Source organism: Thermobia domestica, chromosome 4 (assembly GCF_964235325.1).
Source record: "Thermobia domestica chromosome 4, izTheDome1.hap1.1, whole genome shotgun sequence".
Lineage (NCBI taxonomy): Eukaryota > Metazoa > Arthropoda > Insecta > Zygentoma > Lepismatidae > Thermobia > Thermobia domestica.
In genome coordinates this window covers 248,699,625-248,771,713 of record NC_137457.1, presented here as the reverse complement: position 1 = coordinate 248,771,713, position 72,089 = coordinate 248,699,625, and the positions used below count along the sequence as shown (strand labels likewise).

The window sequence follows — 72,089 nt, the reverse complement described above, 5'->3', positions numbered from 1 at the left end:
GTGTCCCTCTTCAGCACCGAGACTTAGGAAACTTGTATTTACAAGTGTGAAACTCGTCACCCAGGAGAAGACAAATTTCTCGTGTGTCGTGAGCAGCACTAGAGGTCTGCACGGGCCGGAATTTTTAGCCGGGCCCGGCCCGTGAATTTATAACGTGAGGCCCGATCCGAGTCCGAAATATGTTTTAGCAATTAAGCCCGAGTCCGGTCCGAGCTCTTGTGATAATCAAATGAGCCCGGAATAAGCCCGAATTACATAAACTTAATAATTAACCCAAAATTGTATTTTTATTTACAGCAATTATAGTATTAGAGATTTAATTTTACAGTTGTGCGTTCCAGAAAGAACTGTCCAATAAATATCATTGTACAGTATATTTACAAATTTAGACCCGAAAAGGCCAAAGAAATATGGTTGTATATTTAAAAATTTACTGCCCGGCCCGGGCCCGAAGTGATATATGCTTTGTAGGTCTGAGTCCGGCCCGCGGGCTCGGCCTGAACCCGTGCAGACCTCGAACCAGCACTAGTTCACTGTTTTAGTTGCCATGATTCACAGTACAAAAGCTATAAATTGACAAAATGATTATGCGAACATAATGAAGAGCATTTATCAATGTTTTGAAGAGATTCAAGTCATTGCACAACATATTCCAGTGTGAAATATAGTTTGAATGTTGTGATATTACACTTTTTGTGTACCTCTTGTGACGTGGAAGAATTTTGATAACCTCTTGATGAAATTAAGGGAAAAAATTTGGGTCATAAATTTTGTACGTGAATTCAGAAAACGAGACGAGAAGAGCTTTCGAGAATCGCGATGAGGGGCTCAGTGATGGAACACTTACCTCCGGTATGAAGTGTTTCCGTTTCGATCCCGTATCATGTGAGTTTGTGGTAGGCAACACTGTATTCATAGATTTTCTCGGGGTTTTCCAGTTTCCTCCCGCATTATCAATTCATCAATTCTTTCATAATTACTCACTTTTGACAATCATTCGTGTCATTTAACCTATAGACATTAATCATGCGATGTAAAACTGGAAAATGTCATATTATTTGTTGACCTTCCATTATACTTTCCTTCATATCGAAATAAAGTTCCTTCATAGCCAAACTTCACTTCAAGTAACATCGAAAGTGTAAGGTTTCAAAAATTACATTTTGAATTGCAAACAGTATAGCTACTAGGTAAAGAAATCATAGGCTGATTTATGATTCACGTTTATTTTCACTAGTTCTTCCTCGAAGCCTTTGGACCCTCTGCGAAATTGTCTGCACGCTAGCGACATCTCTTGACGTCAGGCAAGAGGGAGCGCTGCGAGCGACAACTATTAGCATGACTGTCAACTATTTGGAATTAGCGTGACTACGTCGGGTGACATTCATAAGTCCTAAACGGCACAAGTCCTAAACGGCATAAGTCCTAAAAATATAGGCACTGGACCTAAATTTTAGGACTTGTGCTGTTTGGGACTTCTGCCTTTTAGGGCTTGTGCCGCGAAATGATTTTTAGGATTTGTGCCGCGAAATGATTTTTAGGACTTGTGTCGTTTAGGACTTGTGACGCGAAATGATTTTTAGGACATGTGCCGTTTAGGTCTAATGCCATTTAGGTCTTGTGCCTTTTAGGACTTGTGCCGCGTCCCCACTACGTCTTGCTTTTAAAATAAGGATTATGAACAGAGATCGGATGTGTCGGCAAAATGCCTATTCTTTAATATTAAATATATGATTTAAAATAACGCTTTAAAGTTTATATAAGTAGTTATAGTTTGTATTTAAGACAATTTTATTTTGACTATTTTGCCGATTTCGCCTCTTCCTGCCTAAATGATTGTTTTAGTGCCTAATGTTGCCTATTGTATGCATTTTCTTCAAAATAAGACTTTATTGGGAAAAATATATAATTTAGCATTTCAAGAAAGAATTCCGGCTCTTCCGAGAAATATAAGTGTTGTTTGTAGTGATAAGATGCCGTAAACTTTTGGACTGCTATGTGTACTGATAAAGTTCTGTAAAACTTCGGACTGTTGTGTGTACTGATAAAGTGTATACAATTTGGTCTGTTATGTGTAGTAATAAAATGCTGTACACAGTGTATTTATCAAATATACATGGAATGCATGTCACACTTCGCGTTTTTTAATACAATAAAAGAAGATAGAACAAAGATGTATGTTTTTATATTCTTTGAATATTATCTTTGACTTGAATTTATTTTTTAATTGTATTGAGTATTATTTTTTTTATTTGGAATAATTTTACTGCCTACTTTTAAAATTTTAAGAGCCTATTTACCTACCTATTTTCCAGATTTTTAATGTCTAAATATCCGGTCTCTAATTATGAATATCTAAATATTTTTGCTAATGTTTGTGCAACCCGTAAATCTTAGTTTCTTGTTCCGGAAATTTAGATTTTAAAAAATTCTTTCATTATAATTGAACTCAGTTTTAATTTAGTGGCCCTTCAGCAGCGAGGTTATATGAGACTCGGATCTATTGTTTAACGTGGCATTCGAACCACACGAGCTCCCGCCAGGAATCGAACCTGACTTTCCAGCGTCAAAGGTAAGGATGGAATCGAGATGAGACGAGACTGTATACAGTCTCGGTCTCATCTCGATCGACAAATAGTAGCTTGAAGAATTATAAGTCATTTCTTCCAACACATTTTGAAATGGATTAAAATAAAACACAACTTTTGAAATATGTTTTCCAAAGTTTAATGAAAAATAATCTTTTTCACGTCGATGCAGTAGCAATGCTAATTAATTATAATGCCGAACGAAAATCATAATTGACGTGTAAATGTTCAATCGTAGTAGCCATTGTTCCTTGGCTTTAAATTTGATTTCTCTATGTTTTCCCCATCGTTATATCTAAAAGTAGCAAAATTTTGTTTCATGGCAAACACGAAAGCATATGACAGTTTGGAACTACACATGTGTACTCATATTGTCAGGCAAAAGAGAATCAGGATATGTATATACGACAACCTTATAAACTAGTATGAGAAAGGAAATTACCGTTTTAAAGCGAGATCCGAATTAGGTGAGATATCGCAGTTTGAATCTAACCCGTCTAGTGTTTCATGCACAGCAAAACATGAAGTGAAAATATAAAGAGAAAACTTAGAGGCTATAAGAGGATACTATTTGGAGGGAACAGTGCCTAAATGTACAGCGTTCAATTTCTTGCGCGAAAAATCTCGGATTCGATTCCAGATCATATGAGTTTGTGGTAGGAAGCATTGTGTCCATAAATCTTCTCGTGGTTGTCTTCTTTCCTCCCACATTTTTATTCCGCCGATTCTTTCCTGTGGCGGATCCAGGACGGGCTTCTGGGGGGGGGGCGATGGGTGGTTATACTGCTACTTAGAGCTACTTTTAAGACCTCCAAACTCTGGGATGGGTTTTAATTATATATAAAATAAGAAAGTTTCCTCGTCTGGGGGGCGATCAGCCCAATCGCCCCTCTGGATCCGCCCCTGTTTCTTTCATAATCGTCCACTTTCATTAATTAGCCGTCTCCCTTACTCTAAAGAGCGTGTGGGACGTTAAATTAAAAAAATATTTCATTTCATGATACTGTTTACACAATTTAAATTTTACATAATTTATTCGAGACTATCAAGACGAGATAGACCACTTGAGTCTCAAGACAGAGACCGAGATTGCGATAAATATTGTTGATCAAGACGAGACCAAGAATCATAACCATTAATTGTCGATAGAGACAAGATATGCAGTCTCGTCTTGTCTAGATTCCATCCCTACCTTAAACGCAGGAGACCCAGGTTCGATTCCTGGTTAGAGCTCGTGTGTTCGGATCCCACGTTAAGCTGTAAGTCCACGTCTCATATAGCCTCGCTGCTGAAAGGAACACTAAATTCAAATCCAATCCAGTAATGAAATATATATATATTAAAAAATGTAAATATCCGGAAGAACAAGAAACTTTCAAAGTTACAGATTACATAAACCCTAGGCGAAAGTATTTGGATACTTATAATCCTGATTTTAAAAGTAAAATGCCTGACTCGGATAGTCACGCTAATTCCTAATAGTTCACAGTCATGCTAATAGTTGTCACTAGCAGCACTGCCTCCTACGTGACGTTAAAAGATGTCACTAGCGTGCAGAGAATATCGCAGAGGAGTCAAGAAGGCTTGGGGGGGAAACAAGTAGTGAAAATAAACGTAAATCATAAATCGTCCTATGCTTTCTTTACCTAGCAGCTACACCGTTTAGCAGTGTAAATGTAACTTTTGAAACCTTAAACTTTCGTTGTCACCTGAAGTAACATTTGCCTGAGAAGGAACTGTGTTCCGAGGGGCATGAAAGGAAGCACGATGAAAGGGAAAAAAGAGACTTTTTTTTTAAGTTTTAGGTTCCACGATTATGTTATATAGGTTAAAGGATACGAATGGTGATGAAAACAAACATTTATGAAAGCATTGGTGAATTGATAATGTGGGAGGAAACTAGGGAAACCCGAGAAAATCTGTGGACACAACATTGCCTACTACGAAGTCACATGGCAAGGGATCGAAACAGAAACTCCTCAGACCGTAGGTAAATGTTCTATCACTGACCCACTGAGCCCCCACGGAAGGAAAAAAGAAAGGGACAGGAAAAGCTTCCGCTATCTATAATAATTGCGTGATGAAAGATGAAAATCGCGTTCTTTCTGAACTACAATGCATCACAGGGGCGGATCTAGGGGGAGGGCTATCGGGGCGATCGCCCCCAACAGAAGAGGAAACTTTTTTATTTTATATATAAATAAAATATATAGTTTATTTTTTGACCCTCTTAAAAACAGCTCTAAGTAGCAGTATTACAACCCACCGTCCCCCCAGAAGTCCGTCCTGGATCCGCCCCTGATGCATCATATGAACATAAACTGAAACACACTGTTTATATAGTATTGCATCGATTCTTGCGTAGTTTTTTCTTCTTTTTTCCTCGTTTGTATGCAGAATAATTGTGTATGGAAGAGGTCGTATGATATAGTATTCAGAGGGACATCTGATGCGCTTTCAGTAAAAGAAAAGAAAGAAAAATGAATAAACCCTGAACATTAATCATAACCCTTTCCTACTTTCAACAATTCCATTTATTCTCGTCAAGCCTTTTGTGTACTCGAAACCGTCTGTGAATACCTTTGTGTAGAATTATGGAATGCAATGTGTAATACCCCGTGATTAAAGGAAGATATTTTTAGCAGACCATTACCAAGTTCAATTGCAAACAGATGCGCATTATTCAGTGCTGTCTATTTCATTTTCTCAGCCGTTTTATGTAGAGCATGACATAATTACAAAAGTTACAACATAATCTTCCACACTGACGTGATGGCGCTTCTTAAAATCAGTAGCTGTCAGCTTACTAAAACCGACATATTTCTTAGAATGTTTTTTTTTTTTTTTTTTTTAAACCTTTGAATTCCTTATACTCTCTTGCTCTACTATAATGGCTAATTATATACCAGTTCCTATATGGCTCTGTTGAGCATTGGAAATTAACATGACGCTCTACGGTTATTTTAAGACTTTATTAGAGATAGATCAAAATAATAATAATAATAATGATAATAATAATAAAGGTTTCGTTATTAGAATAAGAGCAACTAATACCTTTGAGATGAAACACGAAGTTTAGATTAAGTTTAGTAACTACTCAAGATGGCCAAATCTAGGGTTCCTTCCATACAGACTTACACTCAAAAATTTTTGTTAGGAGGGGTCCAAAGTTTTGGGGGGTCCAATATTATAATACGCTACGTCTATATAGTATTGAACCGATGTTACTCTATACCCTAAAAGACGATTACCACCTATATTATATAGAGAGAAAAATGATATAAAATAAAAACTTCAGGCTACACCAATCACTTCTCTGATCAACAAATATAATTTTATTAAGAAAGTGTACAAGCGTATATCGAATTACAAGGTTTGGGGGCCCATGACCCGCCTGTCCCCCTGTACGTTAGCATTTATGTGGACATGTCCGCATTTTGAGAGTAAATATTTTCAACAGTATCAAGTCTACAACTAGGATTTATTTCACTCGAGTCAAACACAAAATTCGACGCCCCTCCGAATGTGTACATTGCCCTCTTAGGTGTCCCACCAACAGACCTGCAACCAGAAAGAGATCCCTCTAAATTTTCCTTGGCCTCTCCAGGGACGGATCCAGGGGGGCCGATCGCCCCCCCCAAAAGAGGAAACTTTCTTATTTTATATATAAATAAACCCATCCATAAAAAGTTTGGAGCTCTTAAAAGTAGCTCTAAGTAGCAGTATTACTACCGCCCCCCCAGAAGTCCGTCCTGGATCCGCCCCTGGGCCTCTCCCAGATCACAATGCATAATATGCGGCAGGTCAACACCAATGCTTTATTTTAAATTTATTTTAATCCTTTTAATTATGCATGAGATTAAGAAATATGTTTACGAACAAGTGTTAAATAGGGAGAATGTGTTTTTTTTTTTCAAAATTTTTACACGAATTTCTCGGCAATTCTTCACTACCATCGAAGATAAAAATTTAACGAGTGGAATGACGGTAGTTATAATAAACAGAATGGTGTAAAACGTTCGCCATTAGAATCGCCACATCATTTTCTGCCTATTTAGGAAGGGGAGCAGTCAGGAATGATACAAAAAGTATCAAAACTCGCTAGTTCCAACCAAAGTGGAGATGTTCTTTCTGTGTTCGGGAAGACGTCTAGGATTTAACAAATGAAAATGAGATCGATATCTCAGTGAGAAGTAATTAATAGGGAAAACATTTTATTTTTTAAACAGTGTTAATTTAAGTATTTTTGTACTATCAATTTTTTGATGTTAGGCAAATAAGTATTATTGAGTTTTAGATTTAATCGGTGCTATCGTCAAAGATGAACAGCAAATTTACAAAATTTTTGAATAAAAATAGTTACTTTGCTAAGAAATAATGTTACTACACTGTAGTTGTGCGAGTTGATATAAGTAAGACCGTATAATTTCGGGAAGGTTATACAATTTTCCTTTCCTTAAATTTGAGTAGAGTTTCCACATACCTTTTGTAGGCCTATGTCCAATATTCCTGTCGGACATATGAGCGTGGTACAATGTGTTTTTAAAGGTGGTGCATACCGTACCGTTACGGTAGTTTGAGAGAGGTTTCGTCTGTGCAAACAAATAGGTCTATATAGATCGGACTGTTAAAAAAAAAAAAAAAAACGGAGGGTTAGAAAACTCTCATTTTTATGAGGAGATTAATTATAACCCTCCATGTCATGATATGGACTGGTATGGACAGCAAACAAATTTACAGTTCATGTTTTTTGATGCATCCGTTAAACAACATCAATATCTTGATATACTAAGAAACTAGTTTATTACCCTTTTGGAAACCCGATGGGTCAAGGGGATATATAAGTTTCTAGTTAGATGGAGCACCTCCTCATTTTACTACTTCGGTTCAAGAATATCTCAATGAACTATTTCCAGGACGCTGGATTTACCACGGATTGCTTTCATTACCCACTCCATTTGACTGGCCATCTCGATGCCCGATTAACGAGCTGTGACAATTCGCTCTGGGGATTCATCAAAAATATTGTTGCAACACAACGTTATTCTACAATTGGTGAACTGAAAGTTGTGAGACTTGCTTTCAGAAGGGTTATTCCGGCAATGTTGAGAAGAAGAACCTGGCTATGTATTATTTTGTATTCGGAGCGCGATAGAGCCCATACTGATGCGTTAGACATTTAGACATTAAAGCAACAGTGTCCATTCATCCATTCCAAAACTCAATCAATAATGTGTACATCTATAGTTATAATTAAAGTTAACATTGTTTAAATATTTAGATTTCAAGATGGAGTGACGGGACTTTGTGCCCACCCTGTACATAAACACACACTATACAACGTAACAATATAGTAAATATCTATTCGAACAATATGTAATCAGTCTAATAACATATTACGTATTTATAAATGATTCTGAGTAAAATGTATAACATGGACCACAATTTATTTTATTTTCTTCCAGAGTAACTGATGGTAATTACATATTTACAAGATGTCACTATTGATCAGCCATATGTGCTGTTAGGCAGTGTTGCTAATTTGAGAGGAAAATCGCGAAATGTAGGTAATCCAACTATAAAGATATCGACAAAAGACATTTTGGGATTGGCGACTTTTTTGGTAATATTTAAATGACGATTTGGCAACTAGCGGCTATTGTTCTGAAAACATATTGTTCTTCTGTAATCAAGCAATATTAGTTCGAAGTAATTTCGATGATTTTCTTTCCTTCTCTTTATTTTAACCATCGGAAGCAAGGACAAGTTGATTCCCTTATAGTGTGAATTACTCTTCCATAGTCCCGCTTTGTTTTCTGTTATTCTTTGTTCTCTAACGGAGAACAATTCCTACCTTCAACGTTTCTATTTTGCACACATTTCGTTGCGAGACACGTAATACAACTTTAATAGCAAAGAGATTAGCTGCAAACGTGTAAAGTGAAGTGGGTGTTACTTTGTTTTTATTTCTTTGTGAATTTGTTTAGTTTTATGCATTTTTAAAATACTTTCACAAAAACAAAATCTGACCAAGGCAACACTTATTATTACTCTCTCTTATAGTTTCGGCAATATATTAATTCCCTTTATCTCATAAAGGCAATGATATTTGGCCTAAAGTGTAACACACTAAACATAACGTTATTACTAAACAAAGTTCATTTTTATTTACAAAGATTAGTAATAACATTATGTTTAGTAATAACATTAGTGTTTGGTAATAACAATAAACTTAAATAAAAATATACTTGGTTTAATAATATCATTATGTTTAGTAAGAAGATTATAAATTAAATAAAAATGAAAATTATACAACAATATTAATTTAATGTTATGAAGATATCTCTGCCAGTTAACGTCTGATGAAGATAGCATTAAGTTATTGAAACTGTTACGACTTACTTTAATTTTAATAAATAAGTATGTACTCTGGTCAAAATGAACTTGGTTTAGTAATAATGTTACGTTTAGTAATAACATTGGTGTTTAGTAATAAGATTATGTTTAGTAATAATATTATGATTAATAATAGCCTTATGTTTAATAATAACATTATAATTTAAATAAAAGCAACTTGGTTTAGTAATAACGTTATGTTTAGTAATAACATTAATGTTTAGTAATAATATCATAACTTAAATAAAAAAATAAACTTGGTTTACTAATAACATTATGTTTATTAATAACATTATAACTTTAAAAAAATCTGATCATAGCAAATACTTATTATTATTAACTTGTGTTTTAGTTTCTTGAACACATCTTCTCCAGAGACTTGGTCAGATTTTATTTTTTTTATTTAAGTTACACTTAGTTCCAGAGCTAGAATTAACAGTATTAGTACAAGTCGTGTAGTTTATAGTGTTAATCATCTTGGAAGTATTATGGCTCCAATTTTTTTCCCCGCAAATTGGAGAGTTATTTCATCTTCCGTTTGTCGACTTTTTGTGTCAACGTTTTGACAACACTGCAGTTAGAGTAATGCCAAAGTAAATTCACTTTTATTAAATTTTCATTATTTTTTTTTATTATTTAGTTTTTTTATTGAATATCTCAAAATTAACCTTAGAAATACCAGGCCTGTATCTGTTATATATAGGACCAACGGGAAGTCAAATTTGCTCGCACTTTTCTCAAGTGATTTTAGCACTATATCTGTTGAATTTAAATTAATATTTTAAACTCATAAGAGGAACCTTTGAAGTAGTTCTATTTTACATTTATCGTAAATTATTATATATATGTAACATTGACATTGTCTACATTATTAAAGCAGTACAATTACAAGTGAACTTTCGTTTTGTCTTGGCATTATATTTGCGTTCACTTTTAGAATGAAAAAATTATTACAAGCTTCAGTGTTTAATCAAGAGAAAGAGGTAACACGTTTCTTTCTTTCTTTAATGTAGGCTTTGGTCTAAAAAGAAATTTTGGTGACAACAAACATGGGTTTCATCTAGTACTAAAGGGGGTCAAATCTCCCCGCGGCAAATGAATTTCTTCTTTATATAAAAATAAAATAAATGATATCCTATCCTAAGTAAGTTGAAATTTGAAATTTGGCATGATTGTTGCTTTTCGGGACTAATCTTTTAGGGGGTCTAAAGAGAGGATGAAGAAATTCCTCATGTTATGTAAATGTCTTTTTTTTTTTTTTTTTTTACTTATAATCTCATGTGTAGTGTAAGGTACTTGAAATTGGAACAAAACACTTGAAATTCTATATGCTTGTAGGTTTTCTAAATTATTATTTAACAAAATTAATAATAATACAAATTTCCAACTTTACAGTGGTTTTATGGGGAACTGAAAAATACTTCCCATATTATTTATATGGGACATCTTCTACACCCCAAATGTTTAAACACTTCCTTCAGGGCTATAATGACTAAATTTGGCCTGATTATAGTTTTCCAGGACTAACTCACAGGAAAATTGCCAAAATTAAATATTGTTAGTTTTTAGTGGGTCTATTGGGAACAAGAAAAATAATCCCATGTTATTTAAATGGGCATTGCTTTAGATCTATAATCTCATGTTTTAGGTACTTGCAATTAGGATAAAAATGTAAAATTCTGTATGTTTATACGTTTTCTATAGGATTATTCAACAGTACTAAAAAAGTGAAAAATTCAACTTTAGATTGGTTTTGTAGGGAATTGAAAAATCTTTTCCGTGTTATTTATATGGGACATCATTTACACTCCAAAATGTTTAGGCACTTCGGCCAGGATTAGAACGATGAAATTTAGCATGACTGTAGCCATCCGGGACTAACTCACAGGAAAGGTATCAAAACTTAATAATATTATTTTTTAGATAGTCTAAAGGAAAATAAAAAAATCTCCATGTTATTTAAATAGGCGTTTTCTTGGGATACAAAATCTTACCTTATCTTTTGGGTACCTGAAATAGGAAAATAAACTTCAAATTCGGTAGAATTGTGGGTTTAAGAAGTGCGAGGTCGTAGGTCGAGTAAACGCGGGAGTCTGGGAGCAAAGCCCTCAGCTGGCCAAATTCAGGAAATATTAAGAGCAAATGCACGAAATTTACTATTGATTGAAAGGCTTATACATAAGAGCTGTGACTAAAAATCATGTACTAAATCGTCCCTAGACTCCCGCGTATACTTGGCCTTACGACCTTGCATCTCTTAAACCCACAACTGTACCAAATTTCGTTTTTTTCCTATTTTAACTACCTAAAAGATAAAATTTTGTACTCCAAAGAAATCACCTATTTAAATAACATGGGAGACTTCTACATCCCACTTTTACATCCCCTACAAATTAAAAATATCCACATTTGGAAATTTTCCTGTAGGTTAGTCCCGGAAGGCTACAATCATGCCAAATTTCATCATTCCAATCCTGGCCAAATTACCTAAACATTTTGGAGTGTAGAAGATGTTCCATACAAACAACATGGGAAAGATTTTTCAGTTCCCCATAAAACCACTCTAAAGTTGGAAATTTTTATTTTTAGTGATTCTGTTATGCTATAGAAAATACAAGCATACCAAATTTCAAATTTTTATTCCAATTTCAAGCACCTAAAACAAGATTATAAATCCAAAAAAAGAACCTTTTAAAAAACATGGGGAATTTCTTCATTCCCCCTCTTTAGACCCCTTAAAAATTAAAAATATTCAATTTTGGCAATGTTCCTGTGGGTTAGTTCCGAAAATTTACAATCATGCCAAATTTCAACTTCCCACGTCAACCGGAAGTACCCGTTATTTTATGTCAGTGAGTTCATGTAGTTTTAAATATAGTTAGGATTATTAGGATATATATAAATTTTTAGTATCAGTAGTTACTATAAAACAGAAGTTCCTCATTACTGTGTATAATCACCATTCTTTTCATAGAAATGTCTTTCTCTTTTGGTAGATTCTTAGCGTCAAAGCTAAAAGAAATGGGCTCTTTTGTACATCACAAGCACTCCCTCTCCCTTCTTCTTCTTTTTTTAAGTTCTAACTTGTCTTTTATCTTCCCCGTTTCTTCTTCTTCTCGCCTACGTCAATGCTTCATAGAAAAAAAAAAAAAAGAAGTGACTAATTCTGCGTCATTCATCAAAAAGAGTTGGTAGTTATTCCTTGATCCAGGAGACAGCCAGTTTTTCAAGTACTTATTCCGTAGATGGCGCTACTTTCCGCTGCTATATCCCTTCTAATTTCAACAGAAAGAGAAGAGTCAAAAAGAAAGATCTGCCATGATGGATGCGAGGCACAACGAGCAAATTTTAAATCTTTTGTTGGCTGGAAGAAGAGATCCACTTCTGGGGTGGAATTCAGAGGTCGTCAACTCCTCAAGTGGGTTCTCTATCCGAAACGTGATAGCTGAAACTAAATTCAAGAAAATAGCAAACAGAAAGAGTGTCTTTAAAACATAGAAACATCTTAACAAACATTTGTATTTATGATTCTGTCATAATTCGTTAAATCTAATTATGTTTTCTATTACATAGTTACTCAAAAGTATACTTCCACTAATTCATTTTATTTTCTTAACAATTTTCAAATATAACACCTTTTCGCAACGTGTTCTGTTGGTTCAACAAAACTAGGCATTCTTGTGATAAACTACAAGTATCCAGAGTCAGGTCTTCTAACTGTATAGTTTAGAAACTGAAATGTTCATTACCGCTGAAACGAAAGTTTGTCATAAGATCCTGTTATGCAGTTGCGCACGCAAATTGGGGATCTCCAGGCTTTTTGAACTTAGAGGCTTTTTGAAAAAAGAAACTCAAATATTCTTCTTATGATTTTCTTATTTAAAAACATCTTTGTTTTCCTGCAATGGAATCTACAATTTAGAAATTACCTTTACAACATTCATTACTCATGAATCCTATGTTCATTGCGGAGCTTGGCTATCTTTATTGGTTTTCGAACTGGTATTTCATTGATAGCCAGCCAGTGTATACTATGCAACCCAACATATCACAATGGCAATGTTGCCTCAATGTCTTATCAAGCCCTGAAAGTTATACATTTTGCCATATGTTATGCGGGTTGCCTATATTCGAGCTGACAGACAAGAAAAAGGTATTCAAGAACCAACAAACAGATACAAACCCATATTTGTTTCCGTAGTACCTAATATAAATTCAATTTACAAACTGGAAGACATAAACGACCATTTTGGATATGATGTAAGTTTATATACATAATTTGTAGTTTATTTCTTCATACAAGCATGTCAATATATTTGAAATAGGAAACTAGGGTATTTTTCAGAATAGGTTTTGTTAACAGTACTAATTTTTTATTAAAACATTTTCGACGTTTGCAAAGAATTCGTTCAAACCAGGAAACCCATTGCATCTAGCAATCTGCCCTTTTTCTTTCCTATCGAGTGATCGATTATCCTTGGTTATTATTTAACTTTGTCATACTTCTTCTTCTTCTTCTTCTTCTTCTTCAGAATACAGTAATAAAATAGTTTTCGTATTATAATGGTAATTAATAATAAATATGATCTGGTCATTTTCTTAAACAGAATAGTTCAATTCCTGAGAAATAGGCATTCGAATTGATGATAAACTTTATGAGAGGCAGTGTTGCCAACTCAGATGTTAATGTGCCGCGGATCCACTAAACAAAGGAAGTTGTACCGTAATCAGCAAAGGTTGAGAACCACTGTATTACAGTAATCATGTTTGCTTGTAATTAGAATATTGCAGTTAGGTAATTTTAATCGTTGTTACAAACTTTACGGGTATTTATAATTTCCCCGAAATGATTTGAGATATCACGATAAACACAGACGCACACGGAGCTAGGGATAATACGGGGACCAAGACGAAGTTTGTAAATCGAGACGAAATCGAGACTCAAGATATCGAAACTTACTCAAAGCGAGACCGAGATCAAGATAGACACTGTAAATCGAGACAAAATCGACACGAGGCTAAATCCAGTCTCGAAAGCTTCAGTCTTGTCTCGAATGTTGGATAAAAACAACACTGAAATTATGTTTACTCAAAATTCATACAGTATATGTTTACATATAAGATGGTGGAACAATTTCTCTTGGGTAGCCACAATCATAGGAGTATACACGAGAGAAAGGGGGGGGGGGGCAAATGCCATCTCTGATCACGTGGTATAACGAAAGTGTTTTAATTAGCACACAATTTTGAGTTGGGATTCAATCAGTGGCAGCGATTGAACGTTAAAAGTGGGGGGGGGAAGGCAAGATCTGTTTCTGTACCTTTCTTAATTCTACGGGAAAATAAATAACCAATACGTACTCACGCAACAACAAATATATGGCACCATTTTTTCTATGAACCAGTAATACATACAAAAACTTTACATTACGGGGTCACTTCAAAAAAGTGGGTGGGGGGGCAACTGCCCCCTCTTTCCCCCGAATCGCCGCCCCTGGATTCAATATAAATTATTCTCTTCCCAGTCATTTTAGTTACTCAAAGAGTATGTTACCAAGATATTCCGAAACATAACTATATAAAGCAGACACATGAAGTTTCAACCTTTCAACAATATTTTCCACGCAGTGCAGGAATTACCCAGAGAAGAATGTGTTTGAACTTTCAGTTTTTTTTTTTTTTACTACAACCGCGTTTGTATAAGTAATGGTAAAAATTTTCCTTTAATCCTTTCATGAGCAATGGGAAATACTTCTCACCAAAGGAGCCTTGATATGCTCTTATTTGCTGAAGTGACTCACAAATGGAAATAACTCGAATTGAGATGTTGGGGCCACGGTGGCTCAGTGGTAGAGCGTTCACCTCTGGTGCTAGGGTTCTCGTGTTCAAACCCTGCTCCCGCCAAGTGAACCTTGTGGTGGACAAACACCGTGTGCGTGGGTTTTCTCGGGGTTCTCTCACTTTCTTCATTCCACCATTTCCTTCATCTCTCATCATCACCGTCTCCTTTAGCCTAACCGGCATAGCCGTGGGACATAAAACTCAAAAATTTCATTTCATTTTTCATTTTCGAATTGAAATGTTCAGATTGGAGAGTATCGAATAAAATCAGAGAATTGGTGAAAACTATGAACCACCTCTTTACAATTAAAATGGATAACAAAGTGAATATTGATACAGTATTCCTTAAAAAAAATGTTTTTGCTAAGCCATAAAGGCAAATATGCTTTAAGCATCTCTTTCTTTATCTCTACGCGAACCATAGTTTGAGATACAATCCCAATATTCGTTATAAAAGTATAGATTTTGTACTGCGGAAATGCTCAGTACTACATACTGTCACTACTGTATAGAAGCTTATAGCCTTACACTTTCATAATTAAAAACTATTAATACTAAAAAGAAGCAAACAAATGTATCACGGTGTCGAGGTATTCAGTAAAGAGTGTCGTCCGTCAAAAAGGTTGGGAACCACTGCCATAATCTATAATTCAAAATTATTTCCTGGTTGTAGAATTTCAAAGAGGAACGTCACTTCTGCCAAATTAAATAAATAATAAACTGTTAAATTAGTATTACTTATATTAGTAAACAGACTTTTTTATATTCATGATATCTTCTTGTTCACCTCAACCATAGATTGGTGGGTAACATGAAAACTTTTTAAATTTACTCTGTAATATTCTTGATGTCCATCTTTAATTCAGTACTTGTAGTTTAGAACAGATATACGAAAGTAGAAGGTACAGGTACCCTCTCTATTTGGGTCAGGTCCAAGAAACATATTATGGCTTTACATTTCCATTGCCTCGGTACTGACAGAAGCTGATCTGCATTAAGATAAAGTGCGTGATTTTCTGTGGTCGACACACCAGTCAAAGACGAACGTAACGGATAATAAATGAAAAATCATAAAATTTGAATGTACTGTATTTCCGGTTAAATAAATCTTACTGCTAGAGCTTGTCTACAGTATCTCACAAGGGAGGGTCACGGAGTTGCTCTGCTGAGATCCGAACGAGACAATTGTGTTTGCATTATAACTAGACGAATCCCAAAGTTTTACGTGCCACCGGGCGGAATATCGTGAGTTACAACATATTTTGTAATGTAAAAGCTACAAAGCTGGTAGAATAGTTTGAACGGGTCATTTGTTCGGAAACTGTTGGGTAAATGGAAAACTCGGCGAACACGTATCTCATCATTTCCAAGGACATACTATTTGGGATAAGAGCTTTGTCCCAGGGTCTCCGCAGGGTCCCAGTCGGATCTACCTCAAAATTTTCAAATGACAAGAGGGGTTAAGTAGCGCTCGTTTGAAAGATGTTGTAAAATAAAGCAAAATGGAGCAAGTCTCGACTCTACAACCCCCTGCAAAATGGCGGCGGGTCAAAATGTAAACAAAAACTTAATTCAAAAATCCATGGCCACCCCTATAAATCGGAAAGGATGAGACAAATGTGAAAACAGGAAAGTCACTGCAGCATTTTTTTCAAAGTACAACGACTGAAGTTAAAACGTCTTGTCCCAGGGTCCCCACAGGGTCACAGGTGGGGTCCAACTAAAAAGTTTCAAATGGCAAAATAAATTAAGTAGCACATCGTTCGAAAGTTCTTGTTAGATGAAAGAGGATGGAGCAAATCTCGACTTTCTATTGCAACCTTGTGAAAAATGGTGGTGGTTCAAAATGTAAACAAAAGCTTTATTGAAAATCTATGGCCGCTTAAAACCTATGTCATTCATAACAGTACAAATCTAAATCTCTATTTTTCTCTATTATATATTTAGAAGCAATAGGAAGGCTAAAGAATAATTGAATTTCGATTCACTTCAATTATTATTTCATTCCATAACAACACATATATGTTTTGTTCCTAATGCACGTTCGTCACGGTTCTCTCGATATCATTTACGTGAATATAACGAATATGCGATGAACACACAAGTATGACTTGCTATTCGTACTAAACAAAAGTTGAATACCTTGGGTATTTTTCTAATTTTGTCATACATAGTTCATACATAAAGGACTTGCTCCACCAGTCAGGTTGGAGGCTCTATTGTAACGTATTCGTGATGGTTACATTTGTATGCCATTCTGCAATTCGTTGTTTTGATCGCAATATTTCAAGCAATACCAAATATATATATATATATATATATATATATATATATATATATATATATATATATATATATATATATATATATATATATATATATATATATATATATATAAATCATTTACAAGATTGGCGAGCTGTACCAAACCACGTGTAAATCATTTCAATCGAGCTGCGCAAACTTTGTTGGTTTGTCACAATATTCCAAGAAATAGCATATTGATACAAAAACTCATTTTTCACGCTGGCAGCCATATTGGATTACATATTATACTCTTTGATATTTTGTGGATATCTGCTATTAACCATAAACGTAAATACCACATTTCGCTTCTCCAATACCAGCGGTTTGAGCTGGACATGCCTTCGATACATAGTGCGGCATTTTGAACTCAATATGTCGCGTTTTTGAACATGTCACATGTTTTTGTCACCTACTGATCAAATTCATACCAAATTTCTTTTTCCTAGCTTCAGCAGTTTGGTATACCTATCCTTTCGATATATGTTTTAAGCGACCTTCTTGGATTCAAGGTGGCCATAGATTATTAGACCCTAATTAAGCTTTTGTTTACATTTTGACCGCCGCCATTTTGTACAGGGTTGTCGTAGAAAGTCGAGACTTGCTCCATCTTCTTTCATTTAACAACAGCTTTCAAATGATGTGCTACTTAACCCCACTTGTCATTTGAAAATTTTGAGTAGGACCCCGTCTGGTACTCTGCGAGGCACCCTGGAGCAAAGTTTTTTACCCCAAAAAGTTTGTCCTTCAAAATGATGGGATACGTATTCACCGAGTTTTCCATTTACATAACAGTTTGGGAACAAATGACTCGGTTCAAACTACTCTGCTTAAGGATGCGCACGAGACAAGATAGGATTTTCCTGGCAAAATTCGAGTCGAGACACGGCTCTTCCAATATAAAAATATACAATTTTCGAGTCAATACTTCACTTTTACAGCACATTTTCGAGACGAGACAGCCACAAATCTTGTCTCATGCGCATCCCTAATTCTGCCAGTTTTATTTTATTTTTTATTTTTATTTTTATTTATTTATTTATATATTTTTACTTGTACCTTTTATATTATAAAATATGCTGTAACTCACGATAACGCGCCCGGTGGCACGTATAACTTTGGGATTCGTCTAGTTATAACGTATTAAATGCAAACATAATTGTTTCGTTCGGATCTCAGCGGAGCAGCTTCGTGACCCTCCCTTGTCAGGTATGGTCTCAGAAATATGCGAACTATACTTCGGCCCCATCCGCGCCAGCCTCTGACGGAGGAAACCCTCCCTTTGCTTAGGAAAAAGAAGTGAATGACCTCAACTGTGTTGTCAATTTGTCACTTAGTCGTTTGGTCTTGACAAGTGAAGAGCGTAGGCTAATAAGAATGGCTAATAAGACAGAGCACAGCGAAGTCCGTAAAATAATTCATTGTGGCAACGCTTCCGCCCTAACAATTGAAAGATCTCGGCCACAGCAACTTGTCCTTCCTCTTTCGAGGGAGGTACAGGAAAACACACGTCAACAGTAGCGCCAGAAGGGGCACAGTTGAAACAGAAAGGCTCTAACAACTGCGTTCTCTGGTATGTAAGATTAAATAACACTGCTTCAACAAGAAGGGTACAAAAAGTAGTGTTGAAATTGATAGTAGATTGATTACAGTTTAATTGTATAGCCAATACTAAGAAGTAAAACTATTTGAGACAAGATTTACTGCTTAAAGTGGGGTACGGATTATTAGTCGGGTTTTATCCCAGGCTTGATCCACCAACTGGAGGCTGAACTCGTAAACACACACATGCGAGGGTCAGTTAAAAAGTTCCCGGAATTATGTTGTAGCTCTTTACGACAACAATATAAGTACACATTTACATAACCGCCTTCAAAGTTGGCACTTTAGGAACATACACTTGTTCCATCGCTTCAGCGATTGGTGGAAACACCGACGAAAGGAATCTTTGGCTATCTTACTAAGTTCAACTATCGCATTGGTTTTGATATTTTCTACGTTGGCGAGACAAGAAAGGTCCATTTTTACGTTTGGGAAGAGCCAAACATCCGATGACCCTAACTGTTTTTAAAGGTATCAAACTCTCTGAATCAGATATTCCTTAAATTGCACATGAACTTGATGTTTACGCGTTGCTCGATCAGTGAAATTGTGCCAACTGATTACTTCACACTCTCCCGTTTAGCTACACTATTCGTACACTGCCTGTTAAGACATGTCCACACTTGTTAAATTTAGAATTAGGCAACTAGGAACTGTATTGCACAAGATTGATTGGGATTGCATCACAATATCATTCCGGAAACTTTTTGACTGTCCCTCGTATAAGGCACGAGAGTTAGCCACTTAGCTATGAAAGGGTACACGACCTACAATAATTATGCAGTCAAGAACAAAGTGGAAAAACAAAAAATGCAATCATCAGGCTTAAAGATGATCCTACTTACACATTTTTAATTTTCACACAATTTATTTTGAGACTATCGAGACGAAACCGAGATTTGACTCTCGAGACCTAGACCGAGATCGAAACAAGCACTTATTGATCGACAGGAGAATGAAAACAAGATGGTGATTTTCGACTCGGGACGAGACCGAGATCAAGACAGCTATTTATTATTCGAATCGAGATCGAGACTGTATGAAGTCTCGTCTCGATACCATTCCTATCCTACGTAGGGATGGGTACTGGGGGGTCCAGACCACGCGAAATCACAACTTTGCTGTAAATTTATTTTTTTAGTTTCATGGGTAATTTTTACAAATTTTAATATAATTTATCCTCTTATTGAATTTGAACCACCAGAAATAAATTTCTACGTATATGCTTGGCGGTAAATAAATATACAGGATGTGGAAAAAAGTTCCGGAACTGTCCAATATCTCGCTAAATATACAGATCAGCAAAAGAAACAAAAACACGTGTTACATAGTTTTGAAAAGGCTATCCAATTATACCAAACGCGACCCCTATCCCCATCCCTTTCGGGTGTACGGGTGTAACTTTAAGATTCTAAATGGGAACCCCCATTTTTTTATTGCACATTTGGATTCTCCAGAAGAAGGGACAGTGATTTGACCCAGAATTAAAAACAGTCTCTTCATGAATGGCGCTTGAATCAACACACATAAAAGGAAGTAACAAAACTTTATGAAAATACAAATTGGCAGTCCCGCACTCTGTGACCCTACGGTTAGCGTATTGGACTGTGGAGTCAGAGGTTCCTGCACAGAGTTCAATTCCCGCACAGAGTAACATCTTTATGTGTATTTTTTTGTACCCAGATAATGAATTCACACATTTTAACTTCGATAAAAATAATGTATTTGTCCGTAGTTTATTACCTTGGAAGAAAATACAAGTTGCGACAAAAATGATTTTTTTCTGTTGTAAATAATCCTAATAACCCTATTACTAAGAACCATTCCATAAAGCTAGTTTCCAAAACAATTATCAAAATTTGTATTGTATGTAACCTGAATAAAGTACTAATTGAAGTTAAAACGTATATGCTTATTATTAGGGAAAATAAAACTAAAATGGTTGTCTTGATCCGAGATCGAACTCAGGACCTCTGGCTCTGCAGTCCAGTACACTAACCGTGTGATCAGAGAGTACGGGACTGCTAATTCGCACTTTCATAATATTTTGGTATTCCCATTTCTGTGTGTCGATTCAAGTGCCATCCATGAAGGATCTGTTTTCAATTCTGAGTCAAATCACTGTCCCTTCTTCTGGAGAAACCAAATGTACAATAAAAAATAAATAAATAAATAAGGGTTCCTATTCAAAATTTTAAAGTTACTCCCAGTATCCCCGAAAGGGGTGGGGATAGAAGGTTGTGTTTGGTAACATTGGATAGCTTTCTCAGAAGTATTTAACACGTGTTTTTGTTGATCTGTATATTTCGCGAGATATTGGACCGTTCCGAAACTTTTTCCGCGCCCTGTATTGTAAATAATACTCTGAGTAACTCTTAGAAGAAAATCGTAGTAGCAGTAAAAACAACAAGAATGTCTCACATAAGATTTGACTTGTTCTTTTTTTCTTGTCTCGTCCGTAGCAAAAGCTAATATATTACGACCTTGACCGAGTCGAATGTTTACCAGACTAAATCCCTTGTCTCTTTCTTCTTTGTAACTATTTCGTCAAGAACGCAGCAAGCAAAGATTTCATTTTCTTTAGTCTAATCTTTCCGTCGTTCTAGTATGTATGACAAAAAGTTCACAGAGGGATTATTGAATTAGAATTCAACGAGGAAGAAGAGCCTGCAATCGGCTGCCAAATTACCATAGCAACGTTTGAGATCGCTCATCCGATCCATAATCCAACTATCTAATTCGAGTAGCCGGTTGCCAGGTAACGTTCTTTTAGACAACCAAACGCAGGAATAACAACAGGTGAACGTTCACGAATAATAACATAGTAAGTGGGCACGCATTTGTACACTAGACACTGTATCAGTTTTAAAAGATACGAAAACGGAAGAACGTAAAATACGTCATAGCAGCGTAGTCAGTGTCATAGCCGCGTGGTTCGATTTCTTGCCGGGGAAGTTGATGACTTATTCTCTCTCCATTATGCTTGTGTTATGTATTATTATTAAGTATTCTGTCTCTTGGCAGGTCCTGGGACTAATGAGTTTTTTTTTTTTTCAATTTTGGGTTTGGGTCTAGAAATGTTTCTTCCACGTTCCTCCATCTTCGGCTTCCTCTTTTAACTTCCAATATTTTTTTCTATTTTTCAAATCATCGATCAGTTGTGTTCTTCTTCTTCCTATTCCTCACTTTCCTTCCATCTTTCCTTCTATAGCGGTATGAAGAAGACAATTCTTTCGCAAGATGTGCCCAATCGAGTTGGTCTTCCTACGAACGATGCTCACTAGAAGCATTTTCTTCTCTTATATCCTTTTCAAAACATCTTCGTTTGTAACTTTCTCTCTCTCTCTCTCTCTCTCTCTCTCTCTCTCTCTCTCTCCATTTTATCTTCTCCATTTTCCTCCATCACCACATTTCAAAGTTTTCTAAATATTTTTTCTCTAACTTCCTTAACAGGTTGACTGCCATGAGACACGAAATTTGGTCTCACATACATATATTGTGTAGGCCACGAGACCTATTTTCAGGTTTCACTACAATAGAACGAAATACTTTGGATAGATTATTAATTACCTGTACCTTGGGTAGAAAGTGCTCATACATGTGCACTATACTTAATAGAATGTTAATTTAATATTAACAAAAGAAGAATGTTTTTAATATCTGTAAGAGATATAGATAGTGTTATGTAGTTAGTTGCTACGTAGTTGTTTATGGATACCTAATCATCTTGTATGTGTTCATGACAATTTGAATGAAAATATAGTAAAAAGTGTATCAACTAATAAACCATTTAGTACCGTTCATCGACTTTATAATTCTGATAGAAAAGGTGAGAATAATAGTATATATAATTATTAAAGATATTTTTACATGCAAACAATTGCTACCACTCGAAATTCATATATCAACGATCGAACCAGGTTGACGACTACCCTTGGTGAGTCGTTATAACAACAACTGCTTCAGGCCTTGAGGTCTTTATCAATACCTCACCTCGTACTTGATAATATGGATTGAAATATTCGTTTGGCCTCAGAAAGTTGTAAAGTGATCGTAGACTGTGGATTTTTTTTTATACTATGTGTTTACAATATAGAAATAAACAAAAATCACAGAAATAATAGTAGTTTTAAAATTTCGTGGCGTGGCCCCAAGCTAAGGAAACCACTTTACCCCCGTGTCAGTCAACTGTCCAAGTCTGAACCAAACAGTCCAATGTTCCATATATAGCACTTGACCAACTTCTTCCTTAATCCAATATTAACTCTGCTAGTTAAGAGTGATCTTTTCTTGTTGAATGCTTCTCTGGCTGACTATTCTGGAACTGATCTTTTTGGTGCATTAAGCGTCTTTCGTCAAAATGCTTCCCAGATACTTGATTGACTTCTTTAAGTTCTTTTTTGTTCTACTCTGACTCGCAAGGGCGTATTTCCACAGAATACTCCCAGGGCTTTCGATTTTTCGATGTTGATTTCCATTGCATATAGTTTCTCAGTGTCAACCATTTTGTCAATCATCTCCTGTAGTCCTTCTTCGATTCTAGCTATAATAACCGTATCATCTGCATACCTGAGCTTGTTAATGATCTCAAATCTTGAAATCTCCAATTCCAAATAATGCTTCCTTCATTAAACATTCACTGTAAATGTTGAATAATTGGGGCGACAAACTACATCCTCGTCTGATTCTTCTTCCAATCTCCACACTATTGGTTTCTCCTTCATTCAAGCGCAACTTCACTCGTTGTCCCACGTACAAGTTGGGAATGAGTCTTCGGTCTTTCCAGTTGTCCCTAATTTCTTTAAGTATTTTCAGAAGTTTCGTCCAATTGAACCGGTCAAAAACTTCTTGCCAGTTGATGAAGCACAAACACAACTCCTCCTTTACATCAAGAAATCGTTCTGATATGATTCTCAGCTACCCAATAGCATCTCTGATGCCTTTTCCTTTACAGAATTTTGTTCTTCCTTTGATCTTCCTCTAACATCTGTTCTATCTTACTGTCCAGCCGCAATAATCTTTCTAGTGTGGGAAATGGTTCTGTAGTAGCTGCACTTCTTTACTTGCTTTTTCTTGGGTAATGCAATCATTGTAACATCAAGAAAATCCTTTTTCCATTCTCCACTCAGGTAGACCTTGTTAATGAGTAAAGTTAGTACTGTACTTTCATTGCATTGTCTCCTAGGGAAAAAGACTTTCTATTTCAACTGTGCCCATTCTGGCGCTGCTGTCGATATGTGATTTCCCGTACCTTCCTCGAAAGAGGAGAGACAAGTTGCTGCGGCCGAGATCATTCATTTAATTGTTGGATGAGGAAGCGTTGCCACAATGAATTATTTCATGGACTTCGCTGTGCTCTGTCTTGTTAGCCACTTTAACTAGCCTACGATATTCACTCGTCAAGACCAAACAACTGAAGGACAAATTGGTAACATAGCTAAGGCCATTCACTTCTTTTCCGTAAGCAAAGGGAGGGTTTCATTCGTCAGAGGATGGCGGGAGTGGGGCCGAAGTATGTTTGACATATTTCCGAGGACAGGTGAAATAGACAGGCTCTAGCCCTTTGAGCAACTCTGCTGATCAGTGGCGTCTCGTGACATAATTCTTCGGTATTCACAGTCGTTGGAAAATTCTTTTCTAGAGTATTCTAAATAAGAAAACTATAAATAATCAATGAAAGTAACCATTTAGATAAAAAAAACGTAGCCTAAAAAAATCAGATATTATACATATTTAAAAATGTCTTGAAAATAAATTAAAATTTAATTTTATCCTGCATTAAGTTAAAAATCTCTGGGGAAGGGTTTTAAACCTTCACAACCTTGGAAAACCATAATTTTGTTTGTTCCATTAGTGTATTTTCATTACGACAAATTGAGATAGAAAGAAATGTGGAGAACTGATTGAAAAATGAGATATAGTACTACTATACTATATTATTATAAGTTGCAATTCATTGTTTGATTCTGTTTAAAGCGCCACGTTACTGGAAATTCAAATTAATCAACAACGGCTGTCAACGCAGAAGTTCATTCTCTGATTCTGTTTAAAGCGCCACATTACTGGAAATACGTCATCAACAGTGCTGTCAACGCTGCTCGTGCAAATCTTGATTTGAACGTCAGAAGACTGCAGCTACCCGCGTTTCCCTTCCGTACTACACACAAAGCAACCTACCACCCTCACTGCTCTGTTGTGAACGTGGTGTGATGATGGAATACATATACGCAAGGGTAAAGCAAGCGAAGAATAGAAACGAAACAACAGTATAATAATATTCTAAATATTATTAAATATCTTAAGGAGCAACAAACAGCCCACGATACTTGGTGGTTCACGTGCTCTTGCGAACTGCACAAGGCGACGCCACTGCTGCTGATATGTCGTCGTCTTCAATGGCCTTCCCCCTTCGCGTATCTTGGCTTGTACTACTGGTACTTCACTTTTCAATGTACTGGGTTCTTTTTCTTCATCATCCACCTCTTCTTCTGCTTAGATCGCAATATCTTTGGAGCAGTTCTTCTGATCATGCAGATCCTTTATGTATTCCTCCCAAATTCTACAGATTTTTTGATGGTCAGTGATTACATGACCTTGCTGATCTTCAGTATTTCTTCAACAAAATGTGAATGTTGACTCTATTCGCAGAATAAGTGGAAGATAAATGGCAGAAATTACTTTGTAGTTATTTCTAAAAGTATTTTACATGCATGACACAAGTAAGGTTGTCAGATTTAACCACGCTTACAGAAAAATGTATCGAAAACTTCAAATAATGTATTTATTTTTGCAGTAGGTAAATGATAAAAGCAAAGAATAATTGTTAAAATAACAATTGAAAAAACGCCAAGCTCATTCTTTTCTCTTAAGATTACTTGGGGTAGGTTAAGTTTGGCGACATTTCCCAACCTTAAACCAGTTCTTGGCACTTTCGTTTGGCGACATTACAGTTACTATTCACTGAACTTATGAATCAGTGTGAGGAAATCAGTGAATTTTGTGATGCGGTTTTATTGAGTAACAGCAAGAAGAAGCAAAAGATTTTTTTTTTTTTTAAAAAAAATAAGTAATTCAATGTTGAAAGCAGATTAGTTGTATTCACCTTACTATTATTGAATCACTTACATGGTTTCGCTCATTACCTTTTCTTTCTTGAATCGTATTTCTTTTGTAACAACTATTATTATTATTATTATTATTATTATTATTATTATTATTATTATTATTATTATTATTATTATTATTATTATTATTATAATCAACGTCAAGTTGTATGACGTCACGTTGAGCGTCGCTTCTGTTTTGCTACTTTGTAAAAGGGTCATTCTATACGAGGTGGTCCAGAGCAGGTTGCTCGACCATCTCCAAAAAAAATATAGAAACTGGAATGTGATGAACCTTGTATATGAGAAGATCACAATAACATAATTCACGTTGTCGTATGTACAAGTGTTCCTGAATGGCGGCCATCTTTGTTGTCGGTGGAGTGCCAATTTTTGCATTCGCAAGCGTTCACGAAAACTACAGTTGCTCAGGACGTACGAATCAGACGAACACAAAACAAAAACGAATGTTTACAGGAGATATCTGGAGAATGTAAACTTTCGCTTTTAAATAAATATGCAGGGTTGCAAACCAATACATGAATTCACCAGAAAAACTACAGAAAATTACAATTTTAAAAGAGTTGTATTTTAGAATGGTTTAAACTGGGGGGTTCATAAGTTTTGTGGTGAATACTATTGCATGTAAAGAGTCTGCAGAAATATCCAAAGCTACAATACTTCTGGCACCGTAGATTTATGGGGGTCCGAAAGTTGAAGTTTGTGATTTTAATGCCATGTGATTTTAGGGAGTTCAGAATACAGCCCTACCTTATTGTTTCTTATATATATATCGGGCGTCCCAGGAGGAAGGGGCAATATTTTGTGAAATGGTAATATGGGTGATTCTAAGCAAAACATTCATATGAAATGAGTCTTAATCTTAATGGTTTTGAGAACAACAGGTTGTAAACCACTTTTGACATTATGTTGCGTATTGTTCATCCTATAATTATTCTACAAACCTGAAATATAGCGGAATTGAAAGACGATGGAATTGCCTTTCCAACGATATGCAACATGTGGCAGTGGCATCGTTGCAAGGGAAGCTATTGAGTGAAATTCGGGGAAATTAAGGTTATTTAAAGAAATTGGATGGCAACACTGGTTCCCAAATATCCCTCAATAACTTCTCTTCCACGACACCACTGTCAAATATTGCATTCCGTTGGAAAGGCCATTCCATCACCTTTCAAATCCGCTATGTCTTTCCTCTGGAGAATAACTATTGTTTGAGCAATTGGCAATATAAGTCAAAAATGGATCACAACTTGTAGTTCTCAAACCGTTGAGATTAGGGTTCATGTTCATATGAACTTTTTTTTTACTTAGAATCACCCGTACTATCATTTTCCTAAGTATTGCCGCTTCCTCCTGGGACACCCTATGTATAAACCTCATATTTTATTTGTTTTTCCTTTGTAAAAATCCATGTTATATCCCATTTGAAACGAATTTTTTGAACAATGTTCGTGCTGGGTTTGGTTCGTGTCGGGTTTGTATCATATCATTTTATCATTAAAATGTATAGAAAATATCCAAAGGGAGAAAGTGGGTCAAAATTTATACCAAAAATAGAATATATCACTAGTCCCTCAAGTTAGGCAGATTAAACTTGGTGTATAGAAACTCCTTATGAAAAGTAAATTAACACAAGTTCTAGCGTTTTCGAAATTCAGCTTCTAAAAAGGGAAGGGGAAAAGGGCAATTTCTATATTTTAATTTCCTATTTTATATTCATACAATGGTAAAAATAAAGATATGGTGGAATCGTTTCAACTCAATTTTTCAAAATGCTTGGTTCCACTCGACTTTTTGTTATTCTATGTTCTATAATTGAGACAGTATCCCAAGAACAAAAGTTTTTTTTTTTTTTCAAAGAATAATGAATGCACTGCTTGAAATAAGCCTTTCTCTGTGGTCTATTGGCTAGAGTGCGCGTCTTTGGTCACGTGATCCCGGGTAAATTATTCTTGAATTCTTTACGATACTTCGAATTCTATTTTAAAGAGTAGGTTCACGTTTCATATAGCCTTGTTGCTGAAAAAGGGACTCTAAACTTCTACAAACAAACAAAGCTTGAAATGCATTTTTGAACAGTTAGCTCTTGGGTGGAACTTATATATATATATATATATATATATATATATATATATATATATATATATATATATATATATATATATATATATATATATTTCCATCCAAATACACATCCTAAAAGGAGGAAAGGGCGTCCAAATCTTCCTTTCAAATATTTACCATAATCCTATTCGTCTCGTGTGAAGCACAGAAACAAACTATTACAGTTAGTAGATCATTATTAATCCACTGATGGATGAAAGAAGATTCCTCCAACTCTTCTCTGCAAATATGACTTAGGTAACTCTTTTTTTATATTACTTCGCAGCTCTTCTTGATTTCATAATGGTTGGAAAGGTGTAACGTGAGGTTTTCTTGAATTTCCCTCATTCACACCAGGCAAACACCGGGATGGTGGCTAACATAACGTTCCCAGACCGCTTCCTTTTCTTAACCATTCCTTTCTTCCTCCCCAATTCCTCGGCAGCGTGATCATCGAAGAACGCCATCCCTCATACTTAACGGGCTAACGAAGTACTATGGATGCCAAAATCCCAAAAATCTAATTTCTAATTTTTTTCATACCACCTTACATAAGGATCTTTCTAAATCATTTCTTACTTCGCTGTATAGTCAGTGATTGGTTTGGTCCACTGCTTTAGAATTGACCGGCTCACTGCCATCTTGATGCCTTTATTTTCAGAATATTGAGCATCACGTCTATAATATTTCTAATTCATCTAATTCTTTTCCTATCTTTGCGCGGGTGGTTTATGATATGTTCCTATTTCTTTCCATCAGGGTTGTAGCTAGGAGGTGGACACTGAAGCCCAGCCCACCCTCTGTAACATCCTTCAGTTGATCTTAAAGTCTCAGTTGTTAGATACACAAATGCTGTGTGTGTAGGGGGGGGGGCGGAGGGAATCATAGCTTTATAATGTTGGAAGGAAACCAAAAAGTTCCTGTTTGGTTGTGAGTCCGAATGGAGAACCCAATTTAACAGTTTAGTATTTTCAGGACTAAGCGTTTTGTTTTCAGAAATTTAAGTGTTTTACCTGAAGTAGCATTTAATTCATTGTGTTATTCTAACTGCTTCGATATTTTGTTCCTTTTCTTTCTTTCTTTCTTTTTTGTTTTCATAAAAGTTTGAGATTTCGTTTTCTGTTAGCTGGCGTGTTTTATATTCATTTGGTATAAAAATCTTTTTATAGATAAAAATATTAACCGATTTCAAAAATGCGCTAAATACTCGAAGCACAAAAAATTTAAAAGCACTAAAAATATGAAAATATGTTTTTATTCATATTAGTTATCATTTTTCAACACAGTCACCCTGCTTTTCACTGCACCTGGTCTACCATTGCATAAACTTTTCAACACCCTCTACAAAAAAAGGGTTTTGGTTGCACAGCAAGCCGTGAATGCACCACTTCCTTCACATGTTGATTGGAGCTGAATTTGCTTCTGCGAGCATCTTTAAGTGGAACAAACAAATGGTAATCCGACGGGGCGAAATCGGGACTGTATGCAGGATTTTCTAACACCTCGAAATGCAGCGTCTGACGAATTTCAGCAGTGTGGGCGGTGGTATGTGGACGCGTATTGTCATGCAACACAAGAACGCTTTCTGACAATCGACCTCTTCGTTTATTACGAACTTCAGGCTTAACTTCCTTAGCAGCATATCGCGGTATATTTTAATGTTTACTGTTGATCCTTTTTCTAGGTAATGTTCCAAGATTGACTCGTGTGAGTCCCAAAACACTGAGCATCACTTTTCCTGTAGAACGTTGACTCTTGAATTTCTTTTTGATGGGAGATCCGGGGTGCTTCTGTTCTATGCTCTGGCGTTTGCTCTTAGATTCAAAGTGATCAGTCCACGTTTCATCTTCAGTGATGATTCGCCTGAAAAACGCTTCACTTTCGTTAGCATATCCGTCCAGTAGGTGCCGACAGATTCTCACACGGTTTAGCTTGTGTTCTTCATCGAGTCTTTTCGGAACCCATATCGCATAGACTGTGAAAGTTGAGCCTGTTAGGCATTATGCCATGTGTACATAGAATTATGACTAATGTGAATATGTCACTTCATCACTAGTCACTTGTCTCTTATTCAGAACCAAGGTCGGACTTATTCAGTAATGTCATCAGTTGTTGCTGGACGCCTTGCTCTTTCCTCATCCTTAACGCTCGTTCGACCACTTTTGAACTGTTCAATCCACTGGTAAACACTTCACCGTGGCAATATATTGTTCCAGTATTGTGCTGAAAGTCTTCTATGAACTTCCGCTCCACGTACACCTTCAGACTACAAAGAAACGGATGACAGAACGTTGTTCTTCTTTTATGCACACAGAGAGTTGCACGACCAACAGCATAAAGCGGGCTGATGAGATAACGCTGCAACCTGCCACACGCGAAGCCAACGGTGACATTTAGCGTTTGTTGAGCACCAATGCCATAGAGCCAACCTGAAAAGATATTATTGATTTACCCTAATGCAGTATATAATAGAAGCCCTATCAAGCCAAACAAATTATTGAGTTCTACATCCCTCCATCTGTCTCATAGTTAGGAGGTGATCAGTCTAGCACAGTATCCTCTCCTCCTCTACAACCTACAGCTCTCCTGAACTTTCAGTTGTTTTGTAGATGGTAATTTTATTAGGCATCCGTGTATAACAGAGTTATTACGTTATTTAAGTACCTAGAATATTTGCAAAAGTTTTATAATTATTCATAGCTGAATAACCTTTGAAAAGTAAAAGTAAAGGAAAAATCAAGCTTCTTTTCATCGTTTGTAAGTATTAATAACTACAATAGAGTTTAACAATGAATAATTTAGTTAGGAAGCCAGCACGACTTCACTAGAACATTGGGAAGTCTAAAAGCATAAAAATAGAATCACTCCAGAGTTTGGAGCTCAACTATAAAAGCGAAAAAGTGTTGAATAATTTTCATTTCCACGTTTTGCTTTAATGTTTCATCTCAGTCGTTACTGGTTCTTGCTGTTTCGGTTCTTTTGGAAGAGGAAATATCACTCCAGGGAATTTTGTTACTAGAGGTTAGGTGTAAGCTTGTGGTGGTTTGGTGAGGCTTTGAGGCTATATCTTCATTTGAGAGCTTTCTGTTGTTATTCGTGTCTCCAACCACGACAAGAGCTACTCGGTTCCTCTTCTGCTTCTGCATCCAAAACTTTTTTTTTTCGTCTCGTCTGCGTCTCTCTCTGTACTTGATGGTTTGTTTGTCGCCGTGGGAAATAAAGCACAATAACGGATACCTCTACAACGATAAAGCCATCGCTATGAGCTTTACTTTCAGTAAAGGCATCTGTGTTTGTAATTTCTGATGGGGTTGTTTATACAGAGCATTGCATAACGCAACTTAAGTCAAGATTGGATATTAATTGGATGCGTTTATTGGGAAAGTTGACAGTTTCCAGAGTAAATAGGTACTGGATTTATTTGTTCATAAACTGTAAACAATTATGGAGTAGATTTAAGAGTCTACTACCTCGGTCGAAAAACCTGTATACAAACAACTAGAAATGTAGGGTTTTTACTTAGATTCTGGATAAATCACTAATAAATCAATTCATAATTAATATCTTATGTAAAATAAATATAATTTCGTATCCACAAATTTGGTGACTAAAGGCTGTCATTGCACTAGATAAGAGCGACTTAATAAACAAAGTTCGTAGGAAGCGTCTTTCCATTAATATGTGGAAAATATTTTTCTAAATCAACTTGGCTCTAAAATATACGAAAGGGCTAAAGTGGTTAAAGAAATTGTAAACAAATTAAAAAGAATGCTACGAAAGAAGCCTTATGGGAGTCCTGTACTGCCTCAAAAATCTATTACTTGTAATTATCATCAGTCGCAAGAATATTTAACGTACCGGTATTATTCTTAAATCATTTTAGCATTATTCAGTTCAAAATGAAATGAATTCTTTCAGTTTTACGCCTCACACTTATGCTGGCTAGGCTAAAGGATATGGTAATTATGAGAAATGTATGAAGTGAGGGAATGAAGAAAGTGATAGGAAGCTGGAAAACCTCGAGAAAACACACGCACAGGGCGTTTGTCCACCATAAAGCTCACTTGGCGTGAACTTGGCTCGAACGAAGGACCCCATGCAAGGAGGTGAATGCTCTACCAATGACCGCCGCGGCCCATTATTCAGTAGGCTATACTCAGGGGCAGCTGTACATCCAGAGCTTCCATGAATGTCCCTTTCAGACACTACATGAGGTATAAATTTAAAGTTTAACATTGTGTTGTAGTCTAAAACTTAAAACTACATGAGCTCCTACCGAGAATCGAACCTTGATCTCTTGCACCAAAGAGTTCTATAGACGCTACATCCCTTAATTATATGTATACGTTTTGCCAATGTTATGTGCGGAATGTAAACAGAATATCAACATGATGTTAAAAAAGCTTCTAAGTAAACATATGAAATGGGATGAAAATAAAAGTTTAAAAAACGAAATCAATGCTAACTGGAGCGAAGTGGCCTGTATCAAAATAGAAGTAAAAATGGAGAAATTAATTTTCGGTACGTAGGAACTATTATTAATGAAACCATGAAGTGCAAATGTAAAATAAACTCTGCTTAAAGAAACAACAGAGGATCACGTGATTGTACATCTTTTTATTGTAAAATAGACAACCGACATTTCTTTGCTACTATACAGGTAGCATAGAAACTAGGGAAATGTTAGATTTTAAACGGGACATGGATTGTCATCGTTAATAATCGTCATCCGTTAAGATATTAACAGACTGACTCCATTGACGAACTCAATCGTGTATCTTATAGATTTAAATTTGAAACGTGAATCTTACAGATGTGAACATTATCAATGAAATTTACCGCTAACTTCAACCACATGTTTTATAGACATGTACCTAGGAAGAACATTATTATAATCATCGTTGATTTGTATTTTAACGACTATTTTTAGCACCTTAGTAATATGAAACAAGAACCTACTGTTTAACTTTGGATTGAAAACACGAGCTTCCACCGAGAACGTGATCCAAGTATCTAGTTCTAATTATTCAGCCACGAAGACATATATAAAAAATCTTACATATAAAACATCTTACATATAAAATATATATAAACCCAGATTATTAATAAATTATTGACAAACTTTAAACAGGTAAGCATCTTTACATATCAAGATTTGAAAAGATGACTGGTTGATTTCGAGTTATCCTCTCTTGTCTGTACTGAGATTTGCATGGGACATTGAATCTACAGCTTAATGCTTGATCTGAATGACATGGATTTTTACAGGGAATAAAATTTCGGACACCTGTAATAACCATACAGCCATTGGTTGCTCAATTAATGTAATCATCAATAATATACAACGTATCAATACGTCGATTAACAATAGATATCAATAATGTTAATGAAATCATTGATGAATTTTAGAAAATTATTATAGACCAACTTTAGGCATTTAAAATATCTTATATATCAACAATTTTAATGAAATGATCGACGATCTTTAAAAATCTATAGAATCTAATATATCAAGATGATGAATGAATTTCTATTCTTACGTTAGAAAAGTAAATTACCTTATAAACATCAAAATTATTTATGTAATAATCGACAAACTTTAAATGCATAAAGTATTTTTTAAAATTAAATATCCAAATTATTAATGATATCATTCATAAATGATAACTTCAAAATTGTAAAATATCATATACGTATCCAAATTATAAAATCACCTACAAATTCTAGATACATAAAGTATCTCAAAGATATCAATCTCAAATTAATAAAATCATGATGAGTTTACACGCGTAAGGCATCTTAAAGATATAAAAAAATATATATGTAAGAGTTCTCGAGCTCATACACACACAAAATAATTTATGAATATCAAAATTATTAATGAAATCATTACAAACTTTAGATGCGTAACACATGTTATAGATATACTGGTATATTTTATTAAGAAATCGTCGACTAACTTAGCCATACAAAATACGTTAAAGATATCAGGATCATTATTAAAAAAGATGATTGGATCATTTTTAGTTTAACACCTATTTTCTGTACTGAGGGTATATGTAATGTGAGCCTATAGCTTAATGCTGGATCTAAACGAAAGGAACTCTCACAGGAAATAGAACCCTGGCTTCCCGAGTAATGATACTGCAACAGCTAGCTTTATGAATATAACTATCTACAAAACAGGAAGGTACACAAAGTATCTTAAGGATATCAAAATCATTAAAGGAATCACTGACAAGTTTTAAATACACAATGCATATTATACGTAGATATTAAGATTATTAGCGAAATCATGGACGAACTTTAGACGCATAAAATATCTTCTAGATATCTACATTTCATGAAATTATCGATGAACTTTAAACATCTATAGAATAGTACAGGGTGCGGCACGTAAAACCGGCCCGTCGTAATATTCTGGTATATTGTGTTTTTGGCAACACTTAAATAATCTACCTTCCTACCAAGAGATGGCGTGTCGAGGTCGGGTCGACTTACGTGACCTGCAGCAGTCACGTGCAGCCGCAGCCAGTGAAACTTGTCGAAACCAGTTGAGAAAAAGGCCTCGTTGTGTTAAGCCGGGTGAGTGTCAGTGTGTGATAATGCCGTATTCGATACCCGAGCGTGTTGCCATTGTTGAAGGGTTCATTCTCACTGGATCTTTTGTGAAAACAAATAATTTGTTTCGGAAGAAATTTCCAGGACGTTCTGTGCCAGCAAAAAGCATCATTCAGGAATTGATTGAAAAATGGCGGCGTACAGGATCGGTTCAAAATGCTCCCAGGAACAGACGACCATCTGTTTGCACACCTGAATTAAAGATGCAGGTGGAGGAGGAGACGACAGTGAACAATGACGTGTATATGGGAATCCTGGAGGAGTTTTATACACACTTGACCGAAGAGGAGCGTCAGTTATGTTACTTTCAGCAGGACGGTGCAACATGCCACACATCAGCTGCATCATTGTCCCTTGTGCATGAGATGTTTACACCAGAGAGGACAATCAGCAAAGGCTTGTGGCCTCCTCGGTCACCAGACTTGTCCACGTGTGACTTTTACTTATAGGGACTGTTAAAGAGAAGAGTATACGAAACAAATCCACACACAATTGAAGAACTCAAGACCAGGATCCAGGATGTCACCAATAGCATTACAACACAAGAACTGACAAGGGTATATATGAATCTCCTCAATCGTGCTCACATGTGCGTTGAAGTGGGCGGAGGACACTTTCAGCACTTGCTGTGAAGGCTGCTGTGAAGGTGAATAGTCATATTCAATACATTACATTTCATTTATGTGTTGCAGTTAATCATATTCAATACATTACATTTCATTTTATGTGTTCACTTTACGGGCCAGTTTTACGTGCCGCACCCTGTATATATCAAGGTTACTAATAAAATTATCGCCGAACTTTAGACACGTAAAGTTCCCAATAAATATCAAAATATTTATGTAATAATCAACGAACTTTACACATACTATGTATCGTATAAATATCAAAATTATGAATGAAATCATTGATGAACTTTAGACACGTAAAGTATCTCATAGGTATCATGTCAATATCATGTCAATATTTAGATACGTACGGTACCTTATAGATATCAAAATTTTAATGAAATTTGTTTTGAACTTTAGATCCGTAAAACATTTTATAAATATAAATTTTATTAATGAAATCAGCTACTAACTTAGATATATAAAATACCTTGTAAGTATCAAGGCCACTAATGAATGGATGGATGATTGATTTGGAATTTAGCGCACATTTTCTGTATTGAGGTCGCATCATATATGAACCCTATAGCTTAATGCTCAATCTGAATGACATGAAGTTTTACATGTAATAATACTCTTTGTTTCCGTAGTAATCATTGTAACCTCTATTAATATAATCAACAAACTAGCAACATACACAAAGTATCTTATAGATACCAACTTATAGATATCTCAAAGTATCTTATAGATATAGGTATCTTATAGATTATTGATGAGATCAGAGAGGAACTTTAGGTACAAATATATTATAGATATCAAGATTTTTTATAAGGTCATCGACGAACTTCAGACGCATAAAGTATCTTATAGATATCATCAGTGAGCTTTAAACGCATTTACAATCTTATATATCAAGAGTATTAATACAATTATCGAAGAACTTTGGACGCGAGATACATCAAAATTGTTTATATAATCAACAAAGTTTACACACCTTACGTATATTATAGATATCAAAATTATTAATGAAATCATTGTCAAACTTCAGAGATGTAAAATATCGTTTAGAAATTAAAATTATTAAAGAAATCATTGACAAGTTTTAAATACAATATGTATCTTACAGATATAAAAATTATTAGTGAAATGATAGACGAAATTCAAATACGTGAAATATCTTCTAGATATCTACATTTTCGTGAAATTATCGATGAACATTAAACATCAATACATTTAGACATCATGGTTATTAATAAAATCACCGACGAACTTTAGACATGTAAAGTACCTAATAAATATGAAAGGAATTTATATAATCATCACATACGTTATGTATCTTATCAATATCAAAATTATTAATGAAACCATTGACGAACATTAGAGATATGAAATATATTTTAGATATCCAGATGTGAAATATATTTTGGAGAACTTTAGAGATGCTAATATCTTATAATATGAAGATTATTAGTGAAATCAACCACGAACTTTAGATATGTAAAACACTTCTCTTATATCAAGATTATTAATGAAGCCATGTACGAACTTTAGGCACGTAAACTAACTTAATAAAGACATCAATATTATTGACAAAATCATCGATGAACTTTAAACATGAAGACTTCTCATAGCTATTAAGACTGTTAATGAAATCATTGATGAACTTTGGGCTTATCAAGATAATTAATGGAATCATCGATGAACATCAGATTTCTAATAGTTATTTTGTATATGTGAGAATCATTAATAAAATACCTATGAACTTGAAACATCTACAGCGTATCTTGTAGATATTACAACCATTAATAAAACTTCGAAGAATAGTAGAAATATTGGGCCTTATGCGGAGTCGTTCTGACGCGTGATTAGTGCCATACTAACGAGTTCGACTAACGCAGTAGTCAGGCCTTTAGTAGGACGCTAAACATACGTCGAAACGACTCTGCATAAGGTGGATTATGTCTAATATAGAGATGGCCAACTTCATTTCCATATCTCTTAAGATACTTTGGAAAACTACTTACATTATTTTATAAATGGGACAAACTATGAGAAACTAATGTTAGCAATTCTTTGATAAATATTATTTTATGCTATGGACGACGAAAAGCAAACTTTAAAAAAACTTCTGTAGAGTAAAAAGTCACCAGTTTCGTGATTTAAATCCAGAACTCTTGGATTATAAGCGAAATAATTGGATATGAAATGTTTAAGAAGCTTCAGCGAAATACGTTAACCAAGTGGCTTAAGCATTTGATTGTAACTAATATCTTAATAAAAGATCTTTATTTAGAACGACTTGGGAAAGGAATTATGGAGTGAAAACATATTGCGTAACTAACTCATTCCTCGGTATATTTGGCACGTACTGTTCATAATAACTCAGTCAAACGATTCAAACATCACATTAAATTGGCTTCTTCTACTGATTCTATTTTCAGCGCCACTCTTGAGAACACGTAAGAGTTCGATAATTTCTGAATGAACTCCAACGAGGATCGTCAATCAAGTTCACTTTGCTTGTAACTAATGCGGGAGAAAATTTAATTAAACAAGTGCAAACGCATAAATTGGTTTTTAATGCAATTCTGAAAACTCAATCAACTCCTGGCTTGGTTTCTAAAATTTTAAAATGAATAAACTCATAATTCATGCATCTGTAAGAGTTATCTATATGCATATAAAACACAAATTCTGATTTGTTTACTTTCGTGTCCTTCTCGTTGGCTTAAGCCTGTGCCTCTACTGCACAAAGTTCCAGGTTTGATTCCCGGTGGAAGAGCATAGAACGCAGTACAGTGATTCAGATCAACTTTAAACGATAGCCCTAATCCTTTATTGACTTGCTGCTGACAAACGATATCATTACAAATTAATCAATCAATTTATTTATTTATTTATTTTTGGAACTTACATAATATTTTACCACGTATTCTGCCCTTGCTATAGTGGTCGCAGGGAGTCGTGAAGCTTGGCCTAGATCTACCAATTTCACCACCAAATAGAACGCGAGGGTGTGTCCCAGTTATCAACCCCCATCCATAAAATGTTGCCAGTATTATCTCTCGCGCTTTACGGAGAACATCTCCTGAGAGTGAAATGTTGTTGGGTTTCGTTTTGATGTTGACGTTATTTCATATTTTTGCTATTATTGTTGTTACCATTCCATTTCTTGTCTCGTAGGCTAATATCTAGATTTTCTTTTTTTAAAAAGTATGTCTGGCTTGTGATCATGGCTATCGCTCGGGCCGAATTATTAACTTAATAAACCTTAGAGAGCTACGGGAACAAGAGTGAGTACAACATTTAAACACGTTCAGAAAGGTTTGGTGGGGTGTGTGTGTCAGACAATATATACGCACACACACACACATATATATATATATATATATATATATATATATATATATATGTGGGGGGTTGTCTCATTTTGAAATTTGCATCTTCAGACTTTATGTCCTGTTAGCCTAATTTTATCCGCCCCAATATAGATTATCTAATTCGCACACTGCTCGTTTGCCATGTCCTCTAACAAGGGAACATGTTATATTGATAGTAGCATTGCCTAATCAAATAATGCGCAGTCGATAGACGAGTGAAGAAAAGTGAGAAATCCAAAGTTTTACGGGCCGACACACAGTAACACAGGAGGTACAGAGGAAAGAAGAATCCAGAATCATGTGAAGATAGTAATGCCAAAGATACACCGACACAGAAAGAACTTCAAAATGATTAAAGTAATCAAAATGACATTTACACAACACTATAGTAAGCAACATTGTACCCACAGACATGCTCGATAACATCATATGTAATGCAGTGTTGCCAACTGAGAACAAAATGAAGTTTTGTTAAATGTCACGGAACACAAATTATAACATGTAGAAAATCTAATTATGAGTAGAACCATACCTGTGAAACCATGTTGTACAGTGTTACCAACATTTGAAGATAGGCCTATATAAATTCCTACATGAATCTCGGACGTAGAAGAGTGCATACAGTACCAACACACTGCGGAGTTATTTATCAACAGTAACACTGAAAAATTAATTACCAATAATGTGTGACGTGATACAATATTACATACATCAGAAAAGTGAGCCTGCTAATCAATCCAAGAGTATGCAACATTTCAGTTTTGTGTGTTGTGTTTGATACTATTCTGATTTTCCACTTGGGTAAACCTGCTTCGACACTGTGCTTCGTCCCTTATTTTTGTACTTCAGTGATTATATTCTTGTTTGTGGTCTCATATTTTGGTTTTAACTAGTCTGAATCGTGTACTGTATATTCTCTTCTATATCCGAGATTCATATAGGAATTCATATAGGCCTATCTTCATACGTTGGTAACATTGTACATCATGACCTCACAGTTATTGTTCTACACATAATTAGATTTTATACATGTTATAATTTGTGTTCCGTGACATTCAATAAAACTTCGTTTTGTGCTCAGTTGGCAACACTGAATTACATATGATGTTATTGAGCATGTCTGTGGGTACAATATTTGCTTACTATAATGTTGTGTAAATGTTACTTTGTTTACTTTAATCATTTTGAAGTTCTTTCTGTGTCACTGTATCTTTGGCATTGCCATCTTCACATGATTCTGGATTCTTCTTTCCTCTGTATCTCCTGTGTTACTGGGTGTCGGCCCGTAAAACTTCGGATTTCTCACTTTTCTTCACTCTTCTATCGATTGCACATTGTTTGATTAGTCAATGCTACTATCAATATAAGATGTTCCCTTGTAAGTTTGACAATAGTGTTGGTGCACTTCTGTTGTATCATATTCTCTTGACTGTGCGTTTGGTAGGCAGCTCCACGAATCCTACCAAATTCTTCTGATGCATCACTCGTGACTCAAACTAGTTCTATGATTGGTGTAGAGCCGAGGCTTCACAAGTCGTCGCGGTTACTATAGCAGGTGATTTACCGCACATTGTGAACCGTCCATGCACCGTGGTTCTAAGCTGAATTCTTTCGTCTTATCGTGTATATTACACTTTTAACATCGCTCATCAATTCTAGCCGTTTTCCCTCTCTGTCCTTCTCGCTGGTATGTGTGTCTGATGTACGAGGTCCCTGGCTCGATTCCAGATGAGAGACCATTGAATGTAATACTATTTATAATATCCCACTATAGCTCTCGTTCTATGTAGCCACGCTGCTGATAAAGGACGTAAGTACAAGTAAATCAACCTTCCCTTCCCCCTTTTTACTTCTATCGGTAGTCTCTTCATCTCCCTCTGGTCGTTGTTCCGTTTCAACTAATCCCACAATCAGTTTTCTTCCTCTATCTTAATTACATCTCTTAATAGAGACCTTAAGAAGTACTTGTAGAAGAAAAGCGTACATACTCTTAATGCTGCAATGTATCGTTACTAAGGCTAAAGACCATTGCTATCATTTTAATTCACAATAAGCTTATCATCATTTATATTTTTCCTTATTAACATTAGTTGTTGAGCCCAAGCTTTTGACCCGCTGTACACTATAGGTTGAAATCGTTAATTAAAAGCTTTAATTGTTTACATCTAATATACCCTCCAACCTCAATCATCATACAACATTTTTCAAGAACTTCGTTATACAATCCTGCAGCTAGCGACATCTAACATTGGACAGGCAAGTGATGGCATACGTGGCGACATCTATTAACGTGACTCCTTTCTATTAGGAATTAGCATGATAAACTGAGGGATTGCCCTTTTAATATAAAGAATTTTCACGGTGCCCCTGCTCTTTCTACAACCAACATTACAAATCTTTTAAGCAAGGTTGCATAACATTCGAGTATAGTATAACGCAGTCGCAGAGATTTGCCATCGTTTTCCTGTCTATAAATGGGATAACTATCTCCATACTTGTTGAACAATTTTTATATCTTGCCATCACCTCTACATATTGTTCGTACACTCTTTCTTAATGCGTTTCCACATGTATATTAATCATATCTTGATATCTTTTATTTAACAATTCCCAACACGTATCCTATCTTCAAAAGCACTATTTTAAAATCTTGTAACATTTGTTTATATTAATTCAATTTACCAATGTTTGTGTAGTCTTTCCAAAATTAGAAACCAAGGACATAAATTTACAGAGTATTCAGAATTTCGTGATATAGGTAGTCAGAATTCCATAATATCCTCCACTTTGATTAGATCAAAAGGTACACAGTTTAAAATGCAATATACGTATATTACAAATATGGCAACATAGATATGTAAACAGAGTGCTCAAAGTAGTAAGTTATTACAATCATCTCCAGAGTAACATAACTGTATAGAAATAAATACAATGTGAAAAATCCGTTGTCCGGACAGCGGTATACTGTACAAATATACGGAATCCTTATGTTTACTACAGAAATCCATATGCTACATACCTTTCCCGCTTAGATGTTCCATCATGCCGTTGCAGAATGAATGACATCTAACAGTCTTCCGTATATTACATACATATACGTATGTTACATACGTCCATCTGTATCTGTATGTGAGATCCTGACCGTCTACATACAGTTTTTTTTCGTTCGTACGAAAAGTACGTTTATACAGAACACTTATACGGAAAGTACGTATGAAATATACTTTTTCAGTTATATGTTTGCTGTACGTTAAGTCCAAAAACTACAGGACTTACATATGCAATCTATATTTTTAAGTACCACATACGTTTTTTTTCCTCAGTGTATTTAACACGAGTATATACATTTTAAATAATAATAATAATAATAATAATAATAATAATAATAATAATAATAATAATAATAATAATAATAATAATAATAATAATAATAATAAAATAGCATAACTTGGAAGATGGCATTTCAGCGAGAAAGCTTCTGTAACCGAACGGGCCCTTTACGCATGGAATATTCAGATTTTCTTTCTTCTGATAATCAATTACAAAAATTACTACCGTTTTGTGTAAGAAATAGGAAATTAGACGCTTTACAGTGCATTTTTTGTCAAATTATTTTAATTTCTAAATGTAGAAATATGATTTTACTTTTCTAGTCTAATTCAAGAGATAAGTTAATTATGAACTGGGCTTCTGGGAAGCAAATACATCCGCCACTGAAGTTAAAGAGTCCTAACTGTTTGGTAGGTTTAAGAGCAAAGGAAAAATCACGTAATCATTTGGATCTGATTTGATTTTGAGTTTAGCATTCCTTTCAGCAGTGAGGCTATATGAGACGTGGACCTTCAGCTAATTGTAGGATCCGAACTCCTGAGATCCCGTCGTGTCTCACAAGCTAAAAGCGCGTATGCTAACTGCTTAGCCACGAGGGAGCTTCAACCACTTATTCATGAAACCATTCCTCGGTAAGAAGTGGATATTCTACACTAGTGGTTCTGAACCTAATTTCTATCACGACCCCCATTTTATCACTTCCTCTTCCCAGCGACTCTTATAATTTCTGGTTTGTAATAAGCTTGTGTGGAACTTTTAATATACCTATTGCGGAGATCTCATGATATCTATCTATTTCTATGATAATAGAATCCATTTCTTGTATATAGTGGATACAATAACTTCCCTAAAAGCGAATGGATTGAAACCAAATTTAGTCAGTTCACTTATCTTCTGCTTATCTTCACGACCCCCCAGGTTGATAAACTCTGTTCTACACTATTATTAGCGTTTAACGGAAGGAGATGTGCAAAGATAAAGCATATGACAATCAATTTCATTGAGCTGAGAAAATATATGGGTGAGTGTAAATCCTGAGACGTCGTTTTCAAGAAAATTATTAAAAACAAATTTCTTTATATAAACTTAAAAATGTATGCTGCACGATAAAATCATTCCACCTATTAAGATAAAAGTTATCTTGAAGAATACACCAATCAAGCTTTTCATTAAGAGACGAACAAGACAATAGTATACAGTAGAAATGAAATGAAATCTTTGAGTTTTACGTCCCACGGTTGTGCCGGTTAGGCTAAAGGAGACGGTGATAATGATTAATGAATGAAATGGTGGAATGAAGAAAGTGGGAGGAAACGGGAGAACCCCGAGGAAACCCACGCACACGGTGTTTGTCCACCACAAAGTTCACTTGGCGGGGACTGGGATCGAACCCGGAACCCCAAGCACCAGAGGTGAAGTATACGGTAGAGTAGTAAATATAGATATATTCTCGAACACTCTGTATATCTCCGAAATGGTGCGGTCCTGTTGCTTACCCTGAAAAGTATCCTGCTGAAAGGCTTGCCCTAAGATGGAGTGGGTCAAGAGTCAAGTGGGTTAAGTTAGTCAAATTTGTGAGTGGGTCAGTGGGTCGTGAGTCAACAGAACGTGACTCACTGCGACCCACTACCCACCGTGACCCACCGACTCACTCTGCTCAGTGAATTCTAGACATCATCTTCTGAATACTTGAATTTGTCAACGCTTTACTTTCAAGGTCTCCTTTTTTCTTCCTTTTTCATTTATTTTTATCTAAGTGAAAAAAGAACTTCAGGCACTTTTTGGTATTGATATTTTTAATTGTAACAATAGCAATAGGGCTTACTACTTGGCTTTTGAGACATGACCAGTACGTTTTATGAGGGGCTGACTACTGGAAAAAAAAATATATTTTTGAATCACCTCTAATATATGAATTATTAGATAAAAAAATGAATGTAACTATGTGTGCGTGATTGTCACGGCCAAATGTCAAACCCAGATGAAATGACTTTTGGTATATAGTTAGGCCACAATCCCAACTGAGATATTATCATATCACTTTCATTATAATAAATATCCTAAGGAGGGAGTAGGATTCCGATTTTTTTTTTTTTGGCGAAAAATTGGGTATCTTACGAGTGGATCACGATGGGTCGTGGGTCAAATTTTCATTGTCCCACGGCATCCCTACTGCTAAAGTGTGAATGTGCCGTTGTGCAACACCCTGTATACCCAGATAGCAGAAACAGCTTGTCACAAGCATGATATAAGCTTGTCGTGACAAAGATATAAGCTTGTCCCAAGCTTGTTACGACAAGTCTGTAAGCGTATATCAAGGCTGATTCAAGCGACGAAGTTGACAGGCGACAAGCATATTGTAGGCTTATACTGTAAGATTGTTTCAAGCTTGTCAGCTCAAGCTTATTGCAAACTTGTTACATAAAGCATGCTACAGGCTTGTTACCTCAAGTTTATTTCAAACTTGGTACGTAATGCTTGCTCCAGGCTTGTTACCTCAAGTCTATTTCAAACTTGGTACATAATGCTTGCTACAGGCTTGTTACCTCAAGTTTATTTCAAACTTGGTACATAATGCTTGCTACAGGCTTGTTACCTCAAGTCTACTTCAAACTTGGTACGTAATGCTTGCTCCAGGCTTGTTACCTCAAGTCTATTTCAAACTTGGTACATAATGCTTGCTACAGGCTTGTTACCTCAAGTCTATTTCAAACTTGGTACGTAATGCTTGCTCCAGGCTTGTCACCTCAAGCTTATTTCAAGCTGTCCACTTCAAGTTTAGCACATGCTTAATATGTCTCGTTTATTGCAAGCTTCTCAGTAAAGCTTGATACAAATTTATTTCTGCACGTGAGAAAATGATTCATCTGCTTGGCGACATGTATAATGTTTGATGTGAAGGTTAGTATAATGTTCAATGTGTAAGTTACATAAATGATGGTGTGTATTCTTTTGCATTTGAGGTGTTTAGATATTGCCATCACTTTATTGGCATTATTTTAAATATATATAGGGGAAACCATACCATACTTACTATTAATAGTAAACATAGTAGTAAGCTATGGTTTCTGCAATATTTTTAAAAGAATGCCAATAAAGTGGTGGCAATATCCAAACACCCACAGATGGCAAAAGAACACACACCATCATTTATGTAACTTAAACACTGAACATTATACTAACCTTCACATCAAACATTATACATGACGCCAACCAGATGAATCATTTTCTCACGTGCAGAAACAAATCTGTATCAAGGTTGACACTACTGGGCCTCACATCAAACCTTATACAAAATGAAATCAACCTCATATAGACAATAATCCTGCAAAAATAAACGTAAAGGTGACGACGAAAGAACTGTTAAACCTACATAAGCAATGTTCTGAAAAAGAATAGTTGTGTTCGGTCAAAATGAAAGCAAAATATGTATACTTTCACAATCTGTATTATGCTTCTTTCCTTCGTCCATTATGCGTCTTTGCAGCACGAGGTTCAGGTTTATTTCTGTTGAGTAACATTATTGAAATATCATGTTAAATTATAAATCCATGTCTCACACAACATTGGTGTTGAATATATACCCCATACTCCAGTCTATTGAGATTAGTATCTTATCTCAACATAGAAAATAACACTTTTCCTGAGTTCCTTGGTGAATATACTATGCGACCTGGCAGATCAGCATCCAATTAGTTTACCATTAACCACAGTTTGATGTTGAAGTTGAGCGTCCAGTTTCAGCACGAAGTTTTACATGAGACACTGACCTGTAGAATCCGAACAGTAATGCGTTCAGTGTTTGTAAGATCTTCCACTGGGAATCGACCACGACCCTAGGCGCACCAAAGACGTACACCACTAGACAAGCGTCAAGGGCTAAGCAAACTTTTAAATTATCAGATTTCAGGAAAGAAAGAAATATAAATTAAATCCTAGAACCACTGCTACACAGGGTGCGAAATACTGAGGATGGCCATTCCCACACTTCAAAATTTTGGAAGAAAATTCATCCTCAATAATTTACTGGAGAGATAAGGTGACATCGACACTGTCAGAAGTATACAAACTATTTACAGTAAATCTGTGCAGTTAGTGGACAACCTAGTGGATAAGCATTATCCCTAACCTTACATATATCAATAATTTTGGATGTTCAATATATGAAATCTTCATTTCAAAACTTTCCAGTGCAATTTTTTTTTTTTACTTATTTATTTACTCCTATCTCTCCCCGATCATAACTGTTATGATTTCGCATCCTGCTGCTACATAATTGAAATAAATTATCCCTACATTCTACGCAATAACTGATATAAGGTTCCATGAAAACAATCAGCTTGTATTACAATGTTATTTATTGAACTTATTTACATATTTTGTATTATTTCTAACTTATTTTCTTAATTGGGTTCCTCAACTTCAACGGTGTGACCTTCCACTACAGGTTTTGAATTTCTTCGTTCTCTGCAAAATAACGATCATAAATACGTACTGAAAAACATGTAATTGATTGCACAGTTAAAAGAAAACATTCATATTGTTTACCTTATAAATACGCTCTCATTAAAATACATTATTATTCTTTGAAGTAAGTGCCACACAAGGCAACAGAGTCTGGCACTCGTTTTCAGATCTGGTGATCCATGGCTTGGAAGAACTCCAAATATGATCTCTATAGCATTACGGTAGAACTTTTTATAGTGAATTAATATTCCCTAATCGAGCTCACCTATTCAGATGTTAGATTTGTAGTGTGACACTTCTTATTCAAAGTGTCTTGACTATGTCAAATACAATATAATTCATCTTCCCATACTGAAAATTAATAAAGTAATTTTAAACACTACTATACACAAACATTACCCAAACACTCTTTCGGTTTAGCGGCATCCCTTATATTCTACATTTTACGTTTTACAGCCTTATTTGATTAAATTTTGACGATCACTCATAAGAAACACTTGAAAGGAAAGAATCGCGTTTGTTACAATTACAACATACTCTCCCACAGTCTGATATTAAGTCGTCTCGGGATCGCACGAATCTGTCTGGGTCATACAGGGTCAGGGATCTGACTACTTCGGGATCACGAGTCACGAAGTATGTTACTCGTTTCATCACTGGTACCACTGCATGGTATTTATTCACTTTACCTATTTCAATGTTCTAGTGAAAGTAAATTTTCAGTAAATTTTTTTTTAATTTCCTAGCTGAAAATGTGCATTGTTCTGTGAGAGCATCAATTGAGATAAATCCAGAAAATGTCATATTGACTCACTCGGTACTGTTGTATAAGCACGGCGTTACGAAAAACAAACGAAGTAATCACTGATATAAGAAATCACTGAGAGATGGAAGAACAAATATTTACTTATTTCTGTAATTTTCTTTCCATGCCTTGTATGAAATGCAATCTGATCTCACGATTCACAGGAAAGATAGGTCATAAGTGTGTGAACCTATATACCTTGTATTCTTCACGGAGCAACATAAATGGCAGATGATGACCTACAAGGCGTTATCCTGCGTCACGTACAACAGAACGCATGGGAAAGTGTAGTTCGCAATTCACAGGAAAAGTGTAGAATTTACTAAAGTAGGCACCGTGTACACGGACAACTTCGTACCATTTTGCAACGAGTTTGGAACATACCTTAGAGGTTCAATGAAATATTTCTCTTTAAAAATAAAAAATAAAAAAGTTACTGGTGACTAATAAATAAAGAGGTGCTGAACAACAATTCACTGGAATTATTTGTGACAGTAAAACAAACGGATTTTAACCCTGAGCCTTACAGCGGAGGAATACATCTTTGCAACGTTTCATTCTTTCAAAACACAAGATAGGAAGACATGCATATTGCCTTCATCATACATATCAAATGAAGAAGGGATGACTCATTACTGTAAATGTAACACTAAGTTTATTTGACCCATATTCTTGGAACGTCGTGTCGGAGTCATTAGCGTCGTTTCACAATTCATTATAGAGAAGTAATAAATACTCCTGCGACCTATCGACCTAGTTCTTTATATCCCATCTTTGAAAGCAGAAACATTTCTCAGTGTACATGGCACAAGGCAGGCAAATCACTTCATTTATTTCAATCCAGTCAAATTCTGAATGCATTTTAAGACCTATGTCTCCCTATTTATTTTCCTGGTAATTTGTTGTTGAGTGTTTACGTATACGCATACTTTGGCGTGCTCCATCCTATTGAAATCTTTTTGTCTTTGGGGAAAAACTACTCTTAGTTTTTTTAAAATTTATTTTTATTACTGCCACTGCTGAATGAAGTCTTTATCTTGTGGATAAAACATTAACCTTGTTTCTTGTTCAATTTTGGTGTTGATTACTTCTTTTTCATACTGAATGAAGTCCTATCTTCCGGGAAACTCGGGAATGTCTTTGTAAGAGAGAAATGTGCATTTACTATTATTTTGTCTTTTAACAAAATTTCCTAACTGCTGAAGTCTTTATCTTCTAGGAAAAAAAACTGTTTCTTGATTAGTTTTAATGTTATTTTACTTCTTTTCTATCTCCTGAATGAAACCGTATCTTCTGAGAAGGAAAAAAAAACTACAATACCATCTGTATCTTAATTAATTATAGTACTTTATTGCTTGTTTCTATACTAAAGGAAATAATTTTATCGTCTGGAAGATACTGCAATTGCATATTTCTCTATTACAATGGCATTACAGAGTTTTCCAGAATATAAGATGGTTTCATTTAGTATAGAAAAGAAGTAATTAACTCTAATCAATCAAGAAAGAGGGTGGTATTGTAGTTTTTCTCTCATGAGATGAGTTCGTTCAGTAGATAGAAAAGATGTAAAATAACACTAAAATTAGTCAAGAAAAAAAGAGGTTAGTTGCTTTCTGTTTTTCATGCAGCAGGTAGGAAATGTTTTTAGAAGGCAAATATAACAGTAAGTGCCTATCTCTCTATTACTCTGACATAGCAGTTTTCAAAAAATGAAATTTCCTGCAGTATAGAAAAGAAGTAATCAACACCAAAATTAATCAAGGAATAAAAGTTATTCTTTTAAAAAAAAGATTTCATTCAGCAGATAGGAGTAATCAAAAAATAAAATTAACAGAGGTACTTTCTTCCAGAAGACAAGAAAATAAAAATGTAAACAGTAATGAATCTCGATTTTAGTTAAAATTTCCATCCTCCGAGGAAAGTAACAGGCAAGTTGCTAAATTATAAGGGATAATAAAATAATAAATACATACAAGGTAAACATTTCATCTCATTTCACTGTGTACTAATACATGAGTGCGTAAAAATGAACTCATCTCGCTATATAAAATACAAAGACCTAAGTGATTGAGTGACCGACAGATCTTTGCACAGGCCAAATCGCTTAAGATAGACAAGTTAAATATGGACAGTACATGGGATTTGTTACGTAGGATACCACTAAGGAAGGACTTTTGCAAATTCGACAGGAAGGGAAGGAAAATAGGTGTGGGACGTATTTTTAAAATATGACCATATCTCCGAATTCCTTAAGGTTACAGACTTGAAATTTGATATTCGGATGTCTCATTTCAAATAATTTGACATATTTAAGCGGTTTTTGATATTTTAGTACAAAGGAAAAAAAGAAAAAAAAGTGAGAAAGAAAAGAAAAGGAGTGAGGATTACAATTATTATAAGATGTCGAAATCTCTGAATTTATGAAGGTTTGAAACATGAAATTTGGTATTTTCATATTATTTAAAATAAGTAGATAAGAATTTAAGCGCTTTTGAAATATACCTCGGAGGTAAGAAAGGGGGGTGGAAAGAAAAATGGATGTGGATTATAATTATTATAGTAAAGTATTTAATCCCTTAAGGTGAGAGATTTGAAGTTCAGTATTTCCATTTCTCATTTAAAATACTTTGCCACGTGTTTCGGTCCTTTTTTTCTTTTTTGACATGCTAGTAAAAAGGGAAAGAAACGATGTGGAGAGGAGAAAAAAAGGTGGGATTACAATTATTCTAATAAAATGTCGATATCTCTAAATCTTTTAAGATTTGAAATATGGAAGTAACTTCTCATTTAAAATTATTACAAAAGCGTTTTATGATACATATCCTAAAAGGAAGAAAAAGGGAAGGATTACAATTATTATAATAAGATGTTCATATCTTGGGGTCCGGGAAAGTAAGAGGCATTGAAACGCTGTAACAGTTTTGTATCAAATCCACAGAATTCTATGCATATGATATTGATCTAGTGATCTATAGATGTGAGAAATGTATTGAATACAAAACGTATATGTAGAGAAGAACGCGTCCATGGACTAAGTTGCAGATCCCTAGCTTATTTAGTGATGGTGAGAACTTTCCGATCTCTCTCGTGATTGTAAGGAAAATAGGTAAAACTATACTTACCTACGCAGTAGTCTAGGCTCCGCCTGCTGGGGCCAAACACCCAATACTTCCTTCACCGTTTCTTCTGTTGCGACGGTGTACATCTTACGAACAGCAGCTGAAAAGAAAGATAGAATTTCAAGCAAATACTAGCGATTTTTATTCTTAAAAAAAACTGTCATTTGAAATAAATTTCTCTCTTAAATAGCTTTACGGAATTATGGTATGGTTTCTAAACATGGATACCTAGAGCTGAAACTAATTCCTATATTATTTTTCAAGTCACCTAAGCTAGGCCCCTATTTTATGATTTTTATGTAAGGGTACTATAGAAAGTTATCTTCCACCACACTTTTGGTATATTATATAATGGAAAAGTTACATTTTTCGATACAAGTGTAACAAGACTTTCTTCCGGTGCCCTTAGTGGTGATATGGTTTTGAGTCAACGTTTAAAGTCACCTTAAATAACACTACAAAAAACACATTAGGTTTTGGCTAACTTCGTTGTCACGAAAAATTGAAAGATGAAGACGACAGAAAGACGAAAGTTTGACTATTCGCCGTCTTGAAAGCCTGCAACTTTTCTCTTTTTATACTAGAATTATGGTAACTTCGAAAGCTATGTTCTTCTAGTGTTTTATCTGCGTTCCAGTGTTAGACAAAGAGCTCTGAAATTTTGCACCTTTAAAATATCGGCAGGGGAGACAGTTTGGCATATTATGTAATACTACCAGACTAACAGTGTTGCCAACCCAACAAAGTTATATTCGTGTGGTAGACAGTATCAAATTTACAGGTATACACGAAAAGTCTGGTGCAAAATTATACTTCACAGTAGTGATTCCTACACTGTACTTCAATTTAAATTCGTTGACACTATTGACTTTATTTAGCCCTGGAATCATTCCTACCTTGGAATTTTATTTGGTTTTAGATTTTCCGTACACCTTACAAATTCTTTTGAATGCTTTTTCAAGCAAAGATTTGTTTAAATATGTACTTTGCCAGTAAAGCTTTGTTTACAACATAGAGTGTTGGATCAGTTATTGAATTTCCTATACATTCTACACAGATGTTATATTCACCCAGTAAGGGTGAACACATTTACATATTTTACTACTTGACAGTAAAAGAATCATAAAGTACTCAAAGCATACTTTATTCATGAAGAATTACTTCTGATTACTTGGGACATACTAATATGAGAACACACGTCCAGTACGAGAGAAGTAAGACTTAATAATTAGCAAACTGGAATTTTGTATGGTTACTAGCATAAATAAATAAATGAAGTTAAATATTTCAGTACAACTTTTCAAATCAACTTACTGTTGATCTTATTGCACATTTGGTTGGACCCAAAGGTGTGCTTTTTTGCTTCATGATCCTTGGTTTCCTGCCAGAGTAGGAGAGTTCCATTGCGAGTTTGTCGCACAAAGTTCTTCTTATTGCATTGTGAGCGAAACCTTTTAAAACCCTTACCACCAATTGACAGTAATACTTTTACCTGAAAGAAAGGAAAGTATTTAGATCTAATGCATGCTGAAATCAAAAAGAAAAACAATATATATAAGGGTCCGTATTGTTATGTTTTTCTACCAGTGGAAAAAAAACGAAGCATGAATGAAACTAGATTAATTTTTAGATACCGTAATGTGAAGTGTGAAAAAAAAGGGGGTGGGGTTCTGAGTTTCACGGAAGGCCATATCAAATGGGCTACGTGACTAACAAAAACTGTTTGCCTGGGATTTATTTGGTAACTTTCAGCTTTATATCGGAATAGCGGTTATTTAAAAGGACCATTGTCCGTTTGAATTAGAAAAAAATATATATATATATATATATATATATATATATGTGTGTGTGTGTGTGTGTGTGTTTATGTGTGTGTATGTATATGGAAATTACATACACTTCCAAAAGTAACAAGTAACAGTGGGTTAATCAGTGCTGCCAACAAGTAGTGTCAGAAAATAGCTAAATGACGCACAAAAACTAGCTAAAAATGGCTCAACTTACCTTAACTTATAGGTAACAGAATTTAGGAATAAAGAAACTAAATATTTGGTACTTTAAGTCTACTAGTTTACAAAGATGTTTTAATATTATTTATCTTTTGATATCCTCAAATCAAACAGTTTCACAATACAATTTGTTCCTTCATTGACTAGAAGTAATAAAATCTCTTGAATTATTTTCAACTTCTAATGCTGGGTATGGCTTGATAACACTATTGATCTATCACAAAAATATATACATGCACATGCACGCATCTCAACAAGAAAAACTCCACCCAAACTAAAAATACACTAGAAACTAATCAAACAAATTGACTATGGAGAAACCAGATCCAGGAATCGCAATTTACCGTGACGGATAGGTGAGACTGATAAAAGATACCTAATCTACTGTGACAATGTAAGTGCTGTTGTAAACAAAAGAATTAGAAAAATACCAAGATAAACTACTTTCTTTTTAGGTTTTTCATATTTTCTAAAAAAAAACAAAAAAAAACAAATTGACTGCAAAAGATTTAATTGCCGCCTAAATGACTATATTAGCAAGTATGAATGGCAAGTTGACCAAAATTATAGTCCATAGCTAATGCACATGATAATGGCTAAATTGGCAAAAATGGAGTTGATGCTAACATTTAGTCAAAAGAGAGATGTTCCAAAAAGACGTAAATTAAAAGATATAACAAAGATCTGCTTCATAACTTGTACAGGTTTGATAGGATACTTACATATTTCTTTCCGAAGTTAGGTTCTCCAAGCTTTCTCTCAAATGTTTGAAAATCATTCAACGTTCTCAGAGGCAGAAGGCCAAGAAGTTCGGATTCTTCGTTTATGGTTTTTGCTTTCACACTCACACCATTACTTAGAAGTGTGTCGACCTTCTTCTCGACGGAAGATACTCTTTCACTAAGGTCAGCTAAAGTAAATTGCATTTGGCCAAATACCATTCTGATATCTGCAATAAATTTTAGGAAATATAGTTTTGAAGGTGTTAATATAACTAGAAAATATATTATTTCACAAACCATTGAAACAATTAAATGTACATTCATGTTCAAAATGATTGTCGCATATCTATAACTGTCTTCTTGTGGAAAATTTTATAGGGAAAGAATTATAAGCACGTAAATTAGAATGAGTAAAACAAATGGACAAGAAAGGTTTATTTTCGTTTTATTCTTCTTATTTACTGCTGTTTTGACATGAAATTTGCCACATACATGTCTTTGCCGATTATGCACATACCAACATTATAAGAAATACAGGGCGAATACGTTATCAAATTTTATTCCTACAACAACATATTTATAGACATGCGACAATAATTTTGGACATGGGTGTACGTTTGTGGTGGAAAAACACCGTGTGCGTAGATTTTCTCAGGGTTCTACCGTTCCCCTCCACTTTCATCAATCCATTATTTAATTCATTCTCATCATCACCGTCTCCTTTAGGCTGCCCCGCATAACCGTGGGACAAAACTCAAAGATTTTATTTAAATATGAGTTCGCTGTTCATTTAATCAGAAATCTTGGGGGGAAAAGTGGGGAACAATTAGGAAGACGTGTGTAGAAGACCACTACGTTGCAGAATTATGACCAGGTCATTAGAGTATGACGTCATTCATCAGCACTGCGGAAGGAAAGGGTTGATTGCTCAGAGGTAGAATGTTGCCTTTTGGTGCGACGGATCTTTGGTTCAATCTCCGGCCTTATGAGTTTATGATGGACAATATCATATTGGTGAGGGTTTTCCCGTTCTCATGCCACTAATTCCTTCATAATCATTCACTATCATTAGTCATCCGTGTATCTTAACATTAACCCTAGGAAGACTAAACTATAATTGGTCACGTGAAAGACTAAGGGGGGTCAATTTTGCTCGTGGTTGTAAATTCCAATTTTAACCCTACTAATGTATTTTAAAGTTATTTAATGACTGCTACTAATAAATGTGAGTTGTAAAATTATTTTAAGACTTGTGAAATTTTATTTTAATAGGAAATATTACAAGTCCCAGTACAGACTACTACCGCATTTGGTTAGCAGACATGAAGTAGCTTGAAATACATTAGCGTTTGTAGACAAGTTACTATACTAAACCTGAGATTATTACGTTTGCTCAATGTATAAAAGTAGATTATGTTAATTTAGTCATCCATTCAAAGAATAGATAAGTTTACATGATCCTTTCAAAGTAAAACTGTACTCCTCTTAACATTTCTAAGTTGCTAAAAAAATGTACTTAGTCTCCTGCGCTAAAAAAAAAAACTACCACAATAATGTGCTTTCTAATAAAACTAAATTTAAGTTTAGATTACAGAAGAAAATACAAAAAAATTGAAACGTTGTAAAATTCATTTGTTCGGGCAAAGAGAAAAAGAAAGTGCGGGCAAATTTGACCCACCTTCGTCTTTCTATGGTTAAGGACATAACAGCGGGGTTATGAAGAACGGGACCTACAGCTTAAAGTGAGATCCGAATCACTACTCAGTTTGCACTCGAGAGATATTGTTCTTCATTTGAACTCGAAACCAGAATCCCTTGATAACAAAGGCGATAAATCCACAGATCCATCATCCACAGAGGTCAACTGATAGAAATACGTTGCAGTGATCTTGCATACTTGTGGATATTTTAGGAGCCACTTAAGAACCAAAAGGGAAAGAACTGCAAAATGGAATCACTCTATAGTTATACACATTAAATCAATGGACAATTTTAAAAGACTATATAGTACAGAAGATCTAATTTAGTCAGTCAGAAATATAGGCTTAATTTAATTTGCTAATCAATACAGGAAGTGACTAATAGTTCTGGACCATTCATACTATCTTTCTAAATAAAACGTTTTATTATTATTATTATTAACAAACCAGTCAAACCTAATAGAAATCTCTGTTTCGTCGATCTACTTTCCAATGTTATAAATTTAGACACTTAATCAGCTTCTGTGGAAAAGTTTTGCTGACCGTCCGCTAGTGTGGCAGCGCACTACAGGCAGTTCGGCGGGAACTCCAAACTTGATAAAATAAAATCACAATTAAAGAGACAAGTTAAAAAAGTATTTTTCACGAATCCCACCCCCACTCAACTTGTGGACTATCATGCCTCCGACAAGGAAAATTCAAGCTTAACCAACGCTGAAGGAGTACACTGCTGAATAATTTATGATGTAATGGCAAATCATTTGCAGAACTAGTTGACCTATGACCTCTAGTTTGAGCGAGTTGCGTTCATTTCTCGAGGTTGCGACCTTGTTCAATCGAATCATCAGCCTCAAATTACTTTTACTCTTAAAAAAAGGGGGCAACGGTTACTCCACTTTAATCTAAGGTAAACGTATTTAAACAAAACAAAACAAAAAAAAAAACACGGTTTTGGCCAATCCTGGAAAATAGCGTTATTTCTTTATTACATCCGTTCAGATTGCAAATATTTTTCTGAGATTTTAGATCCAGACTTCATTCACCTGGTAGAAAAAAAAAGCACTAAAATCAATTAAGAGACAGAAGTTACTGTTTTTAGAGGATAAAAAGATAAAAATGTAAGCAACGAAAAACCTAGTTTTCTTCAAACTTACATCCTCGACTTCTTACCTAACAAACTTCAAACTAATATGCCAACTTATTTTCGCGTAATAATCCATTTTGAATTATTATTAATATCTAATAAGTAATTTTTCGAAATTCATCGTTCTTTTACCGTAAACCCAAAAGTCCATACCCGATCGAACCTTTCCTTGCACTTATTGTAAAGCGATGAAATGAGTGATATCAGTTAATCTAAGATTGATGAAGTATACCTTAGAATAAGTAATTGTTACTAAATAAAGTCGGACATAAGTATTTATATTCTTCAATTTTGCCCCCAACCTCCGAATAAATATGGAAGAACATAAGGAACGAAAGATAAGCATGATGCATTCTAAAATGAGTGAAATGTCCAGGCTTGCTTGCTGCATTTAAAAATCATCCGTACCGATTCTTGGGGAAGCCACATCAGTTAAAATTTTTAGTGTATCGGTGAAAGCTAAAACAAGAAATCTTAGGCAATGTATTAATTCAAAGCAGTTTTCTCCTCGATTGTAGAGATAAAACGTAATTTTCATTACTTTAGCGGACGGCTCTCCAAATTTAAATCGATTTTGTTGATTTTTTCACTAGATTTGGGGAACTACTTTACAAACGCTTCACGAACCACAGCTGAGCGAGCGGAGGGGATTAGAAGCCCCGTAGGACTCGTTTTTTCCCCTTATCTTTTAAGTTACACACAATTGGCATTGCAGCCATTGTAGACTGTCATTTTCCAAAACTTAACATACAAATACTGGCATTTCGTTCCTTGCTTGTATTCAACCGCCTTCCGCCCTGGCAAATAGCTCCACCATAACATACTTACTTTCCCATGTATACTCATTTGCACATACAATTTATTGAGTTTAAAACACTTACATTATCATTTAACTACCTTCATTATTAATATGGGGTTAACTTTAGCAGATGACTTTACCTAATTAAATAAATTATTTTAATGTGTTTAGACTTCATAAATTGTATCTCTTATATAGAATCCTACGAAATGGAAAATTAAGTATGTTATGGTGGATCTAATTGACAAGGCGGTAGGCAGACGAATACAAGCAAGGAATGAGATGGCAGTAAGTACAAATGAAGCTTTGGAAAATGACCGTCTGCAATGGTTGCAATGCCAAACGCGTGTAACTTAAAAAGCAGGGAAAAAAAACGAGCCCTGCGGGCCATCTATTCCCCTTCGCTCGCTCAGCTATACTACGTAAAGTTTTATGTAACGGCATATTTTTTGAACTGGGGGTGACAATATTTTGCTTAAATTTTGTACTTTCTTGGTATATATTTTGTATTTTTTTTAATGGTTTAGGTAGGTTAAGTTAGTTTGGGTTAGTTTAGGTTAGGCTGGGTTAAGATACTTGGGCATTACTCGAGCAGATGGTTCTACCAAATGTTCACACATTGCATTTCCCGGTTCCTTTTTGTAGAATATCTACTAAATGAGAAGCTAGTGCATAAACCACGAGCCAACTTGTGCTAGGTGGCCACAAAAAGCACGAATGCCATCTAACCGAGTCAGGGCAGGAGTGCAGCTGGGAGTCCCGAGCGGAGCGAGGGGATGCGTACGTAGAGAGCAGGCGTGTCAGGGACGGAGGACATGCACATAAACGAGGAAAGTGGAAAAATACATAAAATATCCGCAATAATTTTTACATGGTGATTTTACCTGAATTCGTACTTTCTTCCTATATTTTCTGTTTTTGATGATTTAGGTTAGGTTTGGTTAGTTATGTTAGTAATTACGGTTACGTAATACCAACTCATTTCTCCTGTAAACACGGTGGTTTTACCTGATTTTGGCCCCCAAGTTCCAAAATTCTCTATATGTAACAGTATTATCTCAAATCTAGTGAAAAATGACCATAAAATCGATATAAATATGGTACAGCCGTATGCTAAAGCAATGCATTAACAGTTATCAAGTATTCCACCTATAAATTTTTAATATGATAAAGCCGTCTGCTGAAGTTAACCCTCTAATTTTTGTACTGATATTCAGGGGTGCCCGAGGAAAATTTTCTAGGGAGGGGCCCATCTCAATGGTTGCTATATTACTCCTGGTATTTAATATACATGGTTCCCTATATTACGTATACATTTTCGTAGGCCAAAGGGGGCCCGCCCCCCCCCCCTTCGGGCGCCTATGCTGATGCTAATTGTCAAGAGCCATCACTGACTTTAAAGAATCCAATGGCTAAATATGGTATACATTATACGGAAGAACACACTTAAAAAAAAAGAAAACAACATAAAAGGTATAAACATAAAATTCCATCCATATTTGAAAAGTAATGAAGTAATACTATCCTAAAAGCGCTCAGCGCACTAGTCTAAAATAAAAATCACCTTTTTATTTTGCAACTAAAACTAAATTAGGGCTTACTATTACATTCTATACACAAAGCTTACCTTTGTTTACCTTTTGGAAGAAAACAAGCGCCAAATATCTAAGACTACTCACCAATCCTACAGATGGCTCCATTTTCTAAACAATCGACAAACGTCAAGCGTTTTGAATCAAGCTTGAAATAGGCTTAGTAGAAAGTTGATAAATTCAAGCTTCTCTTCAAGTTAAAAACAAGCTAAAATAAACGTTGATTGTCGCTTGTCGCATTCAAGCTTCTTTTCAAGTTAAAAACAAGCTAACATAAACGTTGATTGTCGCTTGTCGCATCAACTGTACATTGCTAAGCCAAAATCAAGGGAAAGCGACCCTTGATTTAAGCTTACATGCTATCTGGGTAGTCTTCATTAACTGTTGTTCATGCAAGGTAAATTAAAAAAAAAAAAAAAAGAATAATATGTAGAAGCAAAATGAATTCTTGTTCATACATATAAAAGCGCAAACAAAAGGTATGAATAACATTAAGTTTTTTTCTATTCTTGGTTTTAAAATGCCCACACTGCATTATTCATTCATTAGACGCGAGGGAGAAATGTTTAAAAAGAAACACACACACACACATCTGGTATGAGTGTCATGTTTATTAGGTCATGTTCAACTGTATGCACAGACATAGAGGTCCTTAATCCTTACGTAATTCCTCAGCAACCTCATTTGGTCTCCTCCCACCACCCACCTCATGCTTACAACAATCTCTTTACCGCCTCCCTCTCCCTAACACACACGTAATCTTTCTTCTCTCCTTCTCTGTTACCATGCAAATGATGGTGTAACTAGCTCCACCTACAAAATGCTCGCAGTGTGTTTGCAATGTTGAATGACTGACTGTGTCGTCTAAACTGTTTCCCCTTCCGAGCCAAGATGAACGCAAAAAATAGATATGACGCTCCTTTTTTTTTTAACGTGAAATGGCGGAAGACAACACAACGGAAACTTGAAATGGAAAGCTTTTTTTAAATTTAATTATTGAAGTTGGCTTGGCGAAGGTTCTACTATTCCAGGTAGACTCGATCAGTGTTTCTTTCAGCGGAGAGGCACACTTAGTATTCCGGAGGGGGCACTCTCAGAGTTCCGGGAGGCACTATCCCCCCAAAAAAAAGGGGTCTGAAAGAAACTGTATTCGATCGACTTGTATTTGACTGTCTATCCCTCCTTCTATTGTACGGTAATTCTCATAAAAATTATCCGATTTCTATGAAACTTGGTATGTACCTTTCTTCAAACTGCAGAAATGACCCTATTGTTTGTAGGTTGTAATCCGTCAACAATAAGGAGGAAAAAGAGGCTAAATATCCATCTTCACGTTGCATGTTGAGCATGTATATACACCCAATATAATTTTCCAGTCTAATTTACACAAGAAATCTCTTCTAATAAAACACAGTATAAACAATAAAAATAATGGTGTTAATACTCTGTTATTTTAACACCAAGAGGTCGGTGTAACGGTTAACATATACCCCATACTACCGGTTTCACACAGCTGGTGTTGCAGCCAGTGGTCCTATTCTAATCTTTTAACAACCGATTCTCTCTCTCTCTCTCTCTCTCTCTCTCTCTCTCTCTCTCTTTATCTATCTATCTAACTATCTATACCTATATATGTCTGTCTGTCTGTCTGTCTGTCTCTCTCTCTCTCTCTCTATCTATCTATCTATCTAACTAACTATCTATACCTATATATGTCTGTCTGTCTCTCTCTCTCTCTCTCTCTCTCTCTCTCTCTCTCTCTATATATATATATATATATATATATATATATATATATATATATATATATATATATATATATATATATATATATATATATATATATAGGATGTCCCACCAGGAAAGTGCCATATTTTGTGGAATGATAGTATTGGTCATGACAGTCAATTGATCGAGATATTGATGAAAAGACCACTTTATTTTGTACATATTGCTTCGAGGGTATATACATATCTCGAGAACTAATGTAAACATTGGAATTATTCAAAAACGTGTTGCAGATAGGTAGCACACGTAATGGTCATTAGGGCCGTTCACATATTACGTAACGCTGTTTTTGATCAATTTTACCCCCTTCCTCTCCCTTGTCACACTTCGTAATGCAAGGCTGAACCCCTCCCCCTTTGTTACATAACGCTTTTTGATTTTTTTCACCAATTTTACTTATTTTGGAGGTTATCACAATAAAAAAAATTAATGGCAGAACTTTTCATTACAAAATGATTGTATTTGAATATATTTGTAGTATTTTTTGCCAACAAAACAACGTATTAGAAAATGGTAGTACCATAATAATATTTTAACCCCGTCACCGAAGTGCTCCAGGGAGATGCAGGTGAAATGGCATTGAGCCCTCTTTACTGGAGTCCAGGATGCTTCCTGTATTTGAAGTTTCCCAGCGTCGACGATACCAAGAAGTTCTCTCCCCCGTAGATCACAGATTCGACGTGGCTGCACACGTAAAGGAGCAGGGATATCTCGTTTATGAACAAGCTTTTGGCCATCTTCTTTGGACTTCAATTTACCCCTTTTCAAATTCTTCCTGTCCTAAATCAGTGCCAGAATGCAGATAAACTCAATTTGTCTTGAAAAATTCAAATCTAAAGATAAAAAAATTAGTATGAGATGAATATCCTACGAATTCGGTTGTTAATATCTTATGTTGCTTGGATCATTCTGTCGCGGAAAATATTATTTCACGAAAAAGAGTTTCTTCTGTTTCACATGCGAAATCCCTTGGAAGAATAGAATGGGTAATGATTCAAATCAAAAGTTTTAAATCTATTCTCAGAAATAGCGATACCAATGGGAACGCGAGGACATTTTTAACTCTTAACGCACCAATCCCAAATCGTCAACGTTGTTGTCTTTTATGGACCCCAAGTATTATTTTAATTTCTCAACTTATTTTTTTGCACTTTTTTTCAACGAACTTATGTTTGATCTAATTATGTAGCAGATATCCCAAAAGGATGCAGGTCACATATAAAAATCGAGAATAAATTAGTTCTTATAGTTGCAGCAGTATCACCAAATATCACCCTCTGGAGTCCCTAGAGGACCCCGCTGGGTGTAAAGGTTATCTCGTGTTTCTGGAAATCACTATTTGTGAGAATAGATTAGGACTCTTTGAGATCGCTAAAAACCAACTCCAGAAAAGCGTATACCGTAAATGCATTGCGGCGATACCTACAAAACAGAGCCTTATTGTATTGTAATATACGTCACCAGTCATGCTGGTGTCAGGTAGCGTCTTCAAATCCCTTCTGCATGATTCAATTTATACAGGCTGTGTGTTCTCAATTTTCCAAAACAATATAATATTTATTGATAAAAATAAAAAGAACTGAATAAAATTATTTAAAAGATTGCGTATAAACCTGAGAATAAAAATAAAGATTACAGAAAAAAACACATTATATAACGAAGACGTTAACCTCCTCCTCCCTCGTGTCATATTTCGTAACGCAAGGCCGAACCCCCTCTCCCCCTTTGCCGCGTTACGTAATATGTGGACGACCCCTTAGATAAGTATCACATTTATTACACTCACAAATCCCAGTATCCCGGAATTCATATTCAAATTTCTATCTGCACATTCAAATTTTTGTCTATCCATTGAATTGAAACAATTGAGAATTGTCTGTTTTCACAAAAATACAAGCGAGCGGGAAAAGTACAGAGGTATTTTTCACTAATTTGTTTTGCTTCTTTCTTTCACTCTTGGTTAGGTCATGCGTGTGTGTGTTTATATCTGGGTATCACAAACGGTTCTGCGAACACGAAATATTTTAACATCCGGTTCTAGTGTACCGGTGCGAACCGGCTGAATAGCACCACTGGTTGCAGCTAACACACACCTTGTGTTGCCGGTTTCACGCAGACGGTGTTGAGCGGTATGAAAATAACACCGTGAGGGTGGTCATAAATTTCTCTGTAACTAACATTTATAACTTTTATTAGTGTTTTGTTTTTAGCTATGACCAAAGGTTTACACGGTTTATAGCGTATTGTATTTTCTGTAATCTTTCACAAAAATAGTTTTGTGAGCGTATTAATTTTCTAACAAAATTTAAATAAGCAGAAGGGATTGAAATATGTTTTCGATGCTCTTACTTTTGTTTTTGGTGTTTTTAAACTCATAAAGACTCTTTAAAATGGCGCTAAGCCCAAAACATTTGATATGGCGTTTACTTTGTTGGTCATTTCCCTAATTCTTTTCTTTCGTTCAGGGAACGTGGTTGCAAAATCGTAACATTGAAAAGTCCACGAAGTTCCTCGCTGACTATATTTCATTCATCTTAACTACCAATTTAAAAAAATATATACCACAATTTATTATCTATAATAATCGTCATGATCGTTTAATAAGAGAGAAATGTTTCGAAACTGTACACAAAACTGTACATACTGTCAAGAATTATGTGTAAATGAAATAACTCCATACTTCCAGTTGCAATGTCAAGTAGTTGATTTAACTTAACGACTTCAATTTTAATAATTAACTCCAAACTTTGGACGAAATTGAAGTAGCATAAATTTAACACAACTATGGTAACACGGAGTCATTGGGTTGAATTAACATAGTAAAGACAGTAAAGAGGATGATGTCATTCGGATAGTCACCATAAAAGTCACCGTTAGCAGTGAAGGTGTTACCAGATTGATTCCATTAACGAACTCAGTCGAGATAATCACTCTAGCTGTCTACTGCATAAAAAAAACAGTTCAAACGTTTGCTTTGGTTAAAAAGTTGTTATGTGGAGTAACGTTCGTACGTACATACTAACATTACAATCTTATGAGACCCATTAGAGTCATTCTAATAAAGCGGATGTTTAATGAAATTAAACTATGATGAAAGAATTGGTGGAACGAGAATCTGGGAGGAAGCAGGATAAAACCCACGGACGCGATAAGCGCATTACTACTGACAAGCAAGGTTTCCCAAGTGCCACTCAACTATTTACTTGAAACTGCTGCACTAAATAAAAAATTTATATATCACAGTTTAGGGGGACGTTTATCCTCTTCATCCCCTACGGCTACGTTGGCTGATATACAAAAACACGTATGTCCTACTTTTGATTCCTTTATTCACTCCAGGAGTTTCAAGCAAATACGCATTGTGCATTGCTAGTTATGGCAGTGCTAAAAGGTGTCGTATTGTCCTATGTTCACAGTTTAGGGATGTGTTTATCTCCTCATCCCCCACATTGGCCGATATTAAAAAAAAAAACAACACACACACACACACACACGTATGTCCTACTTTTGATTCTTTTATTCACTCCAGGAGCTTCAAGCAAATCGGAGTGAGACAATTTGAAAAACTTGTTTGTGAGTTGCCGTTCCCCTTAAATACCTTTTCTTACCTTTTTTTTTTTTTCGGTGAGTGTAAACGTGATGAGTAATATTCAACTGACATTTTGATTTTCACTTGTTTCTTAGAGAAAATCGTGGATGAAAATAAAATATTGGATCAAATATGTATATAAACCCAAAATTGCATGCACTCGGGTATCATACACTTTATTTTGAAGCTACTTTTAAAGCAAAATATGATGGAAAATGTCATGTCTAACCGATTTTTATGCAATATCCTTTAAAATAAATAATGAAATGTAAGTTTTAATTAGATCTAATCTGAAAACAAGGGGGAAAAGCAAAACATTATTTTATAAGTACAATTTCAAAATTCTCTTTTCCTTTAAATCATTTCAGTTTAAAATGCATTGCAGAATTTTAACATTCAGTTTTTATGATAGTACTGAGAACGTTAAAAGTAACCTGATTGGTATGTCCTAGAATTTGTTTATTTGTTTGTTTGTTTGTTTGTTTGCTCGCCGTGACAGAGAAAGAGAAAGAGAACAATATCACCAGAACAGTAAAGCATAACTACAGCTCACAGATGACGAGAAGAACCCTAGCAGAAGTAGTGTAACGTAGGTATGGGCTTGCCCACTTTTTGTACGGGAGTTTCAAATGACACCACGGAATAGCACACAGATAACTACCCGGAGTAGCAGACGACATCTAAGTATAGACCACACCTCAAAAACCGAAAATGGACTTGACCATGTCGTTGACCTTTCCCCGCTGCCCCTGTTTTAGGGTTCTTCTAGTCATCTGTGAGCTGTAATTTTGGTGTTGATGCGGTAATAAACATGTACACTCATGTCCAAAATGATTGTCGCATATCTATAACTGTCCTCTTGTAAGAATATAATTTGATAATGATTTTACAGGGTATTTTTAATACTGATGCTATGTGTATAATCGGGAAATGTATGTTTGTGGTAAATCTCATAGGAAAAGAATTATAAATACGAAAATTAGAATGAGTAAAACAAAATGTTGCTAAATGGACATGGAAGTTTTATTTTCGTTTCATTGTTCTTATTTACTGCTCTTTTGACATGAAATTTGCCACATAGGGGCTACATGTCTTTGCCGATTATTCACATACTGATATTATAAGAAATACCTTGCGAATTCGTTACCAATTCACATTCCTACAACAACATATTTATAGACATGCGACAATAATTTTGGACATGAGTGTACATAACGAGAAACATGAAGTTAGTAACATCATTAAATTTATAGCCTCTGGTAACAAACTTTAAGGAATAAAATTAAACTATTTACTTAGAAGAAATAACATTCCAGGTACCAAGTTAACATTAATTTCTCTTTGTTTCTTTCAATAATGATAAAGGAAATGCAGTGAATAATAACCTTATCTAGGACGGTAAAATGTCTTTCCTTTTCCCTCTGAATGTCCAAGGTCATATTGTTCTTTCCTTAACTTGGTGTTGGCGGGCAAATTTTTCAATTTTATTTCTATTTAATGCTAGTTGTTGATAAGATTGTTCTTTCCTTTCATCCAGGTACTCCATTTCCGGTTTTTCTATACCAGATCCTCTGTGCATTTGTGATCCCTAAAACACAAAGAAGTGTGTATCAAACAAGTAGAATTTTACTAGTAATTCATTAAATTCTACCTCACTTTATTATTTGTCTTAACCGTGATAGTGTTCGTATTGGAATATTTGGGAAATTTTCGTCCCATGATGGACAAGGCTTGTAATTTTGTTATTTCATATTTTCTGTAACAATGAAAGTGCAAGATTCCAAAAGGTGTATTTTCAATTCCAAACAAAATGGCTGCCGCGCAGTATAGCATATGACTGTCACCAGGCCCGTAGCCAGCCCCAAAATGTAGGGGGGCGCGGCTGAAGTTAGGGGGGGGCAATATAACCATATGATAGTTCATCACCATATTATAGTTCTTTTGCAAGCCTACTGTAAAATTTTTAGGGGACCAGCAAAAATTTAGGGGGGCCCGGCCCCCCTAGACCCCCCTGTATACGGGCCTGACTGTCACATGATTTATGTTTATAGGTAAACAGAAAACATAACCCTAATAAGTCTATATGCAGCAGATTTCTATGGGGCCCACGCGAAACATATCATACTGAAAGTACGTCGTGCTTGATATATCTATTTGTAGATAGGTACCATGATTATTACAGCATTTACAATACAGTGACAACTGAAAATAATGCTAGCTGTTATAGATCTGGAGTGTATTTTGTCATTGCTATTGGTCATTCCAATAGTGCCATTTCGGAATTTGTCAAAGAGAGAGGGGCGGAGATTATCCACTGATATATGAAATGAAATCTTTCAGTTTACGTCCCACGATTATGCCGGCTAGGCTAAAGGAGGCGGTGATAATGAGAAATGAATGAAGTGCTGGAATGAATACATTGGGAGGAAACAGAACTCCGAAAAAACCCACACACATGGCGTTTGTCCACCACAAAGTCCATTTGATACGAACTGGGATCAATTGATTGATTGATTTTGAGTTTTACGTCCCGTTCAGCAGCGAGGCTATGTGAGACGTGGACCTACTGATTAACGTGGAATTCGAACCACATGAGCTCCCGCCGGGAATCGAACCCGGGTCTCCCGCGCCAAAGGCGCGTACGATAACCGCTTAGCCACGAAGGAGCTCGAACTGGGATCAAATCAGACTCCATGCACCAGAAGTGAACCATCAACCACTGAGCCACCGCGGCCCCCAGTGATATGAGTTTCACGTTTTTCATCAATATATTAGTAGGCCTATACAATTTATTAAAAGCATATGTTTCGCAAACCCAGGAGTGGGAAAATTGCCCCTTGCCCTCTGCAAATGACGTCCCTTGGTCATTCCCGTAATATGCCGGTAGGTATTGGGTTTGGCCGGCGATATGTTTTGGGTATAAGACAAATCACAGAAGTTGAAAAGTAATTGTCTTTATAGCATGCGGAAATAGAATTTCTTTACAATACAGTTAGAAAAAAAATAATTTTCACAAATTACAAACCTTTTACTAGACCCCTATTTCAAAGTACCTCCGGACAGAAAGATCATTCGAGACGTAATGACAAGACAGTGAGCACCACTTTTACCATTACAGTTCTTGTCCTGTAGCGCTATATGCAAAATGTTGAGAGTGCTTTTACACCGATAGTGTGCCAGGAGGATGTTATATTTTTGATATTCATATTCAGTGTCCAAACATTTATAAGAGACAGCTACGTAATTATGTTAATGTTTGTTACTCTCACCTTTACAATTTCATCATCATAGCGTTATATGCAAAATGTAAATTGGGTAATTAGTACTAAATCTGAATTCGGAACACGTATTTATTGTGTTTTTCGTGTTCATCGCCCAAAAAAATTATAAAGGACGGATATTTCTATTTACGTAATAATTTCAAAGTTTGGTGACTTTTACCTTTACATTTCCATTATAATAGCGTTATATGCAAAAGGTAAATTATGCAATTACCACTAAATCTGAGCTTGGAGCATATTATCATTGTCATTTTATTGTTCAGCGTCCAAAAAATTTTAAAGAACAACTACTTTTATTTCCGTAATCATTTTAATGGTTTGTGACTTTTACCTTTATATTTTCATTATTATAGCATTATATGTAACATGTAAATTGTGTAATTACAAGTAAATCTTAGCCAGGAGCACATCTTTATTGTCAGTTTCGTGTTCAGCGCCCAAAAATCAATAAAGGATAACCATTTACATTTCTGTAAAAAAATCACTGTTGCTCAGAGAAATCTGCGTTTTAGTTTGTGGTATTTAACATCACATACCAATTTTGTGATATAAAACCTTTTGAATCATCTTTTCTTAGCCACTTTTTCCTCAGCAGACTTACCACCAAAAATTCTTAGCGCATAACTTGCGTTGCGGTCCGCAAATGTTTCGAAGACATATGGAATGATGGACCTGTGGCCTAATTCCGTTAGAGGTTTGCGTCCAGGTGTTCGAGAGTTATTCTGTAATATACACACACATATACGTACGTACATTTTCATGTAGATAGATGCTCCACTACTCCCCTTAAAACGAAAATTTAAAAAAAATACTGGAGAAAAAGGTCCGTTTATTTCTAATGAGGAGTTAAAATACTCAAATTCATCTTCCTAACTTGATCCACTCGTGAAATCCTTAATTTTTGATAAATCCTGATCCTTTCTACCCCGGTAGGATACGTATTTAATCAATTAAATGTCATATGGTCCTTGCAGGGGCGAAAGTTGATAATAATGCCATTTTTTCCATTGGTTCAGTAGACCCTAATTATTGAGTGATGCTATCAGACAGAAACTCACATCTGTTTATAATTATAATAGAGTAGGTGAAACGCCTGTTCTTCGCACAGAGATATTAAATTTATGGAAAATACGCTAGCATGCTCTCCCCCTTAGGATACGCATATCAATAAGAGTGTAACAATTGAAAAACATGAGTTATTCTAGAGTTTGGCATAAATTTTGAATCCATTACAACACCCTCGGTGATTCGATCACAAATAACAGGCGACATCGCTTTCAATGTAAAGAAACGAATTACAAAAAAAAAAAAAAAAAAAAAAAAAAAACCTTCCCTTTTTCCCCCTTAAAGCGGAAATTTGCAAAAATGCTGGGACACGCGTCCACTTATTTTTAATGAGGAACTTATATACCGAAAAAGAAATGAAATCGTTCAGATTTACGTCAAACGGTTATGCCGGCTAAGCTAAAGGAGGTTATGATACTGAGAAATGAATGTAATAGTGAAACGAATAAAGTGGGAGGAAACGGGAGAACCAAGAGAAAACCCACGCACACGGTGTTTGACACCACAAATGCTACTTGGCACGAGCTAGGATCGAACCAGGGACCCGACACACCGGAGGTGAACACTCAACTATTGAACCACGGCGCCAATGAATTTATATGCTGAGTTTCATCTTCTTAACTTTATGGGTTCGGGTTCGGGACACACTGTATTTTTCATATAAATTGTGTACCCCCCTTAGGCTGCGCCCTTGAATCAATGGTAACATAGTAAAAACCCAGCTCAATATTGATAGTAACTATGTTCAAAATTTGGTTTCAAACTGTTGAACCGTTTTCCCGTGATGCAATCATAAACAACAGGAAACATCGCTTTCAATGTGAAGAAAGAAATTATAGAACAGGGATGCAAATATTTTTTTCAAATCATTCGCCCACTCACTCAGGGTGAGTGCTTCATCGGTGCCAGTGGCGTAACTAAAGACTTGGGGGCTCTCCCGCACAAAGCGTGCAGTGGAACCCTTCTCTACGTCCCACTTTACGATTTGGGGTCCCTGATGCCTTGGGGCACACCCGCCATGCTGGGTCTGCGGGGCCTTTATTTTCCCCTGATCGGTGCGGCGAGTTTACAATATCGCTATTAAAATACTGAAGATAAGTAAATGATTTATATCATGGGATGTGGGCTGTTTTTTTTTTTTTTTTTTTGCTTATTTGCATCCCAGTTATAGAAAATTCTCCTTAAAACGGGAAGTTCGAAAAAAAGAAAGAAAGAAAGAAAAAGAAATAAAACACTGGAACACGTACCTACCTATTTTTACTTAGGAGTTTATATACCGGTACGAACTTTCATCTTGCTAAGAATCATAAGATACTCAATTTTTCGCATAATTTTTTAACCCTGTCCCTCCCCTCATGATACGCACTTTAATGAAAGTAACGATAAAAAACATTTCGAGGTATTATACATGATAACTACTGTATATCCAAAAATTCATTTCACATGGTTTAGCTGTTTTCCCGTGGTGCAATTACGAACAAGATCCTTTTCAATTTCGTATAATAGATGCAGATGTTTTTCTTATAAAGCTGTTATTCTACGGAAGATTCTCTCTATCCCTCAGTGATTGCCTAGCTTAGTTCGCCTTCACTCGTTCCGGTCCAGACACTCACCGGGGGTTATGAATCAAATTCTCCTCGTGCGACGAAAAGCGAAAACAAGCCTATACATATTTTTATCGTATTTATTGTTATTCCAATTTTGCAAGCACTTTGCAAATCTGTACTCATTTAGTGAATAGGCGCCAATAAAATTAAAGTTGTCAATGCATTTGGAGATTATTCTAGCAAAGGAAATTGATTTTAATAGTTAATATCAGGTTGCGCTCGGATTCACAATCTATACTTTGTTTTAATATTCGTACTTGAATAGGCTATTTATTACTTCACTCAAGAAACGCAGAAGTCATTAGCAATATACTGCATTTACATGCTAATAGTGTCTAACAGGTGGCAATAGGTCTAGCAGCTACATGTTAAAATTAGTATGTTGACATATACGTATAAAATTAATGGCTTTTTTTGATTTTCCTAAAAACGCCAAACAAAAGAAATGTGAATATATTGTTCTGAGAAGTCAAGTTATCTCACACCACTGTAACGCATATAACAGGAACACATCCTCTACAGTAAATAATATTGTCAACAGGTGGCAGCATATATGCTACTACCAAGTTGAGTAAAATCTGAAAAGCACTTTGTAGGATAAATTTTAGCTTGAATTCAATGTTAAATAACTATTTAAAGTTATTTAAAATATTGTTTCATACGTTATGTATTTTGAAGAGTTAGGTTAATAAGAAATATAGTTATTCAACATCTCAGCGTATCTCTAACATCATAAGCTATACACCTTCAACACCAAGGGCATCTTCAGTTGCGCTAACTACCACTTATCGGGATTCGAACCAAATAGTTTTTGAAAAGCGTGTGCTTCGGCCACGCTCATAATTCACTTTAATAATAGTAAGTCTGAAAGGTAGATTCTTCCTTATCGACTGAGTCTTAAGGACTTTCCTTTGTTGTTAATCGACAAATTGAAGATCACCCAAAGATCTTTTTAAGACGTTCGTAATTTTGACAATATTTCGGAAGCGTGATAAGTTTTTCAAGGAAAAAGTGAAATGAAATCTATGAGTTTTACGTGCCACGCCTATGCCGGCTAGGCTAAAGAAGACGGTGAAGGTGAAAAAATGAATGAAATGGTGGAATGAAGACAGTGGGGGGAAACGAAAGAAACCCACGCACACAGTGTTAGTCCACCACAAAATTCACTTGCCTCGAGCGGGAATCGAACTAGAGACCCCATGCATCAGAGGCGAACGCTCTACCACTGAGCCACCACGAAATTTTTCAAGGAATAATGAATATTTGAGTAAATCGTACCTATTCTTTTTGGTATAAAAATGACGTATTATAGTTACATTAAACGCCGTGCCACTGTTCTTTTCTTTAATAATGCAAGTATAATGAAGATGACTGGAAATTTAGTAAGTTGAAAGTGTCTTATAGATTATTTATAACATACAATTTAATGAACTACAACAATTGTTTTCAAAATCTTTTGTACCGGGTGTATCAAAAGTTCGGGACCATAGGCCAACTCCGTAATAAGTAATGCTATAAGAAAATGAAAAGAGAAAAAATGTTCGAAATAGGTTACATTTCAATTTAAAATGCTGTATTTATTTCCAAGTGTATCAGCTGTTTGGGCTTCACACAGGTGGGGCACCCTGTTCCAGTTACCAGTTCAGCAGGCTTCTTGCCTTGTGTCCTCACCACACCAACAATAAAATCCACCTATATGCAATTAATTTCCTCTCTTTCCATTTTTTTGTATCTTAAGTGGTAATAACAGGTAACTCGTATGGCTTGGACTTTTGACATACCCGGTTAGTGACTCAATAATTATTTTGAGACTCAATAATTATGACATGCCTCTTTGTGGCCAAGCAGCAAACGTTAACATGACACGTGATCCATCTTTCAATACCCAGCCGCGGGAGCAAACTTTGAATAAAAACCCGGACAATAATCCGGATCAAACTTTAAGAAGTAGGCTTTCATGTCACATTTAGTCTGATTTCTTAACAACAAAAATGGCTCGGATCGTGACAGACCGGACACAAGTATGAAACTTGGCAAACTGAAAGTACTTCGGTATTCAATTCATTTTGGGGTCGGGTGCCAAAATTTTCTGGCCGCCATTTTGAAATATGCCGCCATATTGGATTTTATGTAATGTTCTCTTAAAAGATCATTATCTCGGTAACTAATGGTCCGATTTTGATGATCTTTTTTTCTAAAGTATAAGCTAAGCCCTAATGTAATCGATTATAACAGTAATGAAGACAAGGAAATATGATAAAAACCAGAAAATTAGAAATATTTAAGATTTTATGAAACATATTTACATATAAATAAATTTTTCTCCAAAATGGTCCATTTTATGAAATCATGTACCCTATAACATTTCAAAGAGCATATAAAGAGCTTCAATTTGATGTATAATACGTTAAAATGCGATGAAAAATAACCGAAATATAGTTAAATTAAGAAATCAGTACAATAGAATACAAGGAGTGTGCAGGGGTCAACTAGACGCAACTTGGT

At 35.4% G+C, this 72,089-nt stretch overlaps 1 protein-coding gene across 1 annotated transcript; it reads right to left on the bottom strand.

Moving 5' to 3' along the window:
- Positions 1–45,722: 45,722 nt before the first annotated feature.
- Positions 45,723–58,242, bottom strand: LOC145683966 (uncharacterized). The gene is made up of 4 exons (XM_081755694.1): positions 53,020–58,242; positions 51,603–51,780; positions 50,292–50,388; positions 45,723–46,364 (listed from the first exon to the last, which is right to left on the bottom strand). The coding sequence occupies exons 1-4, from the start codon at positions 53,341–53,343 to the stop codon at positions 46,301–46,303; spliced, it is 663 nt and encodes a 220-aa protein (XP_081611820.1). The 5' UTR covers positions 53,344–58,242; the 3' UTR covers positions 45,723–46,300.
- Between the last annotated feature and the right edge of the window lie 13,847 nt (positions 58,243–72,089).

What these genes read in the sequence shown, in the direction of transcription:
- LOC145683966 (XM_081755694.1), bottom strand. Translation starts at nt 53,343, where the DNA reads ATGAATGTACATTTAATTGTTTCAATGGTTTGTGAAATAATATATTTT. An exon ending in CTAACTTCGGAAAGAAATAT is followed by an intron (nt 51,781 to 53,019) that starts GTAAGTATCCTA and finishes CCTTTCTTTCAG; the next exon opens with GTAAAAGTATTACTGTCAAT. An exon ending in GAGCCTAGACTACTGCGTAG is followed by an intron (nt 46,365 to 50,291) that starts GTAAGTATAGTT and finishes GTTATTTTGCAG; the next exon opens with AGAACGAAGAAATTCAAAAC.